Below are 72,089 nucleotides of genomic sequence, written 5' to 3' on the forward strand. Positions count from 1 at the left end.
AACTTTAACAACAAAAATAACAGGAAACAACAATTACTTTTCCTTAATATCTCTTAATATCAATGGACTCAACTCCCCGATAAAAAGACATAGACTAACAAACTGGCTACACAAACAAGACCCAACATTTTGCTGCTTACAGGAAACTCATCTCAGAGAAAAGGATAGACACTACCTCAGAATGAAAGGCTGGAAAACAATTTTCCAAGCAAATGGCATGAAGAAACAAGCTGGAGTAGCCATTCTAATATCTGATAAGATTGACTTCCAACCCAAAGTCATTAAAAAAGACAGGGAGGGACACTTCATACTCATCAAAGGTAAAATCCTCCAAGAGGAACTATCAATCCTGAATATCTATGCTCCAAATACAAAGGCAGCCACATTCATTAAAGAAACTTTAGTAAAGCTCAAAGCACACATTGCACCTCATACAATAATAGTGGGAGACTTCAACACACCACTTTCACCAATGGACAGATCATGGAAACAGAAACTAAACAGGGACACAGTGAAACTAAGAGAAATTATGAATCAAATGGATCTGGCAGATATCTACAGAACATTCTATCCTAAAACAAAAGGATATACCTTCTTCTCAGCACCTCATGGTACCTTCTCCAAAATTGACCACATAATTGGTCACAAAGCAGGCCTCAACAAATATAAATATATTGAAATTGTCCCATGCATCCTATCAGATCACCATGGCCTAAGGCTGATCTTCAATAACAAAATAAATAATAGAAAGCCAACCTTCACGTGGAAACTGAACAACACTCTTCTCAATGATACCTTGGTCAAGGAAGGAATAAAGAAAGAAATTAAGGACTTTTTAGAGTTCAATGAAAATGAAGCCACAACATACCCAAACTTATGGGACGCAATGAAAGCATTTCTAAGAGGAAAACTCATAGCTCTGAGTGCCTCCAAAAGGAAACTAGAGAGAGCACACATTAGCAGCTTGACAACACACCTAAAAGCACTAGAACAAAAGGAAGCAAATTCACCCAAGAGGAGTAGACGGCAGGAAATAATCAAACTCAGGGGTGAAATCAACCAAGTGGAAACAAGAAAAACTATTCAAAGAATCAACCAATCAAGGAGCTGGTTCTTTGAGAAAATCAACAAGATAGATAAACCCTTAGCCAGACTCACTAGAGGGCACAGGGAAAGCATCCTAATTAACAAAATCAGAAATGAAAAAGGAGACATAACAACAGATCCTGAAGACATCCAAAACACCATCAGATCCTTCTACCAAAGGCTATACTCAACAAAACTGGAGAACCTGGATGAAATGGAGAAGTTCCTAGACAGATACCAGGTACCAAAGTTGAATCAAGATCAGGTTAATGATCTAAACAGCCCTATATCCCCCAAAGAAATAGAAGCAGTCATTAATAGTCTCCCAACTAAAAAAAGCCCAGGACCAGATGGGTTTAGTGCAGAGTTCTATCAGACCTTCAAAGAAGATCTAATCCCAGTTCTTCACAAACTATTCCACAAAATAGAAACAGAAGGTACTCTACCCAACTCATTCTATGAAGCCACAATTACTCTGATACCTAAACCACAAAAAGACCCAACAAAGATAGAAAACTTCAGACCAATATCCCTTATGAATATTGATGCAAAAATACTCAATAAAGTTCTTGCTAACCGAATCCAAGAACACATCAAAACAATCATCCATCCTGACCAAGTAGGTTTCATCCCAGGGATGCAGGGATGGTTCAATATACGGAAATCCATCAACGTAATCCAGTATATAAACAAACTCAAAGACAAAAACCACATGGTCATCTCCTTAGATGCGGAAAAAGCATTTGACAAGATCCAACACCCATTCATGATAAAAGTCTTGGAAAGATCAGGAATTCAAGGCCCATACCTAAACATGATAAAAGCAATCTACAGCAAACCAGTAGCCAACATCAAAGTAAATGGTCAGAAACTTGAAGCAATCCCTCTAAAATCAGGGACTAGACAAGGCTGTCCACTTTCTCCATACCTATTCAACATTGTACTTGAAGTCCTAGCCAGAGCAATTCGTCAACAAAAGGAGATCAAAGGGATACAAATTGGAAAAGATGAAGTCAAAATATCACTTTTTGCAGACGATATGATAGTATATATAAGTGACCCTAAAAATTCCACCAGAGAACTCCTAAGCCTGATAAACAGCTTCGGTGAAGTAGCTGGATATAAAATTAACTCAAACAAATCAATGGCCTTTCTCTACACAAAGAATAAACAGGCTGAGAAAGAAATTAGGGAAACAACACCCTTCTCAATAGTCACAAATAATATAAAATATCTTGGTGTGACTCTAACTAAGGAAGTGAAAGATCTATATAATAAAAACTTCAAGTCTCTGAAGAAAGAAATTATAGAAGATCTCAGAAGATGGAAAGATCTCCCATGCTCATGGATTGGCAGGATCAACATTGTAAAAATGGCTATCTTGCCAAAAGCAATCTACAGATTCAATGCAATCCCCATCAAAATTCCAACTCAATTCTTCAACGAATTAGAAAGTGCAATCTGCAAATTCATCTGGAATAACAAAAAACCTAGGATAGCAAAAACTCTTCTCAAGGATAAAAGAACCTCTGGTGGAATCACCATGCCGGACCTAAAGCTCTACTACAGAGCAATTGTGATAAAAACTGCATGGTACTGGTATAGTGACAGACAAATAGACCAATGGAATAGAATTGAAGACCCAGAAATGAACCCACACACCTATGGTCACTTGATCTTCGACAAGGGAGCTAAAAACATCCAGTGGAAGAAAGACAGCATTTTCAACAAATGGTGCTGGCACAACTGGTTGTTAACATGTAGAAGAATGCGAATCGATCCATTCCTATCTCCTTGTACTAAGGTCAAGTCTAAGTGGATCAAGGAACTTCACATAAAACCAGAGACACTGAAACTTATAGAGGAGAAAGTGGGGAAAAGCCTTGAAGATATGGGCACAGGGGAAAAATTCCTGAATAGAACAGTAATGGCTTGTGCTGTAAGATCGAGAATTGACAAGTGGGACCTCATGAAACTACAAAGCTTCTGCAAGGCTAAAGACACCATCAATAAGACAAAAAAACCACCAACAGATTGGGAAAGGATCTTCACTTATCCTAAATCAGATAAGGGACTAATATCCAATATATATAAAGAACTCAAGAAGGTGGACTCCAGAAAGTCAAATAACCCCATTAAAAAATGGGGCTCAGAACTGAACAAAGAATTCTCACCTGAGGAATACCGAATGGCAGAGAAGCACCTGAAAAAATGTTCAACATCCTTAATCATCAGGGAAATGCAAATCAAAACAACCCTGAGATTCCACCTCACACCAGTCAGAATGGCTAAGATCAAAAATTCAGGTGACAGCAGATGCTGGCGAGGATGTGGAGAAAGAGGAACACTCCTCCATTGTTGGTGGGATTGCAAGCTTGTACAACCACTCTGGAAATCAGTCTGGCGGTTCCTCAGAAAATTGGACATAGTACTACCGGAGGATCCAGCAATACCTCTCCTGGGCATATATCCAGAAGATGTCCCAACCGGTAAAAAGGACACATGCTCCACTATGTTCATAGCAGCCCTATTTATAATAGCCAGAAGCTGGAAAGAACCCAGATGTCCCTCAACAGAGGAATGGATACAGAAATTATGGTACATTTACACAATGGAGTACTACTCAGCTATTAAAAAGAATGAATTTATGAAATTCCTAGCCAAATGGATGGACCTGGAGGGCATCATCTTGAGTGAAGTAACACAATCACAAAAGAACTCACACAATATGTATTCACTGATAAGTGGATATTAGCCCAAAACTTAGGATACCCAAGATATAAGATACAATTTGCTAAACGCATGAAACTCAAGAAGAATGAAGACCAAAGTGTGGACACTGTGCACCTTCTTAGAATTGGGAACAAAACACCCAGGGAAGGAGTTACAGAGACAAAGTTCGTAGCTGTGATGAAAGGATGGACCATTTAGAGACTGCTGTATCCAGGGATCCATCCCATAATCAGCTTCTAAACGCTGACACCATTGCATACACTAGCAAGATTTTGCTGAAAGGACCCAAATATAGCTGTCTCTTGTGAGATGATGCCGGGGCCTAGCAAACACAGGAGTGGATGTTCACAGTCAGCTATTGGATGTATCACAGGGCTCGCAATGGAGAAGCTAGAGAATGTACCCAAGGAGCTAAAGGGATCTGCAACCCTATTGTTGGAACAACATGATGTACTAACCAGAACCCTGGAGCTCTTGTCTCTAGCTGCATATGTATCGAAAGATGGCCTAGTCGGCCATCAATGGAAAGAGAGGCCCATTGGACTTGCAAACTTTATATGCCCCAATATAGGGGAATGCCAGGGCCAAAAGAATGGGAATGGGTGGGTAGGGAAGTGGGGGGCGCTATGGGGGACTTTTGGGATAGTATTGGAAATGTAATTGAGGAAAATATGTAATAAAAATATAAAAAAAAAAAGAAAATCTGAGAAAAAAATGTTAAAAAAAAAAAAAAAAAAGAAAAACCACCAGGACAGAGCTGTCTAAAAACACATTCGGTAGTGTGTTAACTATACAAAAAAAGACAGTGTACAGTTTAGAAACAAATCTTACACAGCCTTACATTTAAATTTTTTTCTTTAAAAGGAGTGACTTTTGTACAGGGGTGTTAAATGCTTTATAGACAAGAAAAAAAACTGAGGTAGAACCAACTAATTCATCATCATCATCTTTGTCTTCATCTTCCTCTTCTTCCTCATCTTCTTCATCCTCCTCATCTTCCTCTTCCTTCTTTTTCCTCCTCTTTTCAGCCTTGACCACCCCCCTTTTTTGCTGCATCAGGTTTTCCTTTAGCTCTGTAGACAGCAATATCCCTCTTATACTTCTCCTTCAGCTTAGCAGCCTTCTTCTCATAGGACTGCTTGTCATCCACTGCATTGTTGTTCCACATCGCTCCTAGATTCTTTGCAGCATCACCAATGGATAAGCCAGGATGCTCGCCTTTGATTTTGGGGCAGTACTCAAAATAGAACAAGAAGAAGGCTGAAGGAGGCCTCTTAGGTACATTGGGGGCCTTGAACTTCTTTTTGGTCTCCCCTTTGAGGGGGATGTAGGTTTTCACTTCTCTTCATAACAAGCCTTGTCAGCCTTTGACATATCTTCACATTTCCCCTTTTCTTTAGCAGACATGGTCTTCCACCTCTCTGAGCACTTCTTGGAGAACTCTGAGAAGTTTCAGAAGCATCCGGGTGCTTCTTCTTGTGCTCCTCCCAGCAGGTTTGCACAAAGAATGCATGCATATGAGGACATTTTGCCTCTCGGCTTCTTAGGATCTCCTTTGCCCATGTTTAGTTGATTTTCCTCCGAGAGGCACAGAATTGCCCAGTGCCCATTCAGCTTGCACTTGCCCCGGCACTGTCTCTCCAAAATACATTTTTAAAGAAAAATAAATGGGGTGTGCTGGCACCAACTGGTAATCCTAACACGGAGAAGACTGGGTGGGGAAGATTCCAAGTTCAAGGTTAGCTTGAGCTATAGAAAGATGCATCCCTGGAAAAATTTAATTTTGTGGTGTGTGAATTCCACCTCAATACATTATTTTTCAGGGTTTCTGTGTGCCAATAATACAGATGTTAACTGCAGTATTTTGGCCACTGTTTGTTGAGATTAACTGTTTACTGGAGGCTTTACAGGATTGTTTCTAACTATTACTGGAACATTGCAAGACAAGTATGGGTACAAGAAACAAATAACTATAAGTCAATGAATTGTAAAATCTCTAAAAGTTTCACACATTGGTTTTAAACTCCTCCAGTCTAAATTAATAGAGAGCTTTTGAATTCAGTCAGGAACTCCCAGTAGGGGGCGCTCTCTGCCTGTGCCCTAGTTATGTGAAGTTAGTAAGACTCATACAGTTAGATTAGTTGGGCCACAGTTTTTACTTTGAAAATTACCAGCTAGAAGCAGCTGATGATAATCGTGCTCTGCTTTGAAATATGCTTTATATTCTACTGAAATTGACATTTTATTTTTTTCTCTTCATTTTCGTGACTGGAAGGTTTTTCTTTGTTTTTTTTTTTTTTTATTTTTGTTTTTGTTTGTTTTGTTGTTATTGTTGTTACTGGTGGGTTGTTTTGTAGACTGGCAGAGTGTTTGCTCCCCATATGTGAGGTCCTGGATTCAGTTCCAGCACTGAAGAAAAACAGATGTATTTGAAAACTTGTTTTTGAACCTCGATATTGTTTATCTGTGTGTGTTTAAATATATGCTTTATAATGTAATTGTTATGGAAGAATTATTTAAAAGAAAGAGTAAGTCAGTTCTATTTTTTTCAACTTGCAAAGAAAGCTAATAACCTATTTTATTTTCATTTCTAACTTCTCCTTAAACATACATGTCCTAGTTTCCTTTCTGTTGCTGTGATAAAACACTCTGACCAACATCAGCCTAGGGAAGAAAGGGTTTGCTTGGCTTACATATCTAAGTCACATCCATCTTTGAATGACGTCAGGGCAGGAAGGAACCTGGAGGGAAGACCCATGGAGGAAAGATGTTCCAGCCATGCTCAGGTAGCTTCCTTGTTCAACCCAGGACCACCTGCCCAGGGAATGGCGCTACCCACAATGGGCTGAGCTCTCCTGTATCAATTAAGATAATGAAGACAATCTCTCAGATACATGCCCACAAGCCAACTTTATACTTTTTTTTTTTTTAGGCCTTCTAGGCAGTGTCAAGTTCACAGTTAATAATAACTAGAGCAATAATCCTTGTTTTCATTGTGTCAAATGTGGGTGTTTTGGGCCTGATTGGTCCATTGGTCCTTTATAAGAGTTACCATGGTCATGGTGTCTGTTCACAATAAAAGAAACCCTAAAAGAGTAGAATGAAAAGAAGGAAGGAAGGAAGGAAGGAAGGAAGGAAGGAAGGAAGGAAGGAAGGAAGGAAGGGAGGGAAGGAGGAAAGAAAGAAGGAAATTGCAAGTCTAAAGGATTCTTTCCTTCAATAGCATTTTGAATCTAAAACTTGTAGTCATTTGCGCAAAAATTTTCTATAATATTTTAGTATCTGACATGAAGATTTTATTTTTAAGCCACTTTGCAAAGTCTTGTATTTTGAAGTATTTTAGGGATACATTTCAATTTGACATAAAACATTTCGATTATCACCCAAATAAACATCTGAATGTTTTATGCTGAGCCTGATGGCATGTGCCTTTAGTCCCAGCATTCAAAAGGAGAATCAGGCACATAGATCTCTGTGAATTTTGAGCTACATAGCGAGTTTCGGGCTAGATGAGCCTGAAGAGTGAGACCCTATCACAGAAAACAAAACAGACACATTTTGTTATGCCTAAGCTCAGGATTCCCAGATCTCTAAGAACTGCTGACCCAATATAGTGAAACAAAAGAGTCTTTTCTTCCAGTCAGACCAGGATTGAAAACCTTCTCACTGAGCAGGATAGGAGTATGATCATGTGTCTAGGGACTTAAAGTTTTTATACACATACAAGCATAAGCAGGGATCCTCAGACTTTGGGAATACATGATGGGGAGGTGACAAGGGAAGTCATTCTTCAAACCCTATATCATTTGTTCAGGCAGTGGGGCAGAATCGTGCAACTGGGGAGCGGGGGAGAACTCTTTTAAAAGTAACTTCATGGTGTTATCAGGAACTAGTGTTTTTACAAACTGTCCCCAGCTGTCTGGGAGCACTTAATTGCCCTTTTCTCATGGTCTGAAAGTAGAGCATTTCTCTCTTCAAAGATGTTTGGTCTTGGCTTCTCCCAAGGACAGGGCCCATCTGCACTGGGAAGCACAACCATCTATCAGGGAGAGGGCCAGCCTGTGACATGTGACACTGGGGGGCAGGAGCAATTATTAGGAATTGCCATCATGAAAATGGAGATAGCAATATTCTGGCAACAGGCTGGTTCCTCTCTGAAAGGTCAGGGAAGGGAGAGGGGGACTCTGCATGAGTGGTGGGAGCTCCACATGAGTGGCAGAAAAACACAAAGACAGGCTTCTTGCATCTCTTCATTGCCCCCTCTGCTAGTGATTTTAGAGGTCAATCTTGGGCTCTCTAAAAAACTAGATTATCTGTGTTGACTGGTTGATATTGGGTTCTCATCACCATCAGCTGAATGGACCCCAGTCTCTGCTTTATATATTGTAAAAGCTTACTAATTATGCATGGCCCAAAGATGAGTAACAATAAACCAATAATCAAGGGTCCTATGATTTTGGAGATGAGGGTAGTTAGCCAGAGGGAAGAATTAAATAGTAAATGATACCAACTTTTGGAGTTCTCTCATTCCCTTTGGTACCTACCTATGCTTTCTCTAACTTTAGTGATTCCCCAATAACTCCAGAATGGTTGACATAGAAACAGCATTTTTCACGCGAAGCAGCACACAGTCCTCCCTGTTGTAGGAACACTAATTCTAACCCCCCACCTGTTCTGCAGCACCACCTCAGCCAGAGAGTCTACATTGTGCTCTAGGTGTGAGATGGATTTTTCCAGGCATTGGATATCCTCGTCTATGTCTGCTTTCAAACTGTTTAATTCTTCTCTTGTAATGTCAGTGCAGCTATCCCCACACCCACTATGGCTAACCCTGCCCTAGAATTACAGCTAAAGTCAGGAAGATAGGTTCCCTTTTCTGTCTCATGAGATCCCCTCAAACATGCCCTTCTAGGCTTTTCAGCACTACTTCTGAATAATAGGTTATGTGGGGTGCTAACTTGACTAGAATCCAGAACTCTTTTGTAGCAGAGGAATTAAGGACCTCTCCATGCACACATGGGGTCAGTCCAGCCGAACAAGCCCACCATGCTTCCCCAGGGGAGATAATTCATTTGGAATGAAGAGTGGGTATTGTTCAATTGCAAAAGTGCTGATGTGGCAAGGGAACCTTCCCTAGGCAGGCCCTGATATGGTCTGTAGAGTTAAGGTGAGGCCTTCCTGGGATGACATAGGAAGGACACAACTGTCCTCCTTGGACTCGTCATAGCTGGACATTAATCCAATACCTTCATAAAAAGGGTATCTAGCATTATAACATAACCAAGAAGAGGTGATTAGCTCTGGCTGGGAGCCACTCAGAATTTGGAAGGTCTTTAACAACACTGTGCATATAAGAAAGCATTCTGGAAATGAAGATCTTTTCAGTGGGGTGGCTGGGGAAACAGTAGCTGCCGTCTGAGGAAGGGTATTGACACAAGTTTTTCCTGAGCTGGCTTTGGGTTGGCTAGAACCTGATCGGGTCCTATAGCTATTGGCAGGGGGTTCACAATTGGTTTTACCAAGAGTTTAACTGTAGAAGGGAGCCCAGGATTGCTCCCACCATTAATGTAAAGCCAGAGACATCCCCCCACTCCACGATTTTCCAGCTTCCCATCTTTTTGCTTGCTTCCCCCTGTTGGTGAAATTAAGTAAAACTTCAGAGATATCCCCCTGTTGGATAAGGTTTTCCTTTGATACCTTCCAGTGACTGATGTTTCATAGCCCCAGGAGGCACAATAGAATTGTTCTGGCCCCCCACATGCAACAGTTCTCTTCCCCCTGGGACATATATAAAAAGTCTCCCACATACACTTGGGGTATGAATTTTGTAAGGTCCCTTGGGGGTCAGGCCATGAGTCATCAGCCAGCCGGCCCAGATCAAAGGTCAAATCTGGGAACCAGGGAGTCTGAAGGGGCCTTTTTGTATGGGTCAGTTGGGCGTAATAACCAGTCTCAGGGTTCTCAACTGTCAAGGTCAGGTCAAAAGGCTGGTGTGAGTTTCTGGTCTCCAAATGGAGGCATAGGTCAGGGGCAACAGTACATACAGTTAGCAGAAACAATAAGCTTAAGACCAGGTTAATTTTAGCTTGAAAGGGTTGGTGCCCATTTGAACTTTCCATTCCAGCAGCAACAGTGAAGTCAGGCGATCTTCTTCTGGAGAAAGGGAATTAGCTGGCCTCACCTGAGTGCAGTGCACCCAGTTGGTGATCCCGTCCATTTTAACAGCAGTTGGCATGGTCAGCAAGACAACATAGGGTACTCTCCACCAGGACTCCAGCATGTCCCAGCAAAATCTCCTTACATAGACCCAGTCTCCAGGTCAAAATTTGTGTGGTTCTGGAACTGAGCCTGCTTCATAGAGAGCATGCAGTTTACGCCAATTCTGCACATGAGCACCCTGGACTGCTCTGACCTTGGTTGTTAATTCATCATCTTCTAATTCTTCATTAGCTGACTAAACATTAGGCAAGATAAGAGCGGGGACACCATACATAAGTTTCAAAGGGGGTCAATCCCATCCAGTAAGGAGAGTTCCTCACCTGATAGAAGGCAAAGGGAAGGAACATTACCCAGTCCCCACCAGTCTCCATGGCTAATTTTGTCAAGGTCTCTCTTAATGTCCTATTCATCCTTTCTACCTGGCCTGAACTTTGGGGTCGTTATGCACAATGTAATTTTCAATCTGCCCCAATAAATCTTGCTACATTCTGGCTCACCTTGTGCTGCAGACCGGCTCCAGTTGGTCTTCTTCAATCCGCAGATAAAATCAGGGGGTTCCAGACAGGTGGGCAAAGAATTGGTGAGAAGGGGGTGACAAACAGACAGGAACACAGGGAGTGCTGTATCTGGATGTAATTTGTCTCAAAATGAGCACCAGTCTTTTACACAAAACAGAGGAATGCATACAAAAAGCTAACAGGAACCACCTGGGATAAAAATCAATGTTAACAACTGGGATCAAAACCAGCCCCACCTAAGGTCAGCTTAATCTTATAAGCCAGGGGCAGGGGCCTCATGCCCTTGCCATAGTTCCAATTCTAGTCTATAGTATAGTCCACCTTCCACCTAGGCCATTGTAAATTCCTGTGTATGGGTGTAACTCAGCTATATATAGTTCTAAGGATTTACTCTGGTTCCTTCTTAGACCACAACCTTCCTTCTTCCTAGATAATTGTAAATTCTTGCATATGGGAGTAGGTCGGCTATTATCCTAAGTGATTGTGTGGGGGGACTTTCTACTAATAAGTAATGTAGTCTGCCATCGGTGACTATAATGAAGATTCAATATATTGAGTATACTTTGCTAAGCTTGCCCTGAGTTTCTAACTCTTATCCAGTAAAATACTGTAAGAGAGCATGCAAGACCCTCCACACTATCACAGGGACAAATCTGGGGCATTCTAGCTATGGGAATTTGAAATTTCCAAGAGACTAAGTTTCCGTGAACTTTTTGCCTCGGGACTGCATCCAGGTTTTGGGGGCCTGTCATGAGTGTCACTACTGGAGTGGATGTAGCAACCCTGGACACAAATGTTGGCCCATGGACTGACCCTATCTTGTGAGGGAATCATACTTGGGTGGGATATCTTCTAGTAACTTCTTAGTCACTACCTTTGCAGTTTCAGCCTTTATTGGAAATGCTTCTGTCCATCTGGAGGTGTCCACGAACACAAGTAAGTACTTGTAGCCATACTTTCCTGGTTTGATTGCTGTAAAATCAACTTCCCAGTAGGCCCCAGTCTCTTACCTTGCAGATGAGTGCCTGGATATTTGCAGTGTTGTGAGAATTGGTTAATTGGCAAGCTCTGCAGCTTGTCACTGTACTCTGGATGATAGCCGGCATATCTCTGAAAGTCACCTTAGGTTTTACTGTGTCAGCCATCCATCTCACTCCCATGTGAGTGACTCTGTAAATTATCCTGAGGATAGATCTTGCCAGGGACATGGGTAACACTACCTTACCTTCAGCAGTTTGCCACCAGCCCTCTGAACATCGGCTTATGGGCTGATTCTTGGCCCATTTGATTTCTTCTTCCATATATAGACTGTGCATTCTGGCAGGTTGGGATTGGGCAGTTCTGGTAGGGTTGTAGCCAATATGGAGGCAGCTGTTTCTTCCAGGGACAGCTCTTTGGTGGCTCTGGTGACTAAGTTGTTACCTCTAGCCAATGATGTTGTTCTTTCTTGATAGCCTTGTCCACTCCCTTTGGCAGCCAGAGGGCTTCAAGTAATTGTAGGATTTCATCTTTGTTTTTTATAGTTTTTTCCTTCTGAAGTTAGGAGCCCTCTCTCCTGCTAAATAGCTCCATGTACGTGAGCAGTTGCAAATGCATAGCGGGTGTCCGTGTAGATGTTGACAGCCAGACCTTTCCCCATGATAAGGGAAAAGTGCTATCAGTTCAGCCCTTTGACCTGAGGTACCTGGGGGGGGGGGGGCGGGAGAGAGACTGAACCCAAATTACCTGTTTCCATGGTTACCACTGCTCCTGCTTTCCTCTGACGCTCTCAGACGAAACTGCTTCCATCTGTGAACCAAGTCTGCTCTGCTCCTGGCAGAGGGGAGTTGGGAGTGTTAGGTTAGGTCGAGTACACCTGGGCCAAGATTTCATTGCATTGGTGGAGTGGGCGGTCCATATCAGGGTCAGGAAGAAGGATCTCAAGATTTAAGGAAGCAGGCAGCTTGAAAGTAACTCAGCCAGAATTAATTAGTAAGGTCTAATTTTTTTTGACAAATATGCTACAGGCCAAATCCATAGTCCTAGAGTTTGAGTCAAGACCCCTTTGCCTATTCCTTTCCATTCATGGACAAACAAGTGAAATGGATTGGTGATGTCTGACAGCCCCAAAGCAGGAGCTGACTGCAGGGCCTGCTTTATTCTCTCAAAAGCCCTTTGATAATCTTGAGTCCAAACAAAGTCCTTGGCTTCTTTGGTGGCTTCATATAAAGGTTTGGCTATCTCTACGAAGCCTGGGATCCATAGTCTGCAAAAGCCTGTGGACCCTAAGAACTCTCTTACCTGTACTGGGCTCTGGGGCGTGGGGTATTTGAGAACAATCTCTTTTCTTGCTGTAGAAAGGCACCACTGGCCCTCCTTCAGCATATAACTGAGACAGTTGACTTCAGTCTTACAGAGCTGTGCTTTCTTGGCAGACACCCTATATCCCATATTCCCCAGAGCTTGTAGGAGACTCTGGGCCCCTTTCTTGTACCCCTCTCTGATTTCTGCTGCAATTAAAATATCATCTACCTACTGCATAAGGGTTATGTCTGGGTTATTGACTCTGTACTTACCCAGGTCCTCATGCAAAGCTTCATCAAAAATAGTGGGTGAGTTCTTGTAGGCAGGCAGGTCCAGGTCAGTTGCCCATTAATGCCTTTTTCAGGATCATGACATTCAAAGGCAAAATATTTCTTGCTTTTTGGGAGCCAAGTATAAGCTCAAGGAAATATCCTTTAGGTCCAGTACAGAATACAATCTCCAATCTGGAGGCAGAGAGCTCAATAGGATATAAGAATTAGGCACCATGGGATGTATGTCCATCACTCTACAGTTAAAGTCCAGTAGGTGCTGGACAGGGTGATAATCATTGGACTTTGACTTCTTCATGGCCAATAATTAAATGTTCCAGACTGATTGGCACAGCCTAAGGACTCCCAAGATCAGCCAGACCTCGAAATCTTGTTCAGGGCCAGCTTGTGAATTGTATAGTCTATACTCAGTCTCAGAGGACAAGTTAAGTGTCAGCACCTGGATTGGATCACCATTCTGGTCCAGGTTAAAATGAATCTGAGCTCTTACTTTGGCTAGTAGATCTCTCTCTAGTAAGGGTTAGGGACACTCAGGAATAACTATGAATAAATGGGGTACCCTTCCCATTCCCAAGTCCACAGTTCTTCAGGTAGTCTATGAATATTGTTTGACACCCGTAGTCCCTTGGACCCAGAATTTCTTATTAGACAAAGGTGATTCAGCTTTCACAAGCACTGAATGTTGGGCTTCACTAACCACCAGGAAATCTAGAGGTTTCGCCTCCACTCTAAGGGTTACTCTGGGCTAGAGGAGGGGTTCTGAGCCCTGACTCCCTCAGTCTTCTTCTTCCTTGATGACCATAGTCTTATTTGGGGGCTTTTTCTTTGGGTATTCTCTGGCCCAATGACCTTTCTACTTAAAATAAGTACAGTGGTTCTTACCTAAGACTGGTCAATGGCCTTCTTTAGGCTCTGGTCAATGACCTTCTCCAAGCTCCCTCCCCTCAGCGATGTTTTGGAACTGGTGTTTCCTCTCTCTGGTCTGAGTTACCATTGGCTAGCTGGACTTTGGCTAGACCTCTGTTCTATATCTTCCCTGTCTTAATCTTCTTCTCATCTTTGTACCTATTATGGTACACTTTCTCTGAAACCTTCACTAAATCTCTCAATGAATTCTCTTCTAGTCTTTCTAACGTCTGTAGCCTCCTTCTAACATCTAGTCCTGACTGGTTATAAATGCCAGTGCCAGTGTGTTAGAACTCCCTGCTTCCTCGGGGTCTAAGTGCATATAATGGCAGAAAGCATTCATAATCCACTTGACGAACTCTGCTGTACTTTCATTATCTCTCTGCCTGTCATCATAAACCTTAGCTAACTTCATGAACTTCTAGGCAGCTGCCTGGACACCTACCATTAGAGACTGGTGATAGACTCAGAGATCTTCCTTACCTTCACATATATTGTAATCCCAGGTTGGTCTCCTGAGAGGAAATTCTTTATCTGTCAGCTTGGTTTTGAGTTGGAGTATCATTAGCCCTGGGAATGTTCTTTTGGGCTTCCAGGGTGATTCATTCCTTTTCCTCTGTTGTGAAAAGAATCTGCAGCAATTGTTGACAATCATCCCAGTTGGGCTGATAGGTAAAAGGGATGAGTTCTTTAGGGTTGTCAGAGAACCTAGCATCCTCCAATTGTAAAGATCAGGAGTAGTGAAAGGCCAATACTGGTGGTGTTGATTCCCCTGTTGGTCAACTGGTCCTGTCCCCCTCAGTGGTAAGATAGTGGAATCTGCCTCCAGCTCTACAGCCTGGTGTGCTGCTGCTGCAAGTCTGCTTCTAGTGCCCTGTGCCGGATCTCCATCTCTGAGGTAGGCACTATCAGGACCTGGGGCACTCCCTCTTGGGGACACATGTGGGGGAATATAGCCAGTTTAGTGCTCTGCTGACAGGATCACCGTGGGTGGAAACATGGGAGCTGGTGCTGGTACGAACTCTAGGAATGGAAACGCAAGCTTGGTTCGGTGGGTGGAATTGCGGGCACAGATGCAGGCAGAAACCCACCTGTGACAGGGGCTGCTGCCTCAGCCAGCATCCATGTCTGGGTGTAAAGTGGTGGGGAAAAAGACTTCTGGCATACTGTCCTGTAAAATGAGATAGAGGGACTTAGAAGATTTGGAGATTTCCCACTTTTGTTCTTCTGTCATTAAGGCTGACAATTTTCCTGGAGGTAAAGAAGCATTAGTCAGGGGTAAGAGGAAAGATGTGACCCATGGCAGCGGATTGGTAACTGAATCTTTCCAAATCACAATATATGTTCTGGATGTCCCAGTGCCTTCTGAAACACTTGGTCTTCCACTGCTAGCACCATGGAAAGGTGGAAGGTCCCCTCTGGTGGCCAGCCGACCCTGAAGGTAGGCTACTCCAAGCTGCAATATGTGTGCATTTTCTTCTTTTTCACATCTACAGAGAGATTGTGAGCTCTGGTTTTCACTTCCTTAAAGTGAACTAAAACCATGTTGAGAGGGTGGGAGAGAGAGAGGAATGAGAGTTGGCCTGTCCCATCTTCTCTGTCAAAGTCCAGTCCAACACAAAACCAAACACTACAAGTGTAGTACTACAAGAAGTACTACAGACAAACCCACATGCACAAAATAGCCACATTGCAACTGGAAAAAAAAGTAAATTCAAGCATTTGGACTCACAGACTCCTCGAAAGTGAAAGTGAAGCAGATATGGAAGCAGACTGTGCCAAGGTTCTCCTCAAATCCAGGTTCCTCCAACTGGTGGTGGGTACCTCATCTACCCTAAACCTGGGGCCAGGAAATTCTTCTTGACCCCTGCGGCTGTAATTCTCCAGCGGGACCGAACTTAGCCACTCCTTGCAGCTTATACTGCTACGTTGAGACTACCCCCCAACCCCACCATTCCAGACTATGGCCAGAAAGAACAGATGCAAACAGTACAGAAATGCTGACATTCATCACACTTGCCCGCTGGCACTAGACTCTCCAGATTGCAGATTCCAGAAATTTGTTGGAGAATCCCAGAGGATGAGCCCCCAAAATGTTATGCCCAGGCCTCAGGAGCACCAGGAGAACTCCACGAATTGCCAACCCAATGTAATATAACAAAAGAGCCTTTATTTGTGTCAGACCGGGATGGAAAACCTTCCCCACTGTGTAGATTAGGAATGCAATGCTCACGTTTAGGGGCTGGGAGAGTTTATACACTGATGTGCATAAGCAGGGATCCTTGGACTTTGGGGTTACATGATGGGGAGGTGACAAGGGAAGCCATACCTCAAATTCTATACTATTTGTTCAGAAAGGAGGATAGAATCATGCAGCTGGTAGGGGGACTCCTCTGACCTGGGTGCTATCAGGAACTAGCCTGTTTTTGCAAACTGGCCACAGCTGTCTGGGAACATTTAATTGCCCTTCTCTCATGGCCCAAAAGTGGGGCACTTACCTTTTCAAGGATGTTTGACCTTTTTTTTTTTTTTTTTCTCAAGGACAGGAGCCATCTGCACCAGGGAAGTGCTAGTTATCTATCAAGAAGGATGTCAGCCAAGGAGACACAGGGACTGAGATATGTATTCCGTAAGCTGGCATCTTCTGCTCTCGGGTGCAGGGGTCATTAGGGAGTGCCACCATGAGAAGCAGGATTGCAATATTCTGGCACCAGTTTGTGCTCTCTCTGTTTGCCCCCTCTGAAAGGTTGGAGAGATTTCTGCTGGGAAAAGGGGAGTAGGGAAGTGGAGCTCTAAGCTAGCAGCAGTAAAGCACAGAGGCAGGTTTCACAATTTTCTGAGGAACTGCCAGACTGATTTCCAGAGTGGTTGTTCCAGCTTGCAATCCCACCAGCAATGGAGGATTGTTCTTCTTTCTCCACATTTTTGCCAGCATCTGCTGTCACATGAATTTCTGATCTTAGCCATTCTGACTGGCATCAGGCAGAATCTAGGGTTGTTTTCATTTGCATTTCCCTGATGACTAAGGATGTTGAACATTTTTTTCTATCTTTTTTAATTAGGTTATTTTCTTCATTTACATTCCCAAATGCTATCCCAAAAGTCCCCATTTGCCCTCTCCCCACACTCCCCCTCCCAATTCTTGGCCCTGTACTGGGGCATATAAAGTTTGCAAGACCGGTGGGACTCTCTTTCCAATGATGGCCGACTAGGCCATCTTCTGATACATATGCAGCTAGAAACACGAGCTCTGGCGTGGGGTGGGGGTGGGGGCTACTGGTTAGTTTATATTGTTGTTCCACCTATAGGGTTGCAGACCCCTTTAGCTCCTTGGGTACTTTCTCTAGCTCCTCAATTGGGGGCCTTCTCTCAGCCTTTAGACATTCCTCGGTTGAGAATTCTTTGTTTAGCGCTGTACCCCATTTTGGGGGGAGGGGTTATTCGAAATTTTCTTTATATACATTTCAAATGCTATCCCGAAAGTTCACTATACCCTCCCTCCACCCTGCTCCCCTACCCACCCACTCCTGATTCTTGGCCCTGGCATTCCCCTGTATTGGGCATATAAAGTTTGCAATACAAAGGGGCCTCTTTTCCCAGTTATGGCCAACTAGGCCATCTTCTGCTACATAGGCAGCTAGAGATAGGAGCTCTGAGATTACTGGTTAGTTCATATTGTTGTTCCACCTATAGAGTTGCAGACCCCTTCAGCTCCTTGGGTGCTTTCTCTAGCTTCTCCATTGGAGGCCCTGTGTTCCATCTTATAGATGTCTGTGAGCATACAGAGACAAAGTTTGGAGCTAAGACGAAAGGATGGACTATCCAGAGAGTACCCCATTTTTAATAGGATTATTTTGTTGTCCGGAGTCCAACTTCTTGAATTCTATCTATATATTGGATATTAGCCCTCCATCAGATGTAGGATTGGTGAAGATCTTTTCCCAGTCTGTTGGTTGCCGTTTTGTTTTATTGACAGTATCCTTTGCCTTACAGAAGCTTTGGAGTTTTCTGAGGTCCCATTTGTAGATTGTTGCTCTTGGAGGATAAGTCATTGGTGTTCTGTTCAGGACATTTTCTCATGTGCCCATGTGCTCAAGGTTCTTCCCCACTTTCTCTTCCATTAGTTTCAGTTTATCTGGCTTTATGTGGAGGTCCTTGATCCACTTGGACATGAGCTTTGTACAGAAAGATAAGGATGCATTCTTCTACATGTTGAACACAGTAGAGCCAGCACCATTTGTGGAAAATGTTGTCTTTTTTTCCACTGGATGCTTTCAGATTCTTTGTCAAAGATCAAATGACTATAGGTGTGTGGGTTCATTTCTGGGTCTTCAATTCTATTCCATTGATAAACATGTCTGTCTGTACCAAAACCATGCAATTTTTTATCACTATTGCTCTGTAGTACATCTTGAGGTCAGTGATGGTGATTCTTCCAGTTCTTTTATTTTGAGAATATTTTTATCTATCCTGGGTTTTTTGTTATTCTAAAATAATTTGAGAATTGCTCCCTTTAACTCTGAAGAAGTGAGTTGAAATTTTGATGGGGATTGAATTGGACCTGTAGATTTCTTTCAGCAAGATGGCCATTTTTACTATATTAATCTTGCCAATCCATGAGCATACAAGAATTTTCCATCTTCTGAGGTCTTCTTTGATTTCTTTGTTCAGGGACTTGAAGTTCTTTTCATACAGTTCTTTCACTTGGTTGGTTAGAGTCACATCAAGGTTTTTATATTATTTATGACTAATGTAAAGGGTGTCATTTCCCTAAATTCTTTCATAGCCTGTTTATCCTTTGAGTAAAGGAAAGCTACTGATTTGTTTGAGTTAATTTTGTTTTTTTTTTAATTTTTAATATTTTTATTACATATTTTCCTCAATTACATTTCCAATGCTATCCCAAAAGTCCCCCATAGCGCCCCCCACTTCCCTACCCACCCATTCCCATTCTTTTGGCCCTGGCATTCCCCTATATTGGGGCATATAAAGTTTGCAAGTCCAATGGGCCTCTCTTTCCATTGATGGCCGACTAGGTCATCTTTCGATACATATGCAGCTAGAGACAAGAGCTCTGGGGTTCTGGTTAGTACATCATGTTGTTCCAACAATAGGGTTGCAGATCCCTTTAGCTCCTTGGGTACTTTCTCTAGCTTCTCCATTGGGAGCCCTGTGATACATCCAATAGCTGACTGTGAACATCCACTCCTGTGTTTGCTAAGCCCCGGCATCGTCTCACAAGAGACAGCTATATTTGGGTCCTTTCAGCAAAATCTTGCTAGTGTATGCAATGGTGTCAGCGTTTAGAAGCTGATTATGGGATGGATCCCTGGATACGGCAGTCTCTAAATGGTCCATCCTTTCATCACAGCTACGAACTTTGTCTCTGTAACTCCTTCCCTGGGTGTTTTGTTCCCAATTCTAAGAAGGTGCACAGTGTCCACACTTTGGTCTTCATTCTTCTTGAGTTTCATGCATTTATTGAGTTAATTTTGTATCCAGCCACTTTGATGAAGTTGTTTATCAGATTTAGGAGTTCTCAGGTGGAAGTTTGGGGGTCACGTAAATATACTATCATATCATCTGCAAATAGTGATATTTTAACTACTTCCTTTCCAATTTGTATCCCTTTGATCTCCTTTTGTTGTCTAATTGCTCTGGCTAGGACTTCAAGAACTATATTGAATAAGTAGGGAGAGGGTGGGAAGCCTTGTCTAGACCCTGATTTTAGTTGGATTGCTTCAAGTTTCTCTCCATTTAGTTTGATGTTGGCTACTGGTTTGCTGTATATTGCTTTTATTATGCTTGGGTATAGACCTTGAATTCCTGATCTTCCCAAGACTTTTACCTTGAAGGGGTTTTGAATTTTGTCAAATGCTTTCTCAGTATCTAATGAGATGATTATGTGTTTTTCCCCACTTTGAATTTGTTTATATAGCAGATTACATTGATGGATTTCTGTATATTGTACAATCCTTGCATTCCTGGCATGAAGCCTTCTTGAGCATGGTGAATAATCATTTTGATGTATATGTTCTTGGATTCAGTTTGTGAGAATTTTATTGAGAATTTTTGCATCGATATTCATAAGGGAAATTGGTCTGACATTCTAATTATGTTGGGTCTTTGTGTGGTTTAGGTATAAGTGCAATTGTGACTCCATAGAAAGAATTGGGTAGTGTTCCTTCTGTTTCTATTTTGTGGAATAGTTTGAAGAGTATTGGGATTAGGTCTTCTGTGAATTAGGTCTGATAGAATTCTGCATTAAACCCATCTGTTCCTGGGATTTGTTTGGTTGGGAGACTATTAATGACTGCTTATATTTCTTTAGGGGTTATGGGACAGCCTTAGCTCAGGAGCATAGATGAAGACCCAACCTTACCAGTTCTCCTGTCTGGTGGCACAGTCCATGCTGCCCCACAATGAAATGTGGATGTTGTAGAATAAAGAATATATTGAAATATGAGCAGTAAAATGAAAATCATTTATTGAGAGAAAAAATTGTCTTCAAGTGGTCATTATTAATCCAACCTTTTTACAAAACCTTAATAAACTTTCTTACAAAATAAGCATGACATTAATTGTAAAAGAAGAAAGAAATGTTTCTAGCCTCTTGCCATAATTGTTTTTCAAAATTCTTCTTATTAATTTTAATTAGACATTCAGAGAAAGTAGACTTGAGAAACATTTTCTGGTTGATATATAAATGGTACTTAACCAGGCTGAAGGGGCAAGGACCTAGAGGATATTGAAAGAATGTTTCATTATTGGCCAAGTGGTGCTTAGCACTGTCATAAGTAAATTCCCTCACCTCTAATCATGGTACTATGGTTCTTTATGTAATCCATATCTGTTTCTTCTTATCAATATCCTTTAAGACTACCCAGCACTATATTTCCAACGTAATAATTGAGCAATATGCTCAAGTGTCTTGTTGCATTATGTGTAAAAAGTTTGCAATAATCTTTGAGATAAGAAAAATTTTATTTTTGCCCAGATATGATATGTCTTAGTTAGGGTTTTACTGCTGTAAACAGACACTATGACCATGGTAACTCCTAAAAGGAGAACATTTAATTGGGTCTGTCCTACAGGTTCAGAGGTTCAGTCCATTATCTTCAAGAAAGGAGCATGGCAGTGTCAGGGCAGGCATGGTACAGGAGGAGCTGAGAGTTCTACATCTTCATCTGAAGCTGAAGTTGGAGAAGACTGGCTTCCAGGAAGCTAGGAGGGAGGTCTCAAAGCCTGACAGACTTCCTTCCTCCAACAAGGCCATACCTACTCCATACCTCCTACCAGTGCCATCCTGGGTCAAGCATATTCAAACCACCACACTACTACTTGTCTGTAATCCCAGCAGGCAGCACCCTGAGCCAGGAATATTACAAATTTGAGAGCAGCTTGAGAAACATAGTAAGATTTGTCTCAAAGATCAATAAAGTTCAAACAATAGCATTAACTGAATTTTCAGAATAGAAAGTAAGGCTAAATGTTTAATATATCATTAACTTTAGGATCTCTGAGTGCTGGTAACTGAAATCCAATCATCAGGAATCCCAGTACAGCAGGATGTTAGAGAAAATAAACAAGTAAGTAAATGAATAAGTACGTATACAGAAACATTTGTAAGCCTTATATCATAGTATGAACCTACATCATGACCTATGATTTTAATGTTAATATTATATTTAATCTTTCAGAGTTTTATTTTCAGAAGATGTATTTTAAATAGGAAAATTGTTAGAAATTACATTATACAAAGGACTATTAGAGATCTCAAGTTTCAAAAAATTATGTATTAGCACCCCCTCACCGCATGTTCAAGGATGTTCTCCTTCTAATTGATAGCACGGTGAGATAAATTAAGACACCATTACTGATGTGCATGTTAATAGAGTGATAAATGAATACCGGTGGGATGAGAATTAGATAGGAAATGTCAGAGTGTGTTCAGAAGAGTTTCATTAAAGGCAAACAAAAATGTGCTATGAAGCTTGTTATCAATTTATTATTTTATGTGAAATAGATTTCTAAAATCAATTTTAGCTGGCTAATGCTACTAGACAAATAAGTCAATAAGTGATAAAAATTGCATTTGAAGTGTTGAAATTTAATAAGAGAGATGGTTCAATTCATCACTGTCAACAAATGTCAACATGTTTCATAAAAATAACATATCAGATAATCACTTAATTTTTGAACATTAATTCTAAACAATAAAATTGAAATCATGATAAATGTTCATTAAATTCACATGGATTCTAAAACTATTTACCCTCATTTGAGCATATGTTGTTGCTGTTGTATTTACATGACTCTCTGCAGCAACCACATAAGATGTGCCCTGGCGAGCCATCACCTGGTAACTCTCTTTCTGCATTTGGAGGACTTGGAATTCTTAAGTTGCTAAAACGTACTTGAATGCTTAGGAACGTGCCCACTTATTAATCATTTTATTTATTTGTGTTTATTGGACAATGTTTACATAATTGTGAACATTTCCTCATTTATGTAACTAACATTTTTTTAAGATTTTCCAAATTTTTCATTTTTTTAAAAAAGAGAGAATCATTGTCTACAAATTCTTTTATGTGCAACTATGCAAATACAACATCAAGTACTCTGGGAAATGCTATGATGGTGCTAACACTTTCAGGAATTTCCAACAGGACACAGAACAAGAAAAATCAATATAGTACAAATCTTAGGTGTTAACTGAATTTTCAAATCAGAAAGCAAAGCTAAGAATCTAAATTTTCAGTAACTTTAGGATCTGTGAGTGTTGTTAATTTAAATACAGTTCTGAGGAGTCCAGGTACAGCAGGATATTAGACCATGCAATTGTATAGGGAGATAGAGAAGCTACATAGTACTTCAAGTGTTGCTATCATATATGTCTAAGTGATATTTTACAGATTAAAGCCAGGTAAAATCAAAATAGAGTCCCCTACCCATTACATCTTAAAACACAATGATCTATCAACAGTTGCCATTTCATAGCAGAAAGAAAGCAGTAGGTATAAATTGAACACAGAATTGCTTCTCTTGTAAGACATGAACACTTATATATAGATACATGTATACGTATACATTCTCTTTGAAATTCAAGGTGGTTAATTTGCTTTACTACCATATAAAAACAATCTCACTGTGGTCAGGGACAAAAGCTCATTTGACATGTTCAAAAAGTACACATTGGCCGGCCGTGGTGGCACACGCCATTAATCCCACCACTCGGGAGGCAGAGGCAGGCAGATTTCTGAGTTCAAGGCCAGCCTGGTCTACAAAGTGAGTTCCAGGACAGCCAGGGCTATAGAGAGAAACCCTGTCTCGATAAAACAAAACAAAAAAGTACACATTGTCTCTGGCAAGGAATCACATCCATAGACCACTTAGACCTATGTGATTTGGCTAGAATGCAGAGATACCCTAATTACACACCTTTAATCCCAAACAATGAAAGCAAGGTTTGTTTATAGAAGTAAGAGTCATGTTTGTAAGTGACATCTCATTGAGGGGCCAAGTGATGAATCAGAGAGATAACAGAATGAGTCAGAGATAGGATATGCCCAACTCTCATGAGAACAGCACAACCCTCACAAGAACAGAGAGCAAAGAAAGGACTTAAGAGTTGGGGAGGGAGGGCAGTTTACAGAGACAGGTTACAGCAGAAGACAGAACGAGCCAGAGAATAAGAAGAGACCAGACAGAAGGTTAGAACAGATTGATAGAGTTAGTTTGAGGGTAAACAGACTAAGACTAATTCAGTCAGAAGCCAAGAGAAACCAGTTAGAACCAGTCAGTTTGGAGAGGGGTTTGGGCCCCAATCAAAGAATTGAACCAGACCAAGTTCAGGAAGAACTAGGAAGGGTGAGCAAGCCTCCAGATGACAATTACATCTGGTGAATAAGTTACTTTAGATCCTGGTAGCTCTCTTACGTGATTATTATGATGTTATATACTGTAATCACCAAGACTCCTAGGGTTGTGCTCAATCAAAAAGAAGCAAATCTATGTTTTCATGGTCTCCAGAAAGGACAGTTTGAACCCATTCACCCCAACAGTGATACAAGAACATCCTTATTTTTAACTGGTAAACTAGAAAACCATGATCTCCTGGCAGAGATGTCCATAAAATGAAAGGATCTGTAGGAAAGATCGACTCAGAAAGCAGTTCTTAGGTTATAATCTGGGGGCTTGGCACAGTAGAGAAACTCTTTGGGGAACTTGGTTCAGATACAGACATGGCTCCGTCATGATTTCTGTTGTCCCAGAGCTTGTAGCTCCTGATTCATATCTAGCACATCATTTGGTTTGGTAAATAAAGCTTTTACTGTGCACCTGGTCATTTATTTCTGTATTGTCTGTGACAGCTTCTTTCACAATAAGAGTTGAGCGACTGTGATAGAGCTGATATTTACATGAACAGTTTATGGAACTCCCCAGTTAATTTCATAAGTGCTACCATAATTATCTAAAATATTTCAGCAGGACTCCCAAGGATATCCTGACTTACTTAGTAGCCAAGTACCAGCTTTAAAGTAGCTCTTTAACTTTTGTTTTAAAAAAAATTATTTTTAGCCTAAAAAAATTATTGGAAAGTGGGAGAAATGAAGGAAAGAGAAAACATGATGCTATGCTCTCAATATTTCCATATTATTATGAAATGCACACTTTATATATATATATCATAGATATGTAAATGTATATATGTATTGAAGGTCAGGGGGATGTTTCCTTTGATCTTTACAAATGTTTTCTGATATGCAGAAAGCATTTTAACTTTGCTCCCATTTTTACACGGTAAATAATCTTTAAAGTTTCCTATCTAAAATGCTTAGTTGGGTAAGATCCAATAAGAAATGTCTAAACATACAAAAAAATTACTCCTTTATTAAATTTTGAATCTAGGGAGACAGTGAAAAATTAATAGGGAGAGTCAGGCACAGTGGCACAACTTTAATCCCAGCAGTTAGGAGCAGAGACAGATAGATCTCTGAGTTCAAGCCCAGCCTGATCTACAGAGTGAGTTCCAGGACAACCAGGATTACACAGAAAAGCACTGTTTTGATGGGAAAAAAACTAATAGGGAAAGTTATTGAGCTCTACAAAACACACTTTAAATCCCCAGGTGCAAAACAGCCACTACTTATAAATGGTAAGATAAAAACAAGGCAATCTTTCCAATTTGCAGAATGTTTTCTAATGAAGTCTTTTCCTGGTAAAGGAACCTCTGAACTCTAGAAGCAGATCTGGGCCATTACAGTTCACAGGCTCCACGAGTCAGTAGTTGTTGGAGCACCGAGGATAAGACACTGAGAAAGTATTTAACACACACAAGTTTATTTAAGAGACAGGGTGTGTTTCCCCCTCATAGAGCTTAAAAGTGGATTTTTCCTTTGGTTGTTGAACGGATAGATGAAACTTAATGAAAATCATAACCCCTCTTGGTGTCGGGGAACTGATATCACCTAAAAGTCTAATTGGAAGGCTAACTATAATTTCAGTAGAGGTCCAAATTCTCTCGTTTTTGATAAAGCATTTTTCCACCACTTCGTGAATAAAGATGAACCTATTTGCTTATGGAAGGTTCTCTTTTTATTAGGACACCAAAAGCACTTCTGTTACAGTTCCCTTACAGCTATTCTGCCATTGAAAGTTTTTTTGTTTTGTTTTGTTTTGTTTTGTTTTGTTTTGTTTTAATAGTCAACTACTGGCTGTTTTGCCTCAAAACTGATTTTTCCCCCCTTGTAATACAAAATGTATATACAGCATGCTTTTGTTCCACACTGTGACTCCTATTCAGGTCCTAGAACTGTGGGGATTTTTCTCAAACTGAAATCATGAGCTCTGAAATCACTCTGAGACAAGGGATGTAGCAGTAGAGACTGCTGGGATCAAATGTGACTGGTCCATGCCTTCCACTGTGTCAAAGTCTTTCAAATGTGTGTGCTGGATGCTGACAGTCCCATCAGCACCTCGCAGCAGCGATTTAGGAAAACAAGGTAGTTTCTGGTAAAATGAGGACATTTATATAGGTGTGGATCATCTGTGAGCTGAGTTCACAGAGGCAGTAGCAAAGCTGGATCATAGTATAGGGCTCAAGGCTGTCAGAGCAGTCATCACCAGCTTATACCCTTACTCTACCCCAGCAACTGCAACCCAAGCAGGCTGATGCTCTGTAGACAGTAAAGACTCCCAGGGCTGAGGATCTAGTTCAGCGATAGACACCCTGAGCTTTATCTCCAACAACTCAAGGTGGGGAGAAAAGCGAAAGCCATCGGGAAAGCAAAAGCATTTTCTGAAAATAGATAAAGGCTCAACTGAGAAGATATTTATAAAGTGGCATCTCAAAAGCACAAGCATAAGAAAAACTGTCAACAGACAAGGAGGAATTAGTGCAGTAAGCAAGATAAACCTTTAAAGAGAAAAGGTTTAAAGTGGATAACGCTATAAATCAAGTTAGCACTTTAAAGCGGTTGGCCGGGATATTTTGAGGCTCTCTCTTTAGTGTACTGAAGTGACTGGGCAGAGTTTCACTCGTGAAAACACGCCCCGGTATTTTAAGAAGTTTTCTCAATCCCTTGCCTTTAAGGAGAGGTAGAAGTTGAGCAAAGGAGATGATGGCTCAACCGTAAACTGTTTATACACAATCCCTCAGAGCAGAGTTTGATCTCCCAAAACCACATAAAAATGCTGAGAGTGGTGTGGTCTCCTGTTATCCTAGTTCTGGGGAAACAGAGACAGGAGGGTCCCTGGAGGTGACAAAAGGCAAGGTCCAAGTTCCAAAGAGAAATTCTACCTCAAACATAGTCACCAAGGCCTTTAATCTCAGTACTTAGGAGGGAGAGGCAGGCAGATCTTTATGAGTGGGAGGTCAGCCTGATTTGCATAGATAGTTCCAGGCCAGGCAAAGCGGCTTAATGAGATCCTGTCTCAAAAAATAATGATAAATGATAACAACAATAAACAAGAACAAAAATGATAATAATTTGTTGCTGGCACTTGGACGGAGCTAAGAAAGCATCATCCTGAGTGAGGTAACTCAGACCCAGAAAGACAAACATGGCGTGTTCTCAGTTGTAAGTGGATATTGCTGTAAAGGATAATTGTGCTATAATCCACAGACCCAGAGAGGCTAAGTAACAAGGAAGGCTTAAGGGGATGGAGGGGGGGGGGTATTGGCGGGGGCACAAGGATCTTCCTGGGAAGAAGAAATAGAATAGATTTCGATGGCAAACTTGGCGTGGCTGGGGATGGGAACGGGAGTGATCTGGTAGAGAGGGTGGAAGGAGAGTATTGGGAGGGACAACTGAAATTGGCAGACATTTCAGGGATGAGATAGAAATGTAATGCAATGGAAATTCCATACAATCTTTAAGGGTCATACTGGCAAGGACTTGTAATGAGGGACACAGAGGCTGAACTGGCCATCCTCTGTAACCAGGCAAGATCTCAAATGGAGGGATTGGACCCTACCACAAAACCTCAGACCTACAGTTTGCAGGATACGCAGGAACCAGAGCCTAGCACAATCAAGTCAAAGAGATTACAGAGTCTTCATCCAGGAACTTATAGAAACAAATGCAATCCCACAGCCAAACATTAGGTGGAGCGCGGGAGTCCTGTGGAGAAGGTGGGGGAAGGATTGGAGAAGACAGGGATAAAGGATACCACAAGAACATGACACCCTCAATGTAGCCATTTTTACTATATTAATCCTGCCAATCCATGAGCATGGGAGATCTTTCCATCTTCTGAGATCTTCTTCAATTTCTTTCTTCAGAGACTTGAAATCCTTATCATACAGATCTAACTTGCGTGGTTATATAAAACAGATCTAACTTGATCTGTTATATAAAACACCAAGGTATTTTATATAATTTGTGACTATTATGAAGGGTGTTCTTTCCCTGTTTTCTTTCTCAGCATGTTTCTCCTTTGAGCTTTAGTAAAGTTTCTTTTATGAATGTGGATGCCCTTGCATTTGGAGCATAGACATTCAGAATTGATAGTTCATCTTGGAAGATTTTTACCTTTATGAGTATCCCTCCTTGTCTTTATAGCAGTCTCCTGAGGGGTTCTACCACTGCCTGACAAATACAGAGATGGGTGCTTGCCCCCAATCACTAGAATGAGCACAAGGTCCCCAATGGAGGAGTTAGAGAGAGGACCAAAGAAGCTGAAGTGGTTTGCAGCCCCATAGGAGGAACAATAATATGAACAGTACTCCCAGATTTCCCAGAAACTAAACCATGAACCAAAGAGTACACTTGGAGGGAACAGTGGCTCCAGCCACACATGAAATAGAGGATGACTTTGTTGGACATCAATAGGAGGAGAGGCCCTTGGTCCTGTGAAAGCTCGATGCCCCAGTGTAGGGGAATAACAGGACAGGGAAGTGGGAGTGGGTGAGTTGGTGAGCAGGGGATGGCAGAGTGGGATAGAGGCTTTTCAGAGGGGAGACCGGGAAAGGAGATAACATTTGAAATGTAAATAAAGAAAATATCTAATAAAAAAAAAAGGAACAGCTCTGCTGCTGCGACCTCCAGGACAGTAGTAGTTTCCCTCAATTAACACCTTTCTGTAGAACATCTTTCTATGTCACTAACCTTCTTGCTATTATCCTTATTTGCACACACCATCTCTTTCCAGCTGGGATACCACCAAAGTATTCTGTTCTCTCCCACGACACCTGGGGTTTTATATCCTCCGGCCCTGAAAAATAACTTATCTGCTCCCCTAGAACTTCCCTGTTTTCCTCCACTCAAGTGAGGCCCTTAACTGAACTCTGCATGTGTTTTCATAACTCAGTTTCCAATCTCTGCCCCTGTAGAAACCCAGATTTTGGTGGAAAGGTTTTGGGATTCTTTGAGTAACCCCAAAGTAGAGAGAAAGTGGAAACAGAGTGAATAGGTAAAGCTTTCACTCACCAATTTCACACCAATTGTATTTGAAAGGATATCTTTCATCCCCCCGGTAAAAAAATTTTAGCAACTGGTTGAAACTTTTCCCCTGGGAACATTTAATGGCTTCCAGACCTATTTTCTGGATGTACCCCATATATTTTCTTTGTTCCTATGTTTTTCTATATAGACTAAAATACAGGAGGCATGTTAGGATTAGTGTAACCCACCAGTCACCTTTCTAAAGGCATACAACTATGTCACTCTGATATTAATTTTCAATAACCAGTACACATCATAGTTGTGACTGGTTCCAAATCCATGAGCATGTTCCTCTCTATTATACATCACTTCTTATGAACCCAACTACCTTGTGTCCTATATCAGTATCTAATTTCATAATTTTAAATACAAAGGAAGACATGTTCTTCCTCATTATGAAGGTAGGTAAATTTGCATGGAGAGGTTAAAAAAGAGAAATTGGACTGAATTCCTCTTTGTTGAGTCTTTGTGTGGTTTCCGTGTCAGGGTGACTATGACCTCATAGGATGAGTTTAGCTATCTTTCTTCGGTTTCTAGTTTGTGAATAATTTGAGGAGTATTGCACTAAGTCTTTTTTGAATGTCTGGTAGAATTCTGCACTAAAACCTTCTGGGCCTGGGCTTTGTTGGAGTGGAAGACTTATCATGACTGTTTCTATTTTCTTAGGGGTTATAGGACTGTTAGTTACTTTACCAGATCTTTATTTAACTTTGAAAATCGATAGCTGTCCATAAGTCACCCATTTCATTTGGATTTTGCTATGTTTTGCATTACAGGCTTCTGCAGTAAGACCTAATGATTCTTTGGATTTACTCAGTGCCCATTGTTATCTCTCCTACTTCATTTCTGATTTTGCTATTTTGGGTATTGTCTCTCTGCCTTTCAGTAAATTTGACTAAGTATTTGTCTACCTTGTTGATTGTCTCAAAGAACAGGATATTGGTTTCACAGATTCTTTGTACTGTTCTCTTGTATCAAATTGACTGAATTCAGCCTTTATTCCCTGACAGCAAGTCCTACCTACCTCTCCATGAGATGAGGCTTTGTCTCCCATTAGGAACTGCAGAATGCAATACATCAAAACCTTGCTCATCTCCATGGTGGTGATGCACACCACAGTCTCACGGGGAACATCTACACTGGCAGGTTTCAGGGTATGTTGACGCAGTCCACCGTGTCAGTGTAACCTGCAAGGAGCCATGAGACAATACTAATAGCAAGCTGCAGGATTCCTCCACGTTAGATTTCACTATGGTCCTCAATGTCAGTTTGTAAAGAAATACTATGGGTTCACAGATGCACATACACACACAAACGTGAAGACCATAGGACTTTGTGGGAGGATTGTTCTCTCTACTATGTGCATGCCAAGGAAAAAAAATTCAGGTTTCTAGGCTTGATAGCAATGATGAACACCTGCTCACCCATGTCATCAGCTCATCAACTGATCATCTAAACCAAGGAATTTCATAAGCTCTATATTTGTATTTATGTTCCCTTTCTGTCTGTCTGTCTGTCTGTCTGTCTGTCTGTCTCTCTCTCTCTCTGTCCCTCTCTCTGTCTCTCTCTCTGTCTCTCTGTCTCTGTCTCTCTCTGTCTCTCTCTCTCTCTCTCTCTCTCTCTCTCGTGTGTGTGTGTGTGTGTGTGTGTGTGTGTGTGTGTGTGTGTGTGTCCTGAGAGGCTCTGTCAGTGCCTGACAAATACAGAGGTGGATGCTCTCAGTCAACCATTAGACTGAGCACAACGCCCCAATGGAGGAGCTAAAAAAAACGACCCAAGGAGCTGACATTGTTTGCAGCCCCATAGGAGGAACAGCAATATGAACTAGCCAGTACCCCAGAGCTCCCAGAGACTAAACCACCAGAGTACAGTGGGACTCATGGCTTCCAGGTGCATGGGTAATAGATGGCGGCTTTTTTGGTCATCAGTGGGAGGAAAGGCCTTGGCCCTGTGTAGGGGAATTCCCAGGCTAGGAAGCCAGAGTGGAATGGTTGGTGAGCAGGGGGAGAGGGGAGGAGATAGGAAGTTTTCAGAGGGGAAACCAGGAAAGGGGATAACACTTGAAATGTAAATAAAAAAATATCTGATTAAAAAAGAAATAATAGATACATTTCATGCTATCAAGAGGGATTCTTTTTCCCAATCAAGCTTCTAGGAAGCTAATCTCAATTCTAAATTTTACAGAAGTGCCTAATCTACATTGTCATCCTATATGAGAGGGGAAGATCTGCTCTAAAATTGAAAATAAAAGATACCGAGGCAATATCCTGAACATAGAACTAGAGTGGTAACATCAGATCCCTGCATACATGCCTGGCAGCCTAGGACAATGAGCATGCACAGGTCAGGCACTGTACCTATAGTCTCCTGAGATTTCTCCATTCAATTGGCCTTGATCCTGTCCACCTAATACAGCATGTGCACTGGAAGGACAAAAGCCAACTGCAGGAGGTGTGGGGATGCCTCAGAGGTTAGAGCATCTGCTACTCTCTAGAAGACCCACATGGTGCCTAACAGTCATCTGCAGTAATTGCTGTGATTCCTTCTTCTGGCCTCTGAGGGAACTGCCCTAAGGAGGAGTCCCATACAGTAGGACATTGAGTAGGAAAAACACCCATTCACATAAATGTTAAACATAAGTCTAATCAGCAATAACAAAAAAAAGCAAGTTTATGGTCAAGGTCAGCAGCATCTATCAAAAGCTATTTCCCAGTATGACTTGGAAGGTCATTATATCTGCTATGTGGTTGTCACTGATGCTGTATTGCAAGCAAAACTGAGGCACATGGCTCTGGCCTTCCTCATTTATTTTATATTCCTTTGTGAATATTTTTATTTCCTCAGCAGCTTTACACGAATGACAGTATATTACTCAGTATCTGGTCCACAGGGTCATCAATGAATGTGTGTTACATAGTACTGTATGTTAGGAGTATGAGAATTTATGAAAGCATGGATACAGTATGGTAGTGATTACATCATAAAGTGTGTGTTCATGGGGTAAGTGACATTATCCACACACAAAAGATCATCCATTGCCTTGTATACCCCTAGGAGGCTATGACTTTACTATGTAGCCCTGGCTGCCTGGAACTTACAGAGATCCACCTCTGGCTGTGAACTCTAGGTCTGCAGCAGGGGACAGAACACCTGAATAAGGAAGATGGTCTTAAGAGTCACCACTTGCAAATCAATTTTTATTCATAAGAAATAGAATTTTTCAAAAACAGGTTATAAAAGTTCAATTAATATAGAGTTAAAAGTAAAAACAAAAAAGGCAAAACAAGAACAAGAACATATAACTTCTACATAACATTGCAACAACTCAAACAAAAAGCAAAACTTTAACCAAAACTCTTAACAGAAAATGATTGTGCAGCTGCTCTCTCTTTCTGCACTTTTAGCAGCACAGACCTACAGCCTGTTACTCCTCTTGGACACTTGGTGGCAGTGCAGTTGCCTCAGTTCTCTGCCTAGAGGAGTTGTCTGAAGAGAAAAGGGAACAACACCCTGAATCAGCCATGGCTTCCTAGTAAAGGCCTATTCACCCTAAGAAAATGAATTATATGGAAGAAGATTCATCCAAGGAAGTTTGTGGATGCTGGGGATGGTGTTCAGTAGGGGCCTCCTGGTGTGGCAACTCATTCTGCAAGATGCTCTCTTCTTCTGCTGTGGCCAATCCCAGCTCTCTTGCAGTTTCTGAGACCTGGGAGAGGAAGGCAGTTATAAAGACACAGGCATGGCAGCTGTGAGGCTGCTGCCTCCCATGATCTCAACTGTACTTGACAGTCAACATTAATATTTTAACTGAAATTATTGATGTTAAATCTGAAGACAGGCAAAGTATTCAACAACAGTCACAAAAACATGGACTGACAAAGATCAACTCAGGCTTCTATCAGTTCCAACCAAGAACATGGCAAAGGAAGAGACCTCAATGGATTACAGGAAGAATGGAGAAGGCCACATGCCATCCAGATCAATGATAATGAGAAGCACTCATTTGACATTTGTACTTGGCTCTAATGCCTCCAAGGTGCAGGCACATGGGATGTCATATGACCTCTGCCTGTCTCCTGTCTAAGGACCCAGACCTCACTCAAACCTCTGCATAGCATTCCACCTATCATGAGGACATGCAAGAATGTGACATGTTATTCACCTGTCACCCTTAGTTGACTGCAGATTAAAGCAGAGTTGAAAGGTACACTTGCCAGTGGTAATGGTATCTCAAAAGAGGCTAATTCAGTGTCTCACAAGAGGCTAACTTCCCAGAATACTTATGTGAAGACAGAGCAATGAACAGATACATTCCATGGGGAGGGTGGCTGCTTGGGAACATGGATTAGAAAGGTGGTGGGGGTAAGCAGAGATAGAACTAATGTGCCAATGGTATCAGACAGTCATAGACTGACCGAATTGTTTGTCCCTACCTGATATTGTTGAGTGCCAAGTTTGCTGTTCTTCTCCTGTTCGTCTTTACCACTCAGGTTCAAGTCCACTAAATATTGATGGATGATGGCCCAATCAGCCTGTACTTCCTTGCTTTCCTGCTGCAATATCACCAAATTCTTCTTTATAAGATTCTTCTCCATCAGGACCCGACTGGACAGGTTACTGGAAACACACTCGGCATGGTAAGTTCCTGCAGACTCCTCCTACCATTTCTACTTACAGGTCCCATTAACCTGACCTGTACCCTGGCTCCCATGAAGACCTAATACAGTCCACCTCAATACATCTATGACAGCTGCACAAACAGCAAACAGCCATTTCAGGGAAAAAGAAATTATTGCTGCAGCCCAAACACCAATAAGGGTCTATGTCTCTCCAAAGGAAAGAGGGATCTCCATCTGCTCATGACAGCCCACGCATTGGGGCAACACCAGTTAGGGTGCCAATGCAATCAGGGTAGTCAGTAGAACCAAAGGGAGGGCACTCTATCCTTGTGTTACATCTCGCTCAGCTCTGTAAAACGCTGCCTGAGCCCCAGAGGCCCAGTACAGCATAATAACCTCCTCATGATCTGAATCACTTGTCTATCTAGAGGCTCCTGAGGATGCCTGGAGAACACTGGCAGTGGTAACAGTCTCTTAGAGACCTAGGAAAACTGAGTCCAAAAGATCCAAGGCACACTGATGGCTAAAAAGCAGAAAGGATGGAACCAGACCTGCAGACTCTCCAGTCCAGAAACAAAGGTAGGTAGAAATGGCCATTTCACTAGTGTTGGCCTCCCTGACAAGAACTTACCGATAGAAATTTATCTCCTTCTTGAGCTCCTGGATGTTCACTCGGGGCTCCATGGTCTCCATCTCTAAGTTGTGTAGAAATGTCACGATCTCCTTCTCCTTTAACTTCATTTGTTCATAAAGAGGATTTTGCCTGTGGTAGGGCCTGGCCCCAGGAACACAGAACTCTATGAACTTAGGCTTTTAGTAACACATGAACTCAGGCTGGGTCCTGGACTACTGCAGCCATGGAAACCACACTCTGCATTCTAAATGCTGGGATTTTCTTAACCTTGGGAAACTTGCTATCCTGGCCCCAGAACACCAGAAGCTAGGTGTCTTAGTCAGAGTTTCTATTCCTGCACAAACATCATGACCAAGAAGCAGTTGGGGAGGAAAGGGTTTATTCAGCTTACATTTCCACATTACTGTTTTCACTGAAAGAAGTCGGGACTGGAACTCAAGCAGGTCAGGGAGCAGGAGCTGATGCAGAGGCCATGCAAGGATGTTCTTTACTGGCTTGCTCAGCCTGCTCTCTTATAGAACCAAGACCACCAGCTTAGAGATGGCACCACCCCCAAGAGTCCTTTCCCCCTTGATCACTAATTGAGAAAATGCCTTACAGTTGGATCTCATGGAGGCATTTCCTCAACTGAAGCTCCTTTCTCTGGGATAACTCCAGCTGTGTCAAGTTCACACAAAACTAGCCAGTACACTAGGCATCCAGATGGAGGGTGCCCTGGCTCCCTGTGTTACTCAGTAGGGCTGGAAGGGCAAACTAACCAGTTATGCTCTCAGGAGCATAGGCTACAAGTCTTTGCCCACCAGACACCTGTGATTGTACTTCCCCTGTTTTCATAAAAGGGAGATTCTGAATCCTGGATAACTAATACTGTAGAGGCAGATATTACACATAATTCTAGAGATGAGACCAGACATCACCACAGATTTATAATCTGCCCAAGGGATAAAAATGTATGCACAGTTGTGACCACATAGTCAAAGTGCAATGCTATCTAAAGTGGGGACTACCAGACCTCCGGACCCACATCACCTGGAAACTGTTAGGCAGGTAAATCCTCAGGCCAAAACACCTACCCCTAGATTCCAAATTGTGGAGAGAAATAAAAACATACAAAAAGTATTCACAGGACTGTACCTGTGCACGCACACAGACTCACAGACTTAGACCTGTACACAAGATGGAGAAACAAAGAGTGAGAGAATGGGAGAGAGAGAGAGAGAGAGAGAGAGAGAGAGAGAGAGAGAGAGAGAGAGAGAGACAAAGAGAACACAATGAGAGGTAGAAGAAATGTATGCAACATTACTGCCTCAGAGTATAAGGCACACAGACAAAGAGGAACAGGCATGAACCTCAGGCATTTTAATCAAGCACTGAGAAGAACCATGTGGGACCAGGCCCCTCCAGCTGCTACCTGGAGGTTCCAGCACTCAGTCACCTGCCAGACAAGTAAAAACACAACTACAAACTCCCATCCCCTAGCAACCTCCTGTCAAAGGCTTCCCAAATGAACTCTAGGGACTCATCACTGCCTCTGTCCTGAGTTCTTCACTCAGACTCCAAGTTCCTCTTTTCAAGTAGCGGGAGCAGAAGAGCCTATTTCCCTTCTCACTCCTGACAAAACTTCAGGTGCTGCCTCTCCTGTAAGAAGTATTTAAGGGCAGGAAGTGGGGCCCAGTTATGTTCTGGTGGTAGAGCTTCCTAGAACCCACCCCTTTAAAAGCATAAAATAAGGGAGGCATTGCAGACCCCAGACTGACAGCACAGGTTTTGGAGCAATGTATACATACCTCTTGTTCATGGATCCCTCTGTCACGTAAATCAGGCGATCTCTCAGCTCCTTTGTCTCCTTGGTAATGAGCTGGATCTCTTTGGTCAGCTCCTCCTCTTCCTTCTCAAACTGCTTCTTGCTTATGACAGGTACAGGGGATGATGTCTGTCTGTGGGCCACTGTAGGTAGATGGATACAAGAATCTTTGATGTGAGAATGCAGAGTGTAGACTGACCACAGAGAAGGAAAACATGCCTGTAACCTAATGACACCACCAAGAGATTGGTCCCAGCATGAGATGTCTTCTCAGTGGATCTCAGTTCTACCATCACTCTAGAGAGATCAGGTGATGTAAGTAGCCAGATGTTTCCTCAGTCTCCCTAAACATGCTCATGAGGACCAGAGATGTCTTCTCCAGGATGATTATCAACTGCACAGGGTACAACTTGGCTTCAGAGCTCTGAGCCCTGTGGTTTCACAAGTCAGATGATAAATTCACTATTCAAAAGTCTTTGAGTTTTGGAGATGATCAGATATCCTACCTGTTACTCTAAGCCAAGGAATTGGCTTAAAAAGCCATGCAGGGGGAGAACATGGTCAACACAATGATCAATTTCCCCTCCTGAAACACCAAACACCCCAGAAGTAGCAATAGAATCCCCCTCTGTCTGGGTGTATCAACTGATAGTTCTTTGTTTACAGTATAGAAATGCCTGCCACCCACAATTGGTGATAAAGAAAGGTAGGAACTGTCACAAACAGGAGGTCAGAGTAGTTCTGAGAACATGAGGTCATGGTCTGGGGCACCATTCTCTCCCTGCACTAATGTCAGATAAGTACAGGAGCTAAAAGAAGCCATGGACTGAAGTGCAGGATTTCCCTCCCCCAAAATGGCATAGCTTAAACCCGCTGTCACTCCTGATGGTCTCATTCTGTCCCCATGTAACACCCACAATACCCAGTGTAAGTAAGACTTGAAGTTCATAGCATAACAGGTTTGACCTTGCCAACGCCTGCCTTACAGGATGGAGAAAGTACTGATGTGAAATCCATGATGTTCAAGAATTGTGATAACCATGGAAATTTTTTCGCTACCAGAGTCTCCAGTTCCACATTACTAGAAAGGCCAGCTCAGGCCACCCCTACCAGGAAGCTCAGCATCCACTTCCCAGGACTTACTCCACATTCGCCAAGTCCACCTCCTTCGTCCTTCATTACTCTCAGATGGAAGGCCAGCATCCTTCCTCCCCTCTCTGGTCTCTCTCCCATCCACATTGGCTCTCTGAAAAAGTCTGCTAAGTCGGGCAAGCATGGTCATCACTGAAATTCCCAGCAACTGACTGGGAAATCTCTGTGAGCTTGTTGTCACTACAACACTGGTGACATCACAGAGGTTGCTAAGAACTCTCCAGGAGACAATAGCATGTCCAGGAAGAGACTGCTGATGTCATGGACTACATAGGGCCTTTGGTTCCCTGCTAATGTTCTCCCTGTACTGACAGGAAGCTGAGCTGCCCTTTCCTGGGGCATAGCCATTGAGCATATCCTCCTTCCAAAGCCAGGGTTTGCTCTAGGCTTGATTGGCAACACCTATGTAATTCCTACATATCTAACTCTGTGTTTCCTTTCAAAACCCTTCTCAGAAATATCTCATCCTACCTTAAATGTTCCTCAATCAGCAATATGAGCCATTAAAAACTACTGAGAAATCATACCAGTTCGAATATGCAGCCAAAATCTACTTCTCTCTCCTCATGTACTGATGCATGAAATCTCATCCAGGCTGAGCCTGCAGGGCCGGTTGCAGTGTGGGTGTGTGGTAGGGGCCACACTCATGAAGCCTTGTGCTTAGCATTTGAAATTTGCCCCAAGATCCCTTAGGAGGGAGACATGCAGTCATCATGCTTCTGACAACAGTCTAGAGATCCTTTGGCAGAGAAAACTGAAATATTGGAGCCACCAATGAGTGGCCCTCCGATTGTGTGGGGGCTTTTCTCACTGTACCAAACTCACCAATCAGTATTGCTTACAGTCTTCTGTGTGCCAGACCATGAGATTCTGTATGAAATAAATAATATATTCAACAGAGGTGCAGATATGCAGGCAGAAGGTATAGGGAAATACAATAGACATAGGTTTGTTGACAGAGCAAGGGCCTAGCATCTTGTATTTGGGTTCATGATTGGCCCCACAAGCCACACAAAACCCAATCTCAGTCAAACATCAATGATTGATTAAATGCACACCCTATTGTTGATGATCAGAACCATAGCTAAGGTTTGGGGGGCTTAGCCATGGTTCCCAAAATCTATCTTTGTTAACTTATAAAGACAAAAACAAAAACAACAAACAAACAACACAAAACAAAAACAAATGAACAAAGCACATGTAGTGCATATGAAGTTAGGGAAGTGTCCGGTGCTTAGTTTTGATCTTGCTATTTTAGATACAACAGTGCATATTGACCATTAATTGGAGGGGTCCCATGGAATGGTTTATGGACCATTGTAAGATTAACAAACCTCATACAGAACATAACAGGATGTGTAACACCATGACTTTGCTCTGAGTCAGGTTGTTTTTCTTTGTTGATGATTGGCTGTCATATGACAGCAACAATCTGAAATAGGGGGCAGACATAGAACACCATGGCTATTGCTATACTGGGCAGTACATGCCTCAGCATTAGATTATCCAGGTCTCTCATAATGACTAGTTCTGTCTTCACAGTTCTTGGAGGCCCCGCTTGTAAGCCTAAATATTGGAAAGTGCAAACAGAATTGTCTGAGCTCAAGGTTAATCTGGCCCGCAGCGGGTATTTGAGACTGTTTCAGAAAACAACACTGAAACACACCCAAGGCCTCACTTACCAATCCTTGTCTATTATAAGGAACTCACCATTCTCTCCCTTCCAGCCTTTCTTTCTGGGAAGATAGAGAAGTGAAAATGATCTTTCCATTCTAAAGACTATGTTCTCCTTTTCCCTAAAACCACATTAAGAACAAATGAAAGTGAGTGTCATTATCTGAACAACTGAGTAATATCCACTGCTGCTAACGTGATATTTTGCCTATGACAATCTTAGCTTCCTTTAGTGTTGCTGCTCCAGCAGGAAGTATCAAGTGCTAAGGCCAAAGCTCAGAGAACCTTTCAAGGGGCTAGACAGAAACCATCAGAGACACTCCACTTCCTTGTCCTGAGATGAAATCCAGCAACACAATGTGAACTTGGTGGCTAATTAACCATACATCATACTTCCAACTCCACCTTTCTGCGTTCAGTACAGGAAAGTGTTCATGCACCTCCAGGCCAGATTTATCTTGATATATATCCCAGGGCACAGACTTTTTAGAGAGTTGCATGTAGTCAAGCAGTTGGTGCCCTCAGTAAGATGTGAAGACTATCAATAACAGGTGACCACACTGTATTTGTTTAAACATTAGTTGAAAATTGAGCATAACTGAGGAGTGGGACACCAGTAATGTGTCATGGCCTTTTTGTGCCTAGACATGGCTCAAAGGGAAGGTGGGAGGAGACCTTGGGTTGCTTGAACAGATAGAGTGGGGTGAAATGTGCACTGACCAGTCTGAGCAACAGTGCTGAGGCCCCTTATTTCAAGTAAAAAACATTCTCTGTCCTCCTTCCAAAGAGCTCCTGTTGAGGTCATGGACCTTGTATAAACATGCTAACATCATGCAGACATCTTTCCTAATGATACAAAGTTCTCTCTGGTGAGGCTTGCCCTCTTACCATATCTGTAGCAAGTTTGTCACAAGGCAGCAGTCTATTTCATGCTGTTGCTGTAATATGCTTCCCAGTTGTGATGGTTTGTATACTCTTGCACCAGGGAGTGGCACCATTTGGAGGTGTGGCCTTGTTGGAATAGGTGTGACCTGGTTGGAGTAGGTGGGTGTGGGCTTAATACTCTCACCTTAGGTGCCTGGAATCAGTCTTCCACTAGCAGCTTTTGGATGAAGATATAGAACTCTCAGCTCTGCTTGTGCCATGCCTGTCTTGATGCTGCCATGTTTGATGATAATGGACTGAACCTGTAATCCAGCCCCAATGAAATGTTTTTATAAGACTTTCCTTGGTTATGGTGTCTGTTCACAGCAGTAAAACCCTAACTAAGACACCAGTCATGGATGTAAAACAAAACGAAACAAAATCTTGATTCAGAGCAGGGTTATGCTGACCACGTACCCTGTTATGTTCTGTATGTTATGAGGTTTGTTAATTTTATCAATTTCCACATCTATATGTTTCACATAAGAACTTTCAAATTCAAGCTCAATATGAACTATTATTGTCTAAAACAGCTTGAGTCAGGGCAGCATTTCCAGCCCTTGTGCATGAGCTCTTTGTGGTTTTTTTCATGGAGCTTGCCCTAAGAAATGTCTAGCATACAGTTTTCAGCTGTTGCCCTGTGTTCAGTCCCTGTTTAACTGAATTCAGTGTTTCTGTGGTTTGTTTGGTGACCCTTGGACAGCAACACTTCCATTCAGCAGCACATAAGACACTGAGCCAAGGTCAAGAATGGTGATATCTTGCCATAAATTATGTGCTGTTAAGGTCTATTTCTTGGATGTAGCAGAAAGATAGATCCTATTTCCTAATTTGATTGGTTAGTTTGTATCTTTTTATTGGGAGATCAAAGCTATTAATATTGGAGTTATCAACAAGCAGGGTTTATTGATTCCCATTATTTTGTTGTTATTATTTGGGTTTTTCCCGTCATCTTTCGATTTGTTGGTCTGGGATTATTTTTTATGTTTTATTTGGATTTTGTTAACCTCTTCAGATTGAAGTTTTCTTACTAGTGCCTTTTGTAGAGCTAGACTGATAGGTATTGCTTAAATTTGGTTTTCCTTTGTGATTGCTAGTTTTTCTAGAGATAGTAGTCTGGGTTGGCATCTGTGGTCTCTGAATTTGTATAACATCTACCTGTCCATGTCCTGCTGGCCTTGAGTCTCCAATGAGAAGTTGAGTGTTATTCACATGATCTGCCTTTATATGATATGTAGTCTTTCACCTTGTAGCTCTTAATAGTCCTTGCTCTGTACATTTAGTGTTTTGATCATTATTTGTTTGGGGAATTTCTTTTTTGATCCTGTCTACTTGGTGTTCTGTATGCTTCATTTACTTTGATTGGCACCTCCTCTTTTAGGGAAATTTTCTTCTATAATTTTGTTAAGAATAATTTCTGTGCCTCTGGCCTGGATTTCTTCTCCTTCCTCTATTCCTGTTATTCATAAATTTGGTCTTTTTATAGTGTCCCAGGACGTTTCCTGCCTGGATATTTATTTGTTTATTTTAAGAATTATTTATCTTTTGTGTATGGGTATGCTGTAGCTGCCATCAAACACACCAAAAGATGGTTGTGAGCCACCATGTGGTTGCTGGGAATTGAACTCAGGACCTCTGGAAGAGCAGTCAGTGCTCTTAACCACTGAGCCGTATCTCCAGCCCCTTTATTTATTTATCTATCTATTTGTTTGTTTACTTAAGCTTTATCGTTTTCTCTGATGGGGATATCCATTTCTTCTACCTGGTATTTATTCTGTGCCTGAGATTCTTGCTTCCATGTCTTGTACTTTACCCGTGAGGCTTACCTCTGTGGGTTCTGTTTGACTTCTTAAATTTTCCATATCCAGTTTTATCTCAGTTTGGGTTTCCTTTAGTGTTTCTATTTCTGCTTCCACGTCTTGAATGGTATTCTTCATTTCATCCTACTCTTTGTTTGTATTTTCACAGACTTCATTATGGGACTTATTCAGACCCCTTTGAAGTCCTTGAATAAATCTATAGATGCTCTCTTTAAATCCCTTTCTTGTGCTTCATTTATATTACATTTCTAAGGGTTTGCTAGAGTATGGTTACTGGGAGCTGGTGAAGTCATATTGTCCTGACTGTTACTTATTGGGTTTTCAATGGTGTCTAGGCTTCTGGGGTTGGGGAGAGTGAAGTGATTCTAGGTGCTAATATGTGGTTTTGCCTTTTGGCTTGGTGCTCCATTCCATGCTTTGGTTTCTGTTGCCCTCTATAGATCTTAGGAAAGTGTGACAGCTGTGGGTTGCCTGTCATCCAAGGCAACTCTTATAAGGACAAGATTTAATTGGCGCTGGCTTACAGGTTCAGAGGTTCAGTCCATTACCATCAAGGTGCGAACATGGCAGTGTCCAGGCAGGCATGGTACAGGAGGAGCTGAGAGTTCTACATCTGAAGGTTACTAGTAGAATACTGGCTTCCAGGCAGCTAGGACAAGGGTCTTGTCGCCCAGGCCCACAGTGACACACCTACTCCAACAGAGCCACATCTTCTAATAGTGTCACTCCCTGGGCCAAGCATATACAAATCATTGCATAGAGAGAGAGATAGCTCAGCGGTTAAGAGCACTGACTGCTCTTCCAGAGGTTCTGAGTTCAATTCCCAGCAACCACATGGAGGCTCACAACCATCTGTAATGAGATCGGATGCCCTTTTCTGATGTGTCTGAAGACAGCATACTCATATACATAAAATAAGTATATAATTTTTAAAAAAGATAGGTAGGTAGATAGATGATAGATGATTGATATGTGAGAAAGAAGGGGAGTGATAGAATTAATTCTTGATATGCAGAAGGCTATTCCCTGAAATCTTAAAAATATCTTCTTCTGGGTTGGAGAGATAGCACCGATCGCTATTCCAGAGGTCCTGAGTTCAATTCCCAGCAACCACATGGTGGCTCACAACCATTTGTAATGGGATCCAATGCTCTCTGCTGGTGTGTCTTAAAATAGCTACAGTGTTCTCAAATACATAAAATAAATAAATTTTAAAAGATATTGTAAATGTTAAATTTTAAAAGATCATCTTTTTTTCCTTTGCCTTCAGATACAAGGATATATGTCTAGAAGTTCATAAATACCCTTCAGTTTTCTTTTTAGTCATGAATGAATTACCAAAAATCAATGATGACCTCTTCAAAACTAGTATCACACCTTTTGGTGGGTCGGATGGCTTTTATCTATTTCTTAACGACCTGTCCCTCTTTCCCTACAGATAGATTTCCTTATTTCCACATTTTTCCTTTCTCACTAAGTTATGCAACAATGAGGTCTGAAACAATAAATTAGTTTCAAAACTTTAATCACTTTGCTGTACACACAGTTTGAGTCCATGTGACATTTCACGTAAGGAGTGATGTGGCAGATACACACCCTGTGAAGGAGCTGATGATCTGATGACAGAATCTGAAGTCAACCTGGCTCTGGAAGTCATGGTGAAGAGCTGTGTGGTGCCTGAAAAGGAACCGTGTCCTTATGCCTGCCACTTCAAATGAGGTGGTGGTGGTGGGGTGGGACCTGTGTGTTTCTTGCCAGCTACCCAACAAGACTTCCGCACAGTGTAAAAGTATTTCCAGCTCTTCATACTCCTGTGGGATATGATTTCTTCACTTTAGAGATGAGGAGAATGAGGTTGAGAAAGTTCAGTGGTTTGTCCAACGCCATACAACCAACACATCCATGGCTGACCCAAGACTGGACTGTGTAGGTTTAGAAGCTGTGCCCCTCCTTAGCAGATACAAACTTTTCCAGAGCAATCCTTGCTTCCTTGAATGACAGGTCTAAGACAGCCCTTTGTTGCTAAAGTGGTAGTTACTGTTTTTGCTATCATTATGCCCAGATCATAGGGTCCTCATAGAACACCAGAGACGACCAGGAATCCAACTCATACACAAAATCATAGAGTCCTTAATCAAGCTCTGTGGAAGGTACTGAGCTGGGATAAGCCTTGCCTCTTTACCATGGTTGCAGCAGGGTAAGGGATTTTACAACTTGACAGTTACAGGATTGGTTGACATTTGCTTGGCACATTTCTACTGACAATAATGATTTCAGTTTAGTATGAACAATGGTTACTAGTTTAGTCAATATGTTTTGGGACATTAAGTACTTTCTAAAAACTGATCGCTTGTTGCTGAGGATAGAGTGGCTGACTGTTTAGAGGAATTGTGGTTGTTGTTAGGGGACATGGTTCCTGGAACAAGATGGGTTTTTTTCCAGTATCTGAGTTCATTCTAAGGGCAAGTTAATCATAAAATGGAGTCTAAAAGCAAAATGAGGTTTGTAATGTTAAGCTGGACCCTTCATCTATATTATTTTATGGGTGGTCCAGTTTCTGCTCATTAAGCAAAAATTTCTTGGCAACTGTAGGCTCAGCTATGTTAGAATACACAGAATCATTTCATCAAAGGCATAACAGTAGGGCTGAGACAGGGTCAAACACTATAGCACAAGCTCAGCTGGAATTCACTATATAGCCTAACTCTCGCAGGATGGAGACTCCCAGCAATCCTCCTGACTCTGTCTTCCAAGTGCTAGGATTACAGGTGTGAGCCACCGTAATTCATTTATGATACAATTTTAATTAAGTTCACTGGCTTCAAACCTGAGTGCCTTTGATGGCCATAACAACATGAAGTGCCCATAAAAGAACAATCAGAGGCAGAGATAATGTGTTACACAGGAAAGGTCAATTAGGACACACAAATCAATTAAGCTATTTCTCTGTCAATTGTTCAAAGCACAAGATAGCATTTGGCCTGTAAGTCATCTAACAGCTTTTAGGAGATCAGTAAAGTGGCTAGGTGGTGGTAGCACACACCTCAACTACCAAAGTCCTCTTCTCTATCTGGCATCTTCTGTTCAATATTATTTCTATGAGACTCATTAATAGTGCACATAATAACATGATCTTATCTTTTTTAAAATTCTGAATACTAATGCAATGCATCTTAATATCTTAATTTATTCCTCCAGTAGGATATCAGGAGATATTGCTGTCATTTCCAGTTTAAAATTCAAGCTTCCCTGAAGGTTCTCTTTTTGTTCATATGTATGGTTAATCCCAGCACTCCAAGAGGCAGAGGCAGGCAGATTTCTGAGTTTGAGGCAAGCCTGGTCTACAGAGTGAGTTCCAGGACAGCCAGGGTTACATAGAAAACTAAAACTAAAAGAAAAACGAGTGTGTGTGTGTGTGTGTGTGTGTGTGTGTGTGTGTGTGTGTGTGAGAGAGAGAGAGAGAGAGAGAGAGAGAGAGAGAGAGAGAGAGATCAGTGTCTTGGAATTTGATTGCTGTGAAGAGACACCGTGACCAAGGCAATTCTTATAAAGGACAACATTTAATTGGGGCTGGCTGACAGTTTCAGAGGTTCAGTCCATTATCATCATGGTGGGAAGCATGACACATGCAGGCAGACATTGTGCTGGAGTTGCTTAGAGTTTTATACCTTCATCCAAAGGCAGCCAGGAGGAGACTCTCTTCTACATTGGGTGGAGCTTGAGTATTAGGAGACTTCCTTCAATAAGGCTACACCTTTTCCAACAAGGCCACACCCCCTAAAAGTGTCACTTACCATGGGCCAAGCATATTCAAACCACCACAACCACTAAGGCGTTATGCTAGATCTACAGCTAAAGCGGATACGTTCCAACATGGTTCTAATTCTCAGTTGGCTCAGTCTATGGTTGACAAGTTTCACAAATGAGGTCAGTTGGCATCAACATTGAGGTCAAATCCTAACATGTTGGGTTCTGAGCTGTGTGACTAGACAGAACTAGCTGTGGGTTGAAGATTTCTCATTTATGGGTGTCTATAAACCAGTTTTGGCATTCCTTTGCTTTGGGGCATGAAAAATTATGATCAATTTCCTTTTTATTCCCCCCACTGAGACTCATTTCCAGCCTTGATTTTGTCTTTTTGTTTTTTTGTTTTGTTTTGTTGATTTTATTTTGTTTTTGGGGGGTTGGGGTGGGGTGTTTGTTTGTTTGTTTGTTTGTCTGCTGATAGGAAACCATAAGGTAAGTGTTCTTTTTTATTAATTTTGAGATTTATTTATATACATGTATGTATCTGCACCACGTGCATACCTTGTGCCTATAGAGGCTAAAAGTGTGGGTATCAGGTTCCCAGGAACCAGGGTTACAGATGATTGGGAGTTACCAGGTAGGAGCTAGAAATCAAACCCTGGTCTTTTGCAAGAGCAGCAAATGTTATTAACCTCTGAGCCTAAGAACCATGGTTCTCTTCTCTACCTGGTTTCTTTCTTTCAGTATTATTTCTATGACGTTCATCAATGGTGCACATAGTAACACAATCTTATGTTTTTATTTCTGAATACTAATGCAATGCATCTTAATACATCAATCTACTCCTTCAGTAGGATGTCATTAGATGTTACTGTCACTTCCAACTGAACACTCGAGCATCCTTCAATGTTTTATCTTTATATGTACTCACTTTTATGGGTATACACTTAAAATGGAATTGCTACCCTATAAAGAACATAAATGCATATCTACTTATACTTGTATATGGAATGTTTTATTTTTGGAGCATAAGATTTGTATCTATTCAGTTTGAGTATGCACTGCCAATTTCTAGAGTGATTGTCCCACTTCCCATAGCCACTCCCATCTTGTCCTTTGTTGCACAGGTGGCATTATGCTTCCATCACTGTTTAGACACCAGACACTCGAAGTATCCGTTGTAAATGGAGATGGTGTCCCACCTCACGTCATGAGCAAACAAAGGGTCAGAGGCTAAGCTGCCTTTTCCTGGACATGTTGTTCATTTAATCTGCACACGCACCACTGCTTACACCCAGAGCAACCCCCAGGCTCAATTTAGAAACCAGTCACTGGTGGCTTATTTCAGTGGGAGGCCTGATTTATTAGGTCCATATAAAGTATCCTCTCTCCAGAGCCCTCTAGTCCTTTTCCGAATCAGGAACTATTCTGAAGCTCAAATCCTGCAGGTCATCCTTATCTCCAGAAGGAGTTCTACTTGCTGTCTTTCTCAGGTTGACGTTGCATAAAACTGTAGATGTGTGTGAGGGGAGTCAGTCCACACACAGCCTGTTCCTGGCAGCCAAAATGCCAAGCCGGTTTTCTGAGTGGAGATACCGATTGTTTTCCTATGAGTGGGCAGGAAGGGGAATGCTATTTGAAACCTCCTGATAGTTTCTGTTCCTCTGCCAAAGTCAGCTCTTTCTATCATTTCCTTCTTTAACTGACTCCATTTTAAAAGCATCATGGGGTCTATCGGTCATGCAAAATGCAAAGAACATTATAATCTATAGTCTCTTTTTGGAAATTTGGTTAACTGGGCTACAAAAAATGGCTCTAGGAAGCAGAGCATTTGCCATGCAAGCACGAGGGCTTGAGTTCAAATTCCCGATAGTCACAAGCAGCTCCACATGGGAGAGTGTGTATCTCTACTTCAGCATCCTGTGGTGGGAAGTGGAGCTGAAAGATGCCCATCTATACTGGCAGACCCAACAGCAGGTGACAAATAGATTCTGCCTCCATCAAACAAGGTGGAAGGACGGAACACTAAAGTTGTTCTATGACTTCCACATGTATGCCACGGGCATGAGTTCACCCACACATAAAGTTTGTATAAAAATAAAAAAAAAACCTTTCAATTGAACTGTCATCTAATATTGGAGGAACTTTGTTCTAGCTTCTTACTATTTCAAGATGCAGTAATTAAACTATTGACATAATTCCATATATTTTTTGGGATAAAGTGTAAGATTTCAGTGATTTTTTCCATAATTTTTAAACTCAGGTTACATTCCAATCAAAGCCACCATCCCCCTTTCCTCTCAGTCTTTCCCTTTCCCTCTCTACATTGCCCCCTCTGCTTCTTCTTAGAGAAGGGAAAGGCCTACTTGGGTACCACCCCACCCTAGGACATCCAGTCCCAGCAGGACTAAGCACATTTCTCCCACTGAGGCCCAATTTGACAGTTTAGATAGGGGAAGGGGATCCAGTGGCAGGCAACAGAGTCAGAGATAGCCCAGCTCCAATAGGGAGCCCACATGAAGACCAAGCTGCACATCTGCTACAAATGTGTGGAGGGACTAAATCCAGCCCTGAGTGCTCTTTAGTTGGTGGTTCAGTCTCTGTGAGCCCCCATGGGCCCAGGTTAGTTGACTCTATAGGTCTTCTTATGGTGTCCTTGACCCTTTAGCTTATTCAATGCTATCTCCCAGTCTTCCACAGGGGTCCCCGAGTTCCACCCGATGTTTGGCTGTGAGTCTCTGCAGCTGTCTCCATATGCTCCTTGAAACATTTATGCTAGATTTCTGTCTAAGGTTATGATTTTGAAAAATGTGGTTCAAGGGACTGGACAGACTGCTTAGTGGTTAGGAACATTCACTATTCTATCTTAGGGACTGGAGTCTGGCTGTCAGCCTCCACGTCAGGTGCCTCACAAACACCTCTGTCTCCAGCTCCAGTGGTTCTGACACCTTCTTCTAGCCTCCAAGGCCATATACATAAATAATTCATAAATAAATATTTTTTAAAATATGGTTTGTGTACAGTTCTCTCTGAAAAAAAATTGGACATTTACTTTTGTAGTTGTTGAGCTGGAGTTCAGTGTAGCTAGGAAGTCACTATCTAACCAGCTGTCCTACACTTCCTGCTCCAACCTCCTGGATGCTGTCGTTACAATGCACTGTGTAAGTGTGCCGCTACGTACCATTTATGCTACATTGGAACTCGGCTGTGTTCATGTTGGCAAAGCACACTATCAGCTGAGCTCCCTTTCCAGCCCTGTTGCCTTTTCTTTAATTGGATTTACACATATATATTAAGTATTTTTTTACATCAATTTAAAGGTTACAATCAGATTTTAGTTTATTCACAAAGTTTTGCCACAATCAGGACACTCTAATTGTTTTCCAGCATACTTGGGAAGAAATCCCATACCCATCAAAAATCAGTTACTATGCCTTCTCTCTGGCCCCTGGCAACCACTAACTTGACTTCTGACTCAGTGCATTTGCCTATTGCCAGCATTTTCCAATAAATGAGGTCACCTATTACACAATGCCTTGTGGCAAGCGTCCTTCATTTGACAGGTTTTCAGGGATACATGTTTTCACCACTCACCATGGTTAGTATTTCATTTCTTTTCTGTCAAGATTCCACACTTGTACCAGTCTACGGAGGGGCAGTTTCTGGACCTGTTCAAAAGTTGATGGGCATTTTATTGTTTTTACTTCTTATTTAAAATTGATTTTTTAGTTAAAAATCATTCTAGACAGACATGTTATTAACTATAATAAATGCCAAGAAGAGGGCAAAATGCTCACATAATATACACTGTTACAAGACCCATCACAGGGAAAGAATTGCTACTGAGTATCAGCAACATTTTCAGGACTTAGCAGACATGTTCCAGGAGAGGCGGACTTCTAATTACTGGAGGAGGTATGCCTATGGTAGGCAGAGACAAGGACAGTTAGTGATTCTATGGGAATGGACAAATGAATGTGCACACCAACACCCACCTCCCCTGACCTGGGGAAGCTGAATCCGGGTCTTATGTGCACCATGAAAGTAATTTAACCAATGGACTACATCCCCAGACCCTATTAAGAATTGTTGATTCATAGCAGCCTTATTTATAATAGCCAGAAGCTGGAAAGAACCCAGATGCCCCTCAACAGAGGAATGGATACAGAAAATGTGGTACATTTACACAATGGAGTACTACTCAGCTATTAAAAAGAATGAATTTATGAAATTCCTAGGCAAATGGATAGACCTGGAGGGCATCATCCTGAGTGAGGTAACACAATCACAAAGGAACTCACACAATATGTACTCACTGATAAGTGGATATTAGCCCAAAACTTAGGATACCCAAGATATATAATACAATCTGCTAAACACATGAAACTCAAGAAGAATGAAGACCAAAGTGGGGTCACTGTACCCCTTCTTAGAATTGGGAACAAAACATCCATGGAAGGAGTTACAGAAACAAACCTTGGAGCTGTGACGAAAGGATGGACCATCTAGAGACTGCCATACCCAGGGATCCATCCCATAATCAGCTACCAAACACTCACACCATTGCATACACTAGCAAGATTTTGCTGAAAGGACCCTGATATAGCTGTCTCTTGTGAGACTATGCTGGGGCCTAGCAAACACAGAAGTGGATGCTCACAGTCAGCTAGTGGATGGATCACAGGGCTCCCAATGGAGGAGCTGGAGAAAGTACCCAAGGAGCTAAAGGGACCTGTAACCCTATAGGTGGTACAACATTATGAACTAACCAGTACCCCGGAGCTCTTGACTCTAGCTGCATATGTATCAAAAGATGGCCTAGTCGGCCATCACTGGAAAGAGAGGCCCATTGGACACACAAACTTTATATGCCCCAGTACAGGAGAACGCCAGGGCCAAAAAAAAAAAATTGGGAACGGGTGGGTAGGGAAATGGGGGAGAGGGGGGAGGGTATGGGGGACTTTTGGGATAGCATTGGAAATGTAATTGAGGAAATACGTAATAAAATATATTAAAAAAAAAAGAATTGTTAAATCCTACAGCTTACCTATACACTACCTATTCGTGAGAGGGAAGGACAGGGTATTATCATCACAGACCTGTCAATTCTGATCAAGAAACTAGATCTACAAACAGAATCTAATAAATATCAGAGCAAGACTAGTACTTCATCACACAATAAAAACAAAACTACATGTGAGGGCTGTGGGAGTACTGGGAGCCATGGGAGTACTGGGAGCCATGGGAGTACTGGGAGCCGTGGGCTATAGAACCAAGGGAACACTGGAAAGGTGTTCAACGTGTGAACTTGCGAGTGCTGTCGTATTATAGACTACAGGCAGCCCTGGAAGCTTCTGAGCAGAGGCATGATGATAAATTAGTACTCTGGGAAAGTAAGCCTTCGGCCGTCCACAGGGAGGGTCGGTTTAGAGATTGAAGAAAGGAACTCTGGTAATAGCTGGGGCAACAGAGATCTGGATTTCTGTTTCAAAGTAGTCAACGTAGACCGTGAATGTGGTGAATGTGGTGATGGGTTGTCTCTGGTTTTTATTTTTTGAGACAGACATGAGACAGAAATTAGTGTTTCTATGGAAATGGGTAAACAAGCATGCATACACAATCACACCCCCTTACATGTAACTTTTAAAAAATTAATTACTTAAAAGTAATTGTTCACGGGCTGGTGAGATGACTCAGTGGGTAAGAGTACCCGGCTGCTCTTCCAAAGATCCGGAGTTCAAATCCCAGCAACCACATGGTGGCTCACAACCCTCCGTAACGAGATCTGACGCCCTCTTCTGGAGTGTCTGAAGACATCTACAGTGTACTTACATATAATAAATAAATCTTTAAAAAAAAATAATTGTTCACTTTACATCCCACTCACTGCCCTTTCTCCCGGTCAACCCCCTCCCACATCCTTCCCCCATCCCTCCCTCCTCTTCTTATCTGAGCTGGTGGGAGCCCTCCTGGGTATCTCCCTGACCCCCTGCCTCAACCCCCTCACCCCAGCACATCAAGTCTCTGCAAGTCTAGACACTTCCTCTTCCACTGAGGCCAGACAAGGCAGCCCAGCTAGATGAACATAGCCCACGTACAGGCAACAGCTTTTGGGATACTCCAGTGGATCAGGACTCACACGAAGGTCAAGTGGTCAAGCTGCACATCTACTACACATATGTGGGGCTGCCTAGGTCCAGCCCATGTATGTTCTTTGGTTGGTGGATCGGTCTCTGAGAACCCCAGGGGTCCAGGTTAGTTGACTCTGTCAGTCTTCCTGCGGAGTTCCTATCTCCTTCTGGGTCTGCAGTCTTTCCTCCTGCTCTTACATGAGAGTCCCCAAGCTCCATCCACTGTTTGACTGTGGTTGTCTGCATCTGTGTGGGTCAGCTGCCTCAGTGGAGCCTCTCAGAGGACAGCCATGCTAGACTCCTGTCTGCAAGTATAACCGAGTATCACTACTACTGTCAGGGATGGAGGTTGTGCATGGGATGGGTCTCAAGTTGGGCCAGTTATTGGTTATCCATTCCCCCAGTCTTGTTCCATGCCCTGTGCTTGCATTTCTTGTAAACAGGATACATTTAGGGTCAAACGTTTTGTGGGTAGGTTGGTGTCCCTATCACTCCATTGGGGTTCCTGCATGGCTACAGGAGAGGTGGCCTCTTCACGTTCCACATCCCCAATGCTGTGAGTCACACCTAAGGACACCCCCATTGGTTCCTGAGCACCTCCCTTACCTCAGGTCTCTGTCACATTCTGGAGATGCCCCCCACCTCTCCTCCCTTGCCAGCTGCAGATTTCCATTCATGCTCAAGGCCATATGGCCACATCTCCTGTCCTTCCCCCTACCGGCTCCAGAACCACCCCTTCATTCCTCTCCCCATCCCCTCTTCTTCCCAGTTCCCTCCCTCCATCTGCCTCCTGTGGCTATTTATTTCCCCTTCTAAGTGAGATTCAACTATCCTCACTTGTGCCTTCCTTCTTGTCTAGCTTCTTAGGGTCTGTGGGGTGTAACATTGTTGTCCTGTGCTTTATGGCTAGTATACACTAATTAGTAAGTGCATAACATTTATGTCCTTTTGGGTCTAGGTTACCTTACTTGAGATGATAGTCTCAAGTTCCATCCATTTGCCTGCAAAATTCATGATGTCTTTGCTTTTCTTTTTAAAGATTTGATTATTTTATTTATATGAGTACACTGTAGCAGCCCTCAGACAAACAAGAGGAGGGCATCGGATCCCATTACAGATGGTTGTGAGTCACCATGTGCTGAGAATTGAACTCAAGACCTCTGGAAGAGCAGTCAGTGCTCTTAGCCACTGAGCCATCTCTCCAGCCTGATGCCTTTGTTTTTAATAGCTGAATAGTAGTCCACTGTGTAGATGTACCACATTTTCTTTATCCATTCTTCAGTGGAGGGACATCTAGGTTGTTTCCAGTTTCTGGCTATTATGAATAAAGCTGCTATGAACATAGGTAAGCAAGTGTCTTTGTGGGATATTGGAGAATCTTTTGGGTATATGCCCAGGAGTAGCATAGCTGGGTCTTGAGATAGAACTATTCCAAGTTTTCTGAGAAACTACCAAATTGATTTCCAAAGTGGTTGTACAAGTTTGCAATACTACCAGCAATGAGGGAGTGTTTCCCTTGCTCCCCATCCTCGCCAGCATGTGCTATCTCTTGAGTTTTTGATCATAGCCATTCTGATTGGTGTAAAATGGAATCTCAGAATTGTTTTGATTTGCATTTCCCTGATGCCTAAGGACTTTGAATATTTCTTTAAGTGCTTTTTGGCCATTTGAGATTCTTCTATTGAGAATTCACTGTTTAGCTGTGTACCCCAAGTTTTAATTGGGTTATTTGGGTTGTTGGTGTCTAACTTCTTGAGTTCTTTATAAATTTTGATATTAGCCCTTTATTGGGTGTAGGGTTAGTGAAAATCTCTTCCCAACCTATAGGTTGCCCTTTTGCCCTATTAACAGTGTCCTTTGCCTTACAGAAGCTTTTCAGCTTCATGAGGTTCCCATTTATCAATTGTTGTTCGTAGAGCCTGAGCCATTGGTATTCTGTTCAGGAAATTGTCTCCTGTACCACGAGGCTTAAGGCTATTTCCCACTTCCTTTTCTATGAGACTTAGTGAATCTGGTTTTATGTTGAGGTCCTTGATTTACTTGAACTTAAGTTTTGGGCAGGGTGATAAATATGAATCTATTTTCATTCTTCTACATGTAGACATCCAATTAGACCAGTACCATTTGCTGAAGATGCTTTCTTTTTTCTATTGTATTGTTTGGTTTCTTTATTAAAAATCAAATTTCCATAGATGTGTGGGCTTATTTCTGGGTCTTCAATTCGATTCCATTGATCACTGTGTCTGTTTCTGTACCAATACCATGTAGTTATTTTGTTGTTGTTGTTGTTATTTGGTTGTTTTTTTCTTTATTTGTTTGTTTATTTGTTTTTATCACTATTGCTCTGTAGTACAGCTTGAGATCTGGGATGGTAATTCCTCCTAAAGTTCTTTTATTGTTCAGGATTGTTTTGGCTACCCTGTTCCCCCACCCCATATGATGTTTAGAATTGGTCTTTTAAGGTCTATAAAATAATTGTGTTGGAATTTTGATGGGGATTGCATTGAATCTGTAGATTGCTTTTGGTAAGATGGACATTTTTACTATGTTAATCCTACCTATCTGAGTATGGATGATCTTTCCATATTCTGAAGTCTTCTCAATTTCTTTCTTTAGAGACTTGAAGTTCTTGCCATACAGATCTCTCACTTGCTTGGATAGCATTACACCAAGCTATTTTATATGGTTTCTGGGTATTGTAACAGCTGTTGTTTCCCTAATTTCTTTCTGAGCCTGTTTACCATTTGTATAAAAGAGGGCTACTGATTTCTTTGAGTTAATTTTGTATCCAGCCACTTTGTTGGAGGTATATATCAGCTGTAGGAGTTCTCTGGTAGAATTTTTGGGGTATGCTGCTTGTGCCCTGGACTACTTGACACCTGACCCTATCTGCCCTATCTGGGGTTGGAGGTGAGGTGGCATAGAGTCAATGACACAGACTCCAGGAGCAGGTGAGAAGTGCTGCAGCAAACTCCTCTCAAGATTGCTGCAAGCTCCTTTAATACCCTCCACCCACGTCCCATTGATCCCAGCAAGCATCTCTTCTAAAGATCAGTTCCTGATTGGCTGGCATTGTCTGCTTCAGTAATCCTTGGTTTCTCAAGTCGTCTTCAATTAGGTCCTCCTACAGGAGACCTTGCACCTGTACAGCCCACTGGCATTTGCATAGAGGTGGCTGCTGCTGTTCCTCCCACATTTCCACCTTTTTGTTTTTAGATTTTGACAGCCTAGTGGGAGCTGGGGTACCATTGCCTCAACATTGCTGACCTTACCTCCGATGACTCCCAGTATACTGGACTGTGCCTGTCTTAGGTTGTCCTGTCTTCCAGGCTCTTACCTGTCATTGGCTACAAGCCCTTAAAGATATCACTCTAGAGGCATGTCATGTAAGGAGGAGATGAGGAACAGCCTACAAAGTGGTCTCAGGGATCTCTGCGATCCATGCTTTGATCACTTCCTTTGGGGGGGTCACAATCAGGATTTTCGAGAGCCATCAGCACCAGGAATTTCGCCTTATTTATGGAGCGCTACCTCGAGATATGCTGTGTGAGACACTTAAACAAAATGATTATTGGTATGACAATTCCTCCCATGGTAGCATAAGTGGTTATCCACAAGGGGTCAAACAGCCTCTTAATATTATCCCACACTTTCCCCAAGAACCCGGCATCTAGGGAGAGCACAGATTCCCTGGTTGCGTTGAGACTAGCTAAGTTCTCCATTAGCAACACAGCATAGTTAAGGAACTTGTCTGACCAGGTACCTTCAAGATATTGAGCCAACTGTTGTCTTGCTTCCATGGAGTTATGCACCTGGTAATGGGTTAGGTACATTAAGTGAAACCTGGGGTCGCATACCAATAGAGACATGGCCCTAACAAGGGCCAACTCTTCTGCCAGTAAGTCAGTCTGTTGTTGTAAAATGTGGATTGCTTAATAAAGATATTGATTTAGCACCTTCTGCACCTGTAGCGCCTCAGCTGACTTAGAGACTTCAGGACTGACAGTCTCTGCCGTAGTGGCTATCTGGGTAAAGGCAACAGCAGCTGTTGTTGCCCTGGCAATGCCTGCAATGACCCGGTGTGGGGGTTGTAAGTGACTCTAGGCCATCAGCGTGACAGTATGAAAGTGAGTGTATATGCCAGGGGCATCCAAATAGCAGCTGGTTCCCTCATCAGGATAATCAGTGTTGAATACCCCATCCAGCAGGTGGTCAGGAGACATTTCTCATTAAAGCAGTAAAGCTGTCTCTGACATTGGAGGTATTGGTGACAAGAAAGAAAAAGGGAAATCAGACACAGACTTGGGTAGCTTTCCAGCCAATATGGCTGCCAATGGTCACATTCACGGGGTTTGCCCCAGTCCGCATTTTCACCGACTGGTTTATATGGAAATATGTCTCATTAAAGAGACAGCCACCATCTAGAAGAGTAAGGGGGGGTGTAAGTCATTTAGAGTGGCCACATAAATTCCAATAGCTCATAATGGGATTATATTGGAATCTAATTGGATCCCTGATAATGCAGGGATATTGGACGCATCATGTGAGGTAAACCTCCACATGCCAAGTGTGAGGTTAGATGACAATATCGGTTAGTCCCAGGCAAGCTTTATACCCAGTGCAGGCTGGCAGTGCTCCCAAGGGATAGGAAGCCCCACAAAAGTGGGCTTTTGAGGGATGCTTGGACTTCAAGGCAGGGGTAGGCGTGATATGCTTGGGGTATCCTTGGGGATTTGTAGTCAGTAAGGGGATTGTGGTGCCATAGGTTAGATTACGATGAAAGTCCCCCATGGTCATATTGGATAGAAGGATCACTGGATACAAGGGCTGATGGAGGAGACGTTGATGGTAAAGCAGAGAATTTCTGCAGGTGGGCAGAGAGATTGGAGGAGAATGGAGGTGCAGCGGGGAGAGCAAACCCCTTACATGTAACTTACTTAGCCTCTCGTAAAACCATCCTTTTAAGCACTTTTATCTCAATCCTTTGAGGGAAAAATGTCTTTGTAAATGTTGGCTGAGCACAAGATAGCACAATTAAATGTTGCATATAGTGAGGTGTGCATCACTTCTTGGCCTTTGGCTAAGATCAAGTGTAGTGAGGTATGCTTGTCTTTGGTTGCAACATCATATGGAAGGCATGCTGACCACAGCTTCATCACCTCTGCTATGGGCTGGATGTTTTCATCCTCCTAAACTCGTATTTAAAACTCCACTCTTTAGTATGATGGAGTCTGGTGATGGACCACTTCAGAGGTAACTGGCTCATGAAAGGAGAGTTCTCATGAATGGGACCAGTACCCCTTGTAAGAAAGGAAGTAGTCCTCCCATCCTGTAAACACACACACTGAGAATACAAGAAATATGTGAACCCTGAAGACCCTGAAGAAGTTCTCATCAGCACCTACCCATATCTACCCATGGCACCCCAGTCTCAGACTTCTAGCCTGCTCTCTGGAACTTTGTAGTAGCAACCCCAGCTGGGGAAGCAACCTGCTCACTGCAAACACAACAGCCTCATTCCTGAAGTCTGCAGAAACACCAACTGAAATGCTTAAAACATTCAGCTCTGATTGATCTGCTGTCCACTTAATAAGGACCAAGATAAGATTATTTAAACTTACAGGCAATCTCTAAAAGGGATTTTTCCCCAAATATGATTTTCTTGGCTAGTTACAAAGAAAACATATTATGTCTCATTAATCTATTAGCTAGCAATATCTCAAGAATTACAATGAGAAATGAGAATAATTCTGACAGTTAAAGAAGGTGGGATTTATTTTAGACTGAAGAGATAGCAAGATTCCTCAGGCCTGGGAACAACTAAAATGTGTATTTGTGGGGCTCCTCTGGAATACATTTATGAAAAGAGGCCTTGGGCATGTCCCATCTTCACTCTATTGGTCCATCTCCAGGTTCTCTTGCTGGTTTTCCTGTTTTCTCCCATCCTTGTGTTTTTAGTAGACTACACAGCTTAGGAAATAGTAAGTCTGGCCTTGGCCACATCAAATCACACCTCAGTCTGGAAAGGGGATCTGCTCATTGCTTTGCTTCCTGGATCTGTTGTTTTGAGACAGGATCTTAGGGTATAATCTGGAGCTCACAGTGTAGACCAAGCTGGCCTTGACCCTGCAGCAATCCTCCTGCCTCTGCTTCCCAAGGACAAGGGCAATAAGCATGAGGTTAGTATTCCCTAGAATTTCTGAAAAGAATCATGAAAACTAAATGAAATCATGAATCTAGAAGTACTTTGGCACTAACTTGTGATATTGTTACTCAAACCAAGGAATGCTGCCTAGTGACAGTGGGAAGCCTCATTGGTGGGACTTGGGGTGGTTTTCTGGAGCAGTGGTTTGGTTGAGGCCGCTCAGCCTATGTTTATAAAAAAGAAGAATGAGTGTCCTACATCATTCCACCTAAATATCTCTCTCTCTCTCTCTCTCTCTCTCTCTCTCTCTCTCTCTCTCTCTCTCTCTCTCTGTGTGTGTCTGTCTGTCTGTCTGTCTGTCTGTCTGTCTCTGTCTGTCTCTGTCTCTTTTTGTCTCTGTCTCTATGTTTGTCTCTCTCTCCAGTGCTTATAGGAGAATGCACTATTTACATTCTCCCACTATATGAAAGCCAGAGGCACACAGAAAAAAAAAAAGACTCTGTTCTCAGGACACAGGAGAAAGAAAGAGAGAGAGAGAGAGAAAGGGGGAGGAGGAGGAAGAAGAAGAAGAAGAAGAAGAAGAAGAAGAAGAAGAAGAAGAAGAAGAAGAAGAAGAAGAAGAAGAAGAAGAAGAGGAGGAGGAGGAGGAGGAGGAAGAGGAGGAGGAGAAGGAGGGGGAGGGAAGAGACACACAGAGACATACAGAGAAAGAGACACACAGAGACACAGACATACAGAAACAGAGAGAGAAAGAAATTTGTAAGAGCTATGTAACTATATAGACAGGAATAGAAGAGCCATCAGGGAGTGTGCAGCAGAGCTACAGAGGACAGGCAGCCTTTGAGATGAAAGGCTGAAGCACAGAAGATGCCCGCCCAGATGCAGGTGTCAATCTCATCCTGCAGCCTTGCTTTCAGCATCTCCTCCTCGGGCTGCTGCTCCTGTTCTTGTAGTCAGTCACATGGCTTGCCTTGTGCTTCTGAGATACCAGAGTCTTCTTGTGGGCTCTAAGCCTCTTGGTTTCTGCTTACAGCAATTCCCTAAGTACCTCCCAATTCCTGTGTCTTCACAGTGTCTGTTTCCGAATACCTCGGGTTCAGGAATCCTAAAAGAAGGGCTGATTAAGTATGTTGCAGATTATGACTACTGCAGAGTCTAGCCCACTCAGGGCCCTGCTGTGAAGCAGCTTGGGGGATTAAATACAGCTGCTGTGTGTGAATCCCAGTGTAGACGCTGCACAATGAAATGACTTGCGTGTTGAGAATCTTAAGTGAAGCAGTGCATCGAATCAATTCATGTTGCATTAATTTATGACTTTACCTAATTTATTCTACAAATAAAGGGGTTTCATATGTCCAGATCTGTGCAATCATCTCAGATTTGCTGTTGGTATCTAAGCATCTAAACTGATCACATCTGTTACATTTTGATAGGAGCATCCTGTCTTTGTAAAAAGTGATGCTTTTTAAAGGTTTGTTCTAAATTATGTAGGTATGTATATGTTGTCTGTGTGTGTGTGTGTGTGTGTACATGGGTGCACTTGGCTGGGGACTGGAATCTGCTGAATCTCATGGACCTCCTCCATCCTGGAGCTGGAGTTACAGGCAGCTGTGAGCCACCTGGCCTGGATGCGTGGATGCGGGATGCAGACTTGGGTCCTCTGCAAGAGCAGTAAGTGTTCTTAACTGCTGAGCCATCTCTCCAGCCCCAAATGCCCACCATTTTCAATTGTGTATCTACTATACTGCACATTTTAAAGTTATTCATTTTTCATTGTCATAACCTAAATAAATAAAAGGCATCCTGCCCTTGAGGAATGTCTTCAAAAGATTAAGGTCCCAGAACTAAGATTTCAGCTCAACCCTGACTCCAAAGCTCAAGTCGTATCTTCCATCACATTGTCTGAAGCCTCAGATTTCTAGCTTCTCGGGTTGACTTCCCCTTCTTCTGACTTCTCCTGAGATGTGAATAGGGATTGCTTTGCATAACTGAATCAGAGTATACACAATGCCGTAATTTTAAATGGGAGCTTTCTGAGCTATTGACTGTTTAATAATAGCTATTATATTTGTTCTTGGTGAGTCACTTTTATTTCTCAATTAAGATTTTAGCTATTTGTGGTAGCAAACACTGTGGGGAAGGAAGGAGAGTCAGGAGTTCACGGCTGTCAAGGGTACACAAAACCCTATTTTCAAATGAACAACAATAAAAAGAGATTTTAGAGATTGGGTGTGGTGGTGGACACTTTTAATCCCAGCACTTGGGAGGCAAGGCAGGGAGTGTGTTTGAAGCAAACCTGGTCTATGTAGTAAGATCTGGGCCAGCCAAGTAAAACAAAACAAAATAAAACAAAAGAAGCAACAAGACCAATCAATTTTATTTTCTTCTCTATTCCAATTAATTTAATCCTATTAAGACAAGTGAATGTTTCCAGGAAAAATTTTGGTCTTCACATGTGGCATGGATGCAGTCTCTGCTGGCTTTAAACGCCACTCAGCCTTTCCTCGTCCTCTTCGTTGCCACGAGGCCTCTTGTCACTCTCTGTGATGCCTGCACTCCTGGCTTAGAGGTAGTAAGTAGAGACCAGTGTTTTCACAGAAATGTTAACACCGACTTACCCTTCCTTCAGGAAACCTTAAGGTAGAAGCCAAGATCAGGGAATTCAGGAGGTGAGATGTTATCCCCTGGCTACCAGGAGCCCACCAATTCACTGTAATTCTTTCAGATGTCTTTAGAAATCTAAATAGTTTAACTGGGATAGAGATGAACAGAAAGATGACTGTTTCCGAGAAAGGTTGTCAGACAACTTTGCTCCAAAGGCTTTTAAAAAATGCACAAGGCCCAGTCTTCCTCTAACCCCAAGATCTGCTTCCATCTATGTAGACATAGTTCTTTGTTTTCTAATTTTAAGTTTATTTTTACATGGCATCATGTCTGTACGTATGTCTGTGCACCATATGCATGCAGTTCCTGTGGAGGCCAGAAGAGGGCGCCAGATGCCTTAGGACATGCTTATGAGCTACCATGTGGGTGCCAGTCATGGAACCCAGGCCCTCAGGAAGAGCAGCCAGTGCCCTTAACTACTGAGTCATCTCTCCAGCCCCAGGATATTTACTTTTACGTGGAGTTTCTCCACATGTAGTTTTAATACCCAGAGCCCTGGGGTAAGAGAACAGAGAAAGTATTGCTTGCCCAAATTCAAACCAGTTCTGGTTGACTTGAATCTTTTGCTCAGTGGTAAGGGATTTTTCTGCAGTTCCATGACTAGGGTGTTTAATTTGGCCCATGCAGGCACTTCGTGCGTAGCAAATGGAACAAAATGCAAAAAGGGCTTCAGGAAGAAAGAAAATGGAGGACTACAGCTCCCTTGGGTGGGACTGTAAGTTGAGGTTGTTTTTCAAGGTGATCCCATGGCACTTGTACAGGCAGGTTGCCAGGTTCCATGTAGAGTATTTGGAGGAAAGTTTTGCCAAGTCTCAGGAGTAGGACCAAAAGAGCTGTGGCTAAGCTTTGGCAGCCCTTCTGGATGTTAGGATCTTAACAATATACCCCTCTAGGATACGCCTTAGTGGCCGTGTGAGGTGCCCCAGGACCAACGGAAGTTCTAGCACCTCGTTCCACAACATATATGACCTTATTAGTTAATGGAGTGATTTCATGTATAGTTAAAATCATGCCACGTAGGGCAGACTTCTAACTGGCACACAGGAGATAGGTATATATGCAGGAAGACTGGAGTTCTGCTATTACAAGTGCAGGAGTTTCCAGGTGTGGGACAAATTGTTCCTCAGAGACCAGAGCAAACCTGGCCTGTCATATTTGGATTTCAGAAGCCTGGCCCCAAGATCTGTGAGAGCACATTTGTTTCCATAAACCACTCAGCTTGCGGTACAACTTTCTCGCTTCTCTAGCAGAACCCAAAGCTATGGCACAGCTGTGGTCTATAGAGAAATATTTCTAATCAGTATTGTATCAAGCGATAAAGTTGTATGCTCTAACACAGGGACATCAGTGGCCGTGAGAGAACAGGTTGGTGACTTTCTATATATAAACGTTGAGGAGAGGAAGAGAGTGAGTGTGCAGGATTGTGAAACCTCAAGGTATTAGCTGGAAATCACATATTGTTATTCGTCAAGTAATTTTGAGTATGCTTTGAAGCAGACACTGTCCCTTCTCTGATGACGTAGTGCTGAGTCAGTTACCTGCTGTGGTAGATCTCCTGAGAGGGACCCATTTCCCTAGGACGTGGAAAAGAAGGCCTTCTCTTACACGGGGCTGTGGGGAAGGAGCTTTCCAATGACATACAGACAGTGAGCCAAGGAAAGTATAACCACCTGCAAAGCTTAAGTCGGGTTTAGTTTTGCCTTAGTTTCTAAAAGTAAAAGCATCAATGTTAATTATAGTGTCTGATGTTGTTTTGTTTGGGGGGGAGGCATTGCTTGTTTGTTGGTTTGGTTTGGTTTTTTGAGACAGGGTGAAACAGGCTTTCTCTGTATAACAGAGCCCTGCCTGTCCTGGACTGTTTTTATAGACTATGCTGGCCTCGAACTCACAGAGATCCACCTGCCTTTGCCTCCAAAGTTCTGGGATCAAATGCATGGGCCACTAATCCTGGTATGTCTCTGCTTTTTTAAAATTTGTTCCTGATTCAGCACTGATTATATTGTCACAATCAAGAAGCATTTTATTTTGATTAAATTACATTGTTTTCAATTAGCGTGGGCTAGTGGTCGTTGGAAAGCATCGGCGAAGTACTGTGGTCATTTGTTGTTGCTCCCGCTTGCTTGTATCAGTTGGTGACTGAGTCACGTGTTTCCCAGGCTGAGTCACGTGTTTCCCAGTCTAGCCTGAAACTCGCAGTGTAGTAGAGGATGACCCTGAACTCCCGACTCTCCTGCTTCCCTTCCCAAGTGCTATCATCATAGGTGTAGAGATGTATTACCTAGACCCTTCCCCCACATAAGGCTTCCACTGTCCTCTAGAGCGTCACAGACAGGGTTACTGTTCCAGTCGTGAACTGTTCCTCTCAAGCGAGCACCACAGCCTTAACTTTACATTGGCCTCATCTGGAAAGAATTAAAAACGACTGGTGCCTGACTCTCCTCCCACCCACGCCACTCCAGCCCACATTTCTGATTTAATTAAATTGGAGCGAGCCTTGGGCATTGGAATTTCTAAAAGATGAATTTTTAAAAGCTTTCCAGTTGATTCTAGTGTTCAGCAACAATCATGAGCTGCTGCTCTCTGCCTGGAAACTCATTAACTACCTTTGAGTTATGGATGACAAGATCAGAACTTGGCTTTCGGGGTACGTAAGGTAGATTGAAGATGAAAGTTGGCCCGGTGAGAAGTCATGTGAGAAATGAGCACAGTAGAATAGGGATGAAGGCTTGAGGAAAGGAGAGAGGCACCATTGTAAATTCAGTCAGCAAGGAACAGACTCTGAAGGGACAGGTTTGCTCGCCAGTAACCTGGCAGATTAAGCAACATTAAAATGCATCTATAAGGTGCCCCACCTTTCTGTTGGATGATGTAGTAATGGGCCTCTTTAAAATGATTTTCTTCCCCCGCACCAGGTCTCAACTGACCACCTGCAGTGGCCATGCTGAGCTGGGTACAAGGGTGAGAGACGCTGCTGTGAAGCTGATGGCCACTCTTGCCCACGATGTCAGCCAGAAGCAGTGGTGGGGTGTGGGAGGGATGTGGGATAGTGAGTGCAGCTCCAGTGGACAGTGAACAAGATATTATAGGATAGGGCCAGCCCTTGGCTTGCAGATCAGCCCAAGGCAGAGAGGGTCATGATATTTAATCACAGTAATGAGTAACCCTAATGAGGGTTATTGCATACACACACACACATATATACACATACATACTTAAATACACACAAATACACACTCTCACTCATACACATATACACACACACTCACACACGCACACTCATACACACATACACACACTCATACATACACACTCACACACAATATACACATTCACACACACACACTCATACACACACACTCACACATACACTCACACACGCTGACACACACACTCTCACACACATACACATCACACAGACACAATTTTAAGGTTTATTTTTAATTTTATTTGTATTTTTCTTTGGTTTTTTCTTTTTCTTTTCTCTGTCTGCTTTTTATTCTGGTTTGTTTCTTTATTGGCCTGTTTGTTTTCTAATGAAAGAGAGAGAAGATGTGGAGTTGGATGGCTGGGGGGGGGAGGGGAAGATTCTGAGAAGACAAGGTATGGGAAACAGTAATCAGAATCTAGTATATGGATATTTTTAATGAAAGTATAAAATTCCCATATACATGGAGGAGGGCCTCACAGCCAAGGAGCTGTTGTCGGTGAGTTGCCGCTGAGGAAGGAAAGGAACTTCTCCTCAGGTGTGTTTCCTGACTTCCAGTGGATGTCCCACACCCACGTGGACAAGCAGCAGTACTCGGACTCAGTGGGTCATTTAAAAAGAAGACAAAGAAGAGCACAGGAAGCTGGGGGCAGGCATGCTGGGAGCCCTCAGCGGAGGGGAGCTGGATGTGATCAGAGTGCAGTGCATACATGTGTGCAATGCTTAAAGAATAAATAAAGCACTAATTAAAAGTCAACAGCTTCTGAGCTGCAGAGACAGCTTGGCGATTGAGAGCGCTGGCTGGCTGTTCTCCCAAAGGTCCTGCCTTCAGTTTCCAGCAATGACATGGTGGGCCATAACCATAAGTGAGATCCAGTGCCCTCCTCTGGTGTGCAGGCAAAACACTATACATAATAAAATACTTTTTTCAATTACAATGTGTTTCAATCACACTCTCCAACTTCATCCAAGCCCCTCCCAATTCCATGTCCTCTCTGTCTATAACTCACGGGGTCTGATTTGTTCTGCCCATGTACCTAGGGGTGGGGTGGAGGTCATTTGCTGGAAGTTGGTCAGCCTACCAGAGACCAAAGTCATAAAGAAAACCGACTGTCCCCTAGAAGCCATGGCCTTTTGATCTGTGTGAGCGGTTGGGGACCAGAAGAGGATCTGACTTCCTGGACACTGAAGTTTAATTTGTGAGGAAGAGTCTCTGTCTCCACCTTCCAAGGCAAAGGGACAACATGACAAAGTGGCGTTGAAATGTCACATGTGGCCCTGATTAACAACCAGCAAACAGGAACCTCAGTGTTTTGATTCAGTTGATTTGTTTTCTGAAGCAGGGTCTCAGGAAGCCCTGCCTGGTCTTGAAATCATTATGTAGTCAGGGATGAACTTGAACTTCTACCTGTCCTGCTTCTACCTCCCAAGTGTTGGGATGACAACACACCTGGTTTATGGGGTGCTGGGGAGCACCTTCTAAAGACCTCAGTCTTATTACTAAAAGGAATTGAAATCCGGTCCAAGGTGCGGGAGTTGGGAGAGCGCAGTAAGCTTCAGGAGACCATGCAGCCCGATGCTGTCTAGATTCCAGCCTTGTGAAAACCTGAGTGGAAAGCCCAGTCATGCATCAGCTGTGGGCACGTGCAGAAGACTGATGCAAGGAGTTCTGACATCAAAGCTGGAAGATGCTGAAGCCTCTTATGTGTACCTCGCCTATGTACATCAGGTTAGCTCCAGGTTGGCTATAATCTCTAACACAAAAGAAATGCCTTGATGTATTATATATGGAATGATGACAATACAAATCTATACATGTTTAAAACATCCACATTGATGCTTACTGGCTTTGATCTGGGGTAGGTTGAATCCATCAATACAGATACCCTAGACAGGAAGTGCTTAGACATCTGACCTACAGAATGTCAGTAAGTTTGCTATTTTTGTTTCCCAGCAACAGAGAAAGAATTTTGCTGGGCTTGGAATGCTAGCACTTGGGAGGCAGAGGCAGGTGGAGCTCCGTGAGTTCAAGGCCAGCCTGGTCTACTATACTGGCCCAGCCAGTACGGGGTAGAACAGTCAGTCCTCTAGGGGAAGAGTGAGGCTGTGGATGGTGCAATCCCTGGGCTGGTGGTCCTGGGTTATATAAGAAAGCAGGCTGAGCAAGTCAGGGGAAGCAAGCCAGTAAGCAGCACCCCCATGAGCCTCTGCATCAGTTTCTTCCTCCAGGTTCCTGCCCTGTTTGCTTTCCTGTCCTGCCTTCTTTCAATGATGCGCAGCAATATGGAAATGTATGCTGAAATAAACCCTTTCCTCCCCATCATGCTTTTTTGGTCATGGTGTTTGGTCAAAGCAATAGAAATCCTAAGACAATCATTATACTACAATTTGCATATTTTCAAAATGTGAAGATTTCTTTTTTAAAAAAATATTTATTTTATTTATTTTATGTATGTGGGTACACTGTAGCTCTACAGATGGTTGTGAACGATCATGTGATTGCTGGGAACTGAATTCAGGACCTCTGCTTGCTCCAGTCAGCCCCACTCACTCTGGTCCAAATATTTACTTATTATTATATCTAAGTACACTGTAGCTGTCTTCAGACACACCAGAAGAGGGCGTCAGATCTCATTATGAATGGTTGTGAACAACCATGTGGTTGCTGGGATTTGAACTCAGAGGACTTTTGGAAGAGCAGTCAGTGCACTTAACCACTGAGCCATCTCTCCAGCCCCAGTGAAGATTCCTATAATTGAACCATTTGGGGGAAACGTTTTTCTTTTATTAATCCTTCCATTCGTTTACATCTCAAATGATATCCCACTTCTTGGTTACCCCTCCACTAGCCCCCCATACCACACCCCTCCTCTCTTCCTTCCCCTTTGCCTCTATGAGGGCACTCCCCTACCCACCCTTTCCCACACCACTGCCCCAGCATCCCCCCATGCTGGGTCATCAAACCTCCACAGGACCAAGGGCCTTTCCTCCCATTGATGTCAGACAAGGCCATCCTCTGCTACATATGTATCTGGAGCCATGGATCCCTCCCTGTGCACTCCTTGGTTGGCGGTCTAATCCCTGGGAGCACTGGGTGTTCTGGCCAGCTGATGTTGTCTTCCTATAAGGTTGCAATCCCCCTCAACTTCTCCGGTCCTTCTGCCAGGGTCCCTGAGCTCAGTCTGAAGGCTGGCTCCAAGCATCCACATCTGCATTGGTCAGGAGCTGACAGAACCTCTCAGGGAACAGCCACACCAGCTTCCTGTCAGCAAGCGCCTCTTGGCAATAACAACAGTGTCCAGTTTGGACAGGATGGATTCCCAGGTGGGGCTGTCCCTGGATGGCCCTTTCTTCAATCTCGGCTCCATTATTTATCCCTGTTCTTCCTTTGGTCAGAAACATTTCTGGGTTAAAACTTTGAGATGGGTGTGTGGCCCCATACCTCAACCGGGGCCGTGGGAAAATTTTTATCCTGTGGTTAATGATTGGATTGTCTCCGAAGGTTTCAAGTTTGATGTTTCAGAGTCAATAATAAGTAATCTTTATGCTAAAGGCTTCTTGTTATAGTGAATACTGAGGAAAGGGTATGTTCTGGTGAGATACACAAAGGCCAGAGAGGGCCTAGTCCTTCCTCATCTGAGGGGACCATGAGAGGGTCGTTCTACAGTACAGTGAGCTACAGAGACAGATGCAGCATGCTTACACCCAGGAGAACCTGCTCAAGTGTCAGGGTCAGTGGCTTTAGTGGGACACTAACCATGAAAATACGCCCGCCCGTCAACCCAGGCATGAAAACACCCCATTAAACTTGATGCTTATACAGTGTAACCTGAGAGCCTGGCATGGTGTAGCCCCCTGATTTAGGTGTAAACAGCAAAATCACCCATCCCTGTGGTGGATAGCCCTGGGGTTAATTATATTTGATGTTAATTCCATTCTCCTGTGAGGGGTTGTGAACAAGGAATGAGTCAGCACTCAGGTGATTTCCTATAAACCTGCTTCCCACCTTAACTTGTAAAATAAAGGGGAGCTGATGATTGGGCAAATAAAGGGAAGGTGGAGCATAAGGTGGGGAGAGAGAAGAAGGAGAAAATGGATGAGGGAGGGAGAGGATGCAGAGAAGGAGGAAGAGGAGGAGGAGGAGGAAGAGGGAGAAGAGGAGGAAGAGGAGGAAGAGGAGGAAGAGGGAGAAGAAGAGGAAGAGGAGGAAGAGGAGGAAGAGGGAGAAGAAGAGGAAGAGGAGGAAGAGGAGGAGAAGGAGAAGGAGAAGAAGGAAAGTGGAGCAGACGCACATGGCCCGGAGAAACTGCAAGTTCTAAGGGGTCTCATAGATGTGGAAGATGGTAGTGTAGTGGTAGATCTGCCCAATCTAGGTGCACAACATCTATTCATATTAACTGAGTCGTGTTTTCATTGCCAGGGCATATGTAGGTTGGAGATTTACCGCAGCACATCCCTAACGTGAAGAACATGCTGGGGACTGGCCAAGGGTCAGTCAAGGTTTCAGGTGTTCCAAGGGCAGGCAAAGAGTACTCAACCAGCTCACTGCTAGTGATTCAATTGTATGTGTTCACTTTGTGTGTATTAATGTAGAAAGCATACTTCATATACTCAAGCTATAGAATCTAATGAAGATCTATGATATACATATTACAATGCCAGAAATCATTACATTGTGTGTGTGTGTGTGTTTTGATTTGGTTTTTTTTTTCTCCCGCTGCAGCAAAAATATCTAAATAATTTTCTTGTCAAATTTTTCAACACAACGTAAAAAGCTAACAACAAAGTAACCAAAGAACAGTACCACCCGTGGGACAGAAATTTTAAGGGATTCCTAAGAAGTTGATGTCAGATGGACATATATTGACAAAATGCACAGTGAAGGAAACCAACAAACCAAAATAGACAAGGATAAGAAAATAGGCAAAGGAGAATGTGTTCTTCTTAGTAGTGTCTGGTGTCTCCCACCTCTATAGCCTCCGAAGTAGCTTTAAATGCAGCCACAAGCTGGGAAAGGATCAGATCAGATGGCATCCCTGATCCACTCTGCTGAGTCCAAGACGCCGAGCTTACACAGAGGGGCCCTGCCATGCTCAAAGGTAGAACTCTCATCCACAGCTTGAAGTAACATGGCCGGGGGGGGGGGGCTTCTCATACCCTACCTCCATTCCCCACATCCCAGCATCTGGCCAGGGCATCCTGAAAGCCTTCCTCCATTCCCACAGAGCTCCCAAGGTGCACCTGTGGGTGGTAGACTCCTTGGCATGATCTGTTGTGGGAAATAATCAAAAAGATGCAATTCAAGCTACATCAGCAGGCCCCAGCCAGCTGGCTGGCCAGTTCTCATCCCGTGGAGACTTTCTGACTCAGAGCTCTGAAATCTCTCCACCCTGCTTGCTAAGTTCCCACTAGTGGGTTGGTACCATGCCAGGGGTGCACATCTGGCAATCCCACACTTTGCCACTGTTCCCTTCTCTCTGGAACCCAGTCGAACTGCTTCGTGAACACAAACTGAGTTCAGAATCAACAGGTAACACAGTCACTGGAACTAGAATCCTAATCTTGTAAGCCATATTAAATCTAAATGTGTGCACACATGTATTGAGAACAAAGGTCAACTTTGAGTGTCAATCATTCCTCAGGTCTGTCCGCCTTATTATCTGAAACCGTCTCTCACTAGGACCTAGGGCTCATTGATATGGCTTGACTGGCTGGGGAGCCCCAGATGGCTTTCTCTACCTCCACAGTGCTGCAAGTATAAGCATACACCCACCCTTGGCTATTCACATGGGCGCTGGGCATCAAATTCAGCCCAGGTTCCCACTTAATGGCTGAGCCCTTGTTTTAAACAGGGTTTCTATTCCTGCACAAACATCCCGACCAAGAAGCAAGTTGGGGAGGAAAGGGTTTATTCGGCTTACACTTGCACATTGCTGTTCATCACCAGAGGAAGTCAGGACTGGAACTCAAGCAGGTCAGGAAGCAGGAGCTGATGCAGAGGCCATGGAGGGATGTTCCTTACTGGCTTGCTTCCCCTGGCTTGCTCAGCCTTCTCTCTTATAGAACCCAAGACTACCAGCCCAGGGATGGTACCACCCACAAGGGGCCCTCCCTGCCTTGATCACTGATTGAGAAAATGCCTTACAGCTGGATCTCATGGAGGCAGTCCTCAACTGAAGCGCCTTTCTCTGTGATAACTCCAGCCTGTGTCAAGCTGACACAAAACCAGCCAGTACAGCCCTCTTCCCAACCTCTGCTTGCTCTGTCTTTACTTTCCATAACTCAAAACACAAACAGAGAAGCCGGGCATGGTGGTGCACGCCTTTAATCCCAGCACTCGGGAGGCAGAGGCAGAGACCAGGCGGCCAGCCTGGTCTACAAAGTGAGTTCCAGGACAGCCAGGGCTATACAGAGAAACCCTGCCTCAAAAAAACAAAAAAACAAAAACAAAAAACAAAAACAAACAAACAAAAAAAAACCCACACACACAGAGGAAGGCACACAGGTAACATCTGCTGCAACCAGGGAGTCAGTGGGAACAGAAACAAGCCATGCTCTTTCTGAGATCTGAGAGTAGAAACTGTCAACTTCCGGTTATTGTCATGGCAACTGTGAGGGCTGTTTTCCTACCTCTGGTGGCATTAACATGATGGTCTCACTGGCTTGCCCACCTGAGCATTCACTTAGGTCACCTGGAGTTTCCTGGTTTGCATTTGATGTTTAAATACTTCAACTTGGACAGCGTACCACGTGAACCCCAGGACCAGCTGCTGGAAATCTGCAGTGTTCAGGAAGAATACCACTCCAGTTGCTGGTAAGACTTGAAACACTAACCTGGTAGCCTCACTTCAGACATAGTTGCTATGCCTTCAAATAATCTCTAGTGTAAGGATTGTTCATCATTGGAGAAGCTCTTACAATTAAAGGTTTCCATTTTTTGTTATGCGTACAAGTGTTTTGCCTCTGTGTATGTGTGTGCCTGGTGCTCTGGAGTGTCCTGAAGAGATCAGCAAAGGACTTTAGATGCCCTAGAACTGGAGTTGCAGATGGTTGTGAGCCGCCATGCTTGGCAACCAAAATGGGCTCCTCTGTAAGAACAGCTATTTCTCCGTTGAGTGTTAATTTAAAACTCCATTCTATCACCTTCTGGAGCTGCACTCTCAGCTTCTTCTCAGCTTGGCTCCAAGAACTCACTGCTGCTGCTCCCACTCCAGATAGCTCCACAATGGCCAGCAGTTAGTGCCACCAATCCTCTAACAACCGGAGAACGCTCAGAGCTGTGAAGAGTCTACACTGACCAACCAACCCCGAGGCTAGCTCCGCCAACCACCAACGACTGCCCCAAGGCTGCCCTTTCTCCTGCCCACCTGAGTCACGGAGGATGGAAAACATCAGACAGCCTTAATATTTTAAAACCAGCCAGATAGCACAACCACTGAGCATGGAACCTACTGCCTTGAAGTCACCAGCTCTCCGGTATCAGAATTCTTCCGGTGATGAAGCCGCCACCGGTTCTAGTTGGCCCCAGACCTTACATGGTTCTGTGCTCATCTCCCCAAAGCCTGACTGAAAAGCCTACTCACTATCTTGTCTCCTTCTGGGACCCGGAAAAATCCCACCTCTTTATTTCTGTCCAATGATTACCTTTTGCCATCTTTGTTGACATAATCAAGAAACAATTAGGGAACCAGATTTCAGTATCAGCCCCTCCCACTACATTTCTCCAGCCCCAACAATTAATCATTTTGGCTGGGAAGTAGTTCACTTGCCTGCCATGTGTAAGGGCTCTGATGGTGATCCCTAACACGCAGGCACTCGCGCGCGCGCGCCATTACATATTTTGCATACTCTGGGCAGGGATGTTTGCCATTGTGTTGCCTGGGATAAAAATCCAAGGAGCGGGCTGGTGAGATGGCTCAGTGGGTAAGAGCACCCGACTACTCTTCCGAAGGTCCAGAGTTCAAATCCCAGCAACCACATGGTGGCTCACAACCATCCGAAATGAGATCTGATGCCCTCTTCTGGTGTGTCTGAAGACAGCTACAGTGTACTTACATATAATAAATAAATAAAAATCTTAAAAAAAAAAAAAAAGAAATCCAAGGAGCATAACTGATCCCACTTTTCAAATTCTTGTTCTCATAGAATAATAATAAATTTAACTAAATAAGTGTATGATTTGTATATTGAAATAAAAAAGAAATGGTCTGCAAATGTGGATTCCTGGAATTCCCCCCCCCCTTTCCTATTTGTTATCCTTTGATCTCCTTCAGTCGTCCTTACTCCTTAACTAAGACTTTGAGTGCTGCACTGGACAGAGTGGACATCCTTGACTTGTTCTTGACTTTAGTGGAAACACTTTGAGCTTCTCTCCATTTAACTTGATATTGACTGGCTGTAAGCCCCCTTCGTTATGGCTCTGTCCCTGTAAGCCTCGTTTCTCTTGTACTTTTATCTTGAATGAATGTTGGGATCTGTCAAAACCTTTCCTGCATCTGTGAGATGATCATTTTGTTTTTGCCTTTTAATTTCTATGTGCTGGGTATGTTTGCTGATTTACATATGTTGAACCATGCGGCTCTGGGAT

At 42.9% G+C, this 72,089-nt stretch overlaps 1 protein-coding gene across 1 annotated transcript; it reads right to left on the reverse strand.

Moving 5' to 3' along the window:
- Window positions 1–33,386: 33,386 nt before the first annotated feature.
- On the reverse strand, window positions 33,387–37,328 carry LOC110288657 (disks large homolog 5-like). Its single transcript, XM_085843340.1, has 4 exons — window positions 37,184–37,328; window positions 36,024–36,183; window positions 34,234–34,377; window positions 33,387–33,600 (listed from the first exon to the last, which is right to left on the reverse strand). The coding sequence occupies exons 1-4, from the start codon at window positions 37,320–37,322 to the stop codon at window positions 33,387–33,389; spliced, it is 657 nt and encodes a 218-aa protein (XP_085699466.1). The 5' UTR covers window positions 37,323–37,328.
- Window positions 37,329–72,089: the final 34,761 nt, after the last annotated feature.

This window comes from Mus caroli, unplaced genomic scaffold, assembly GCF_978045245.1.
Source record: "Mus caroli unplaced genomic scaffold, Mus_caroli_1 scaffold_9, whole genome shotgun sequence".
Lineage (NCBI taxonomy): Eukaryota > Metazoa > Chordata > Mammalia > Rodentia > Muridae > Mus > Mus caroli.

Excerpts from the sequence above, each read along its gene's own strand:
- LOC110288657 (XM_085843340.1), bottom strand. The coding sequence starts at position 37,322 with ATGACCATGCTTGCCCGACTTAGCAGACTTTTTCAGAGAGCCAATGTG. Across the intron at positions 36,184-37,183 it reads GTGGACTTGGCGAATGTGGA|TGGCCCACAGACAGACATCA; the intron begins GTAAGTCCTGGG and ends ATCTACCTACAG. Across the intron at positions 34,378-36,023 it reads GAGGGATCCATGAACAAGAG|GCCCTACCACAGGCAAAATC; the intron begins GTATGTATACAT and ends TCCTGGGGCCAG.